General features: G+C 58.3%; 5 protein-coding genes across 5 annotated transcripts; 1 reads left to right on the forward strand and 4 right to left on the reverse strand.

Annotated features, from left to right (window-relative positions):
* Positions 1 to 15,760: 15,760 nt before the first annotated feature.
* Positions 15,761 to 18,863, reverse strand: LOC142563446 (uncharacterized). The gene is made up of 3 exons (XM_075674000.1): positions 18,096 to 18,863; positions 16,893 to 18,043; positions 15,761 to 16,160 (listed from the first exon to the last, which is right to left on the reverse strand). The coding sequence occupies exons 1-3, from the start codon at positions 18,861 to 18,863 to the stop codon at positions 15,761 to 15,763; spliced, it is 2,319 nt and encodes a 772-aa protein (XP_075530115.1).
* A 735-nt stretch (positions 18,864 to 19,598) lies between these two features.
* LOC142563447 (uncharacterized) lies at positions 19,599 to 20,456 on the reverse strand. The gene has a single exon (XM_075674001.1). The coding sequence runs from the start codon at positions 20,454 to 20,456 to the stop codon at positions 19,599 to 19,601; it is 858 nt and encodes a 285-aa protein (XP_075530116.1).
* Positions 20,457 to 37,508: 17,052 nt separating this feature from the next.
* LOC142563448 (uncharacterized) lies at positions 37,509 to 38,453 on the forward strand. The gene has a single exon (XM_075674002.1). The coding sequence runs from the start codon at positions 37,509 to 37,511 to the stop codon at positions 38,451 to 38,453; it is 945 nt and encodes a 314-aa protein (XP_075530117.1).
* Positions 38,454 to 38,834: 381 nt separating this feature from the next.
* On the reverse strand, positions 38,835 to 39,920 carry LOC142563449 (uncharacterized). The gene has a single exon (XM_075674003.1). The coding sequence runs from the start codon at positions 39,918 to 39,920 to the stop codon at positions 38,835 to 38,837; it is 1,086 nt and encodes a 361-aa protein (XP_075530118.1).
* Positions 39,921 to 41,123: 1,203 nt separating this feature from the next.
* On the reverse strand, positions 41,124 to 41,939 carry LOC142563450 (uncharacterized). Its single transcript, XM_075674004.1, has one exon. It carries the CDS (start codon positions 41,937 to 41,939, stop codon positions 41,124 to 41,126), a length of 816 nt encoding a protein of 271 aa, XP_075530119.1.
* Positions 41,940 to 69,660: the final 27,721 nt, after the last annotated feature.

Consider the following 69,660-nt stretch of genomic DNA (forward strand, 5'->3'; position numbering starts at 1 on the left):
AACATCTTGTCCCCTTAATAAAAATTGTGCTTCCGTATCAACTTCAGCCCTCCAGTTTAGAGTAAGTACCAGTGCACTTATGAACAACGAATCAATTCTCAAAGAGCACGTGCAGTCCAGCCAGAAGCATAGGCATGAATCCGCATTGTGCTCCTGCATTGAAGGTGAATAATGCATAACAAAATGGCGAATGTGCCTTAGTAAGCTTCCCGGCAATATGAATTTGTAATGTACAAAGAATTGTCAATAAAGCTTACCAAGAGCACAGATGCACTTGCAAATTATATCACAATTGAAAATAATGAGTAAACCTATGTGCCCTTTCCACTCTTAGTATGCTTTACTGCACGATGCTACACCCCTGTATTGCAGTGTAGCAAGCTACGAAAGAAACGTTGCATAATTGAGCTTTTTAAGATTACCTTTTTCGCAATACACCTATGTACTGCGGTGAAGCATACTAAAAGTGGAAAGGGGCCACTGTCACTGGACATAAAAAGAGTTCTTTAATTATACACTCGCGCAACCGCCGCCTCTCAGGTCGCCTGAGTGGACATACTATGCTGGGTGATAGCGGTCCCCTCCCACTTTTAGTATCCTTCAGCGCGTAACTAAAATGTACTGCGGCGAAGAAGCAGTACATTTGTATTGGATGAATAAACAAATGGTTTTTACAACAGTACAGAAATAAACGCGCACCATGCATCAGTCTACCACATGGAAGAGGGTCGCAACAAAAGGTAGCTGATTCACACAGGCTGTGTAGCCCGCTGATCAGTCGTAAAGGCTATTATAGGAAATTCAAAATTTCAGACACACAGAAATATGTTTATATGTTTACGTTCGCACTCCTTGCGTAATAAGACTGCCAGAACTTCCACAGTAGGAAGTAATTTACAACACACAAATGCGAACAACACAGACATATGCCCTGTTTTCAACTCGGTCATCATGCAAATGACATATAGCACGGAAAAACGTGAACATGCTGTGTGTTAGCATCGTAATCTTCATACTAGGCAAGGAGCACACCACAATCCCGCGACAGCCGCTAATGAGACCAAAACGGGAGCACATATCTGTGAACGTGCAAATGGAGACCCCTAAGCCATTCTGTTCTTCCATCACCCCCCGCTGCACGGCTGCACCACTCGTATCAAGCACAGCACACCTAACACACATTCAGCGCTGAACAGTACATGGGCGGTCGACGCAGTCGCATTTACATGACTTGTAGCGAGCAGCACATCCCTCGATGTCCGTTAAGCAAAGTCGGACACGGCGACGCCACATCGCGGTTCGTAGAACTTCGCTGCCGAGGCGCTAGGCCAGTTCGACATTTCAATTGTCAAGGAAGCACGGGTCACACAACGCAGATTCTTTACTGCCAGAGCTCACCGAGGCGAAAGTCGCACTGCCGCACCACCACTACTCGCGGCTTTCCGCCAAGTAACACAGAACCTAACACCAACACACAAGCAACGCAAGCACGATCACATAAGCAACGTTGAACAACGCACCGTCCGCGCGAGCCGGAGAACGATCACGCCGAGAACGAACACACCACGGCGCCGCTCGGCGCCACCATCATGCCTTCTCAAAAATCCCTAAACGATCCTGTCCCTAGGCACCTATGATCAGGTCACGTGAGGGATTTTTATACGGAGAGCACCGGGAACGAGAGTTATCGCTTGGCGCCGTTGCTAGGGGTGACATCACGGCGTCCCGCAGGCTCGTAAGCCAATAGCGTGGTGCTGCGGTTTCCATGCGTTGTACTTTCTGGATATTCCAAATACGCGTCAGGGACGCCTCCGGCGCCGGCGCACACAGTCGCCGCTCGTCCGGAGCCACACCAATTAGCTGCGACACGTCTAAGGTGCGTCATGGCGGTCTTCAGGAGCGCCTCCCGGCGGGAAATAAAAATAAAGTGCAAAAAACAAGAATAACGACGGCCACCATTCAACTCATCGTGTCGAAGTCGCCCAGAAGATTGGTCGCATGAAGGTCTTGCAATAAATCCACACATAACTCGTTCGGGATGCAGCCAATGGATACACTGCGAAAAGGTGTCTCCGCGGCCAGCCCACATTGTTGCAAGGTGCTCGGTTGTGTTCCTGCAGTCTTCATTCAGACGGCATGTTTACTTAACCGCCAAAGTAACATTCTAACTCGCATGCGCCCATACACGGGTACGGTTTGACGTTTTAGTGAGCCTGTGAGAGAGACTAACACCACTTGCCCACGACATATTGGCGAGGCAGAGCCTCTCCATATTTTGACGAAAGGCCAGCATTTCGTAAAAACAAGGGTGTGACGTGTGAACGATGTGAGGTAAAAAAAAAATTTAAAAATTGTTATCACACGCGGGGATTGAACTCCCGACCTCCGCGAGGGCCTCTGCATACTGCAGAAAGTCTTCTTTCCCACTCGTCGCGTGGTGAGCCAGCATTGGAATTATTTAGGTAGACAGACCGCAACCCAGCGGACAGCAGGGACTCCGCTACGACGTCTCATCACTTCTCCAACGAGAGGGCACCCGCGATCCGCAGCCGTCCACCGGTCGCTCCCCCCACCCCGCCGCCGGCCGGCGCGCAAACGTTAGCTGCATTTGTAGCGGGTCTTGCGTGCGGCCCGACAATGCCTCTTGATGCCGCCGCATTCGCCGCCATGTCTGCCAATTCATTTCCATACACACCCTTGTGAGCGGGAACGTGATGGATAAGAAAAGGGGCGCTGTTCTCGAGGCGCTGTAGCAGCTGTTTAATGGCATGAATTCTGGTGTCCTTGGTGATAGGGCGCTGTTTGGATCGCACCGCTGGTACGATCTGTTGGGAACTCGGCGCTGACGCCCGTGGTTGTACCTGGGTCGCAAGCCCCAAGGGTAGCGTTGGCCTGGCGGCCTGGGGTACAACTGGAAGCATCCGAAGGTCCCGGCAAAGCATGAGTCGACTGGTAACAACAAAACAACTTGTTTATTTTAACATCGCAAAGAGTTGGCGGTCAGGTTGACCGAAGTAGAGAGACGGGAGAGCACTTTACTCAACAGAAGAAATCGGAGCCCTCCTTTTGGCGTCCGGGGGCAGCTGTTTTTATACTCTCGCAGTTGAGGGCAAGAAGGAACCCCTTAATAGACGAGCACGTGAATGTACAATGGGCTAATGGTGACGCACACTGTCGTAGCGCTGCCGGTCGGGCACAATGACTAATGAGAGGGTGATCCCTGCTTTCGCATCGCCTGGTTCGGGCACAATGACTGGAAGGAGAGGGTGCCCCTGCTGTCGCATCGCCTGGTTCAGGCACAATGACTGGAAGGAGAGGGTGATCCTTTGCGGTCGCATCGCCGCAGTCGCGCCTGGAAACACCTGGCGGGGAGCGTTGCGGCGACGACGATCGGGCCAAAATGTCTGCCGCCCCGCCGCAGTCGCGCCGGCAAAACCACGTGTCGCAGGCGAAACGCAACAGACCGCCCCGCCGGGGAAAGGAGATCCCGATGGACAGGGGACTGCATCCGCTGTCCGGAGGGATGTCGCTCGATGATGCTCATAACCGAAGTCGGGCGTCCCTCGACGTTTCTTGAGCGCAGCGCACAGAGAAGGCCTCGTTCTCTCGTTCAGGTTCGCACGGGACACTGCAAAGTGACTTCGGGAGAGTTCACATTTTTGTTCTCGTTCCCGGCAAGCGTTAGAACTACGCTGAAACTCAACCGCTCAGTCAGCAAGCACGGCACAACCCTCACTAAGCCCTGCCAGGCTCTTTCCCCTTTTTATACCACTGCCTAGTTCCTTACAGTAGTCTAGCATCACTCAGAACGCGTCCACAAATTGGAAAATTGCACTAGAAAGCATATCATCACTTTGAAACACTAAACAAAAGCAATATGTTAAAAAAAATCCTGCCTCAGGAAGAAAAACATCAGTAACCAACAATTTTGAGGCTGATTCCTACGTTAGGGGCTTCGACTTAAGCCATCGGCGTTACCGTTGAGACTCCCCTTTTTGTAACGCACCTCAAAGGAATATTGTTGTAAAGCGAGGCTCCAGCGCAGGAGGCGGCCATTTTTGGGAGAGATGGTCTGCAGCCATTGGAGAGGGCAGTGATCCGTCTCAATGATAAACCTCGAGCCGGCTAGATAGCATGACAATTTCTGAACGGCCCACACGAGACACGCACACTCTTTCTCGGTGGCGCTATATGCCTGCTCACGACTGGTCAGCTTACGACTAGCATACAGGACGGGGTGTTCTACTTCTCCATTTTCCCGTTGGCACAGTACAACGCCCATGCCTCGCTCACTAGCATCGCACTGAACAATGAACCCTGTTGTATAGTCTGGCGATCGTAGCACAGGGTGGCTTGTTAGGGCACTCTTTAGGGCGCTAAAAGCTCTTTCCTTTGTCTCGTCCCAGACGACTGTTTGAGGCTCTGTCTTTCTTAGAGCATCCGTCAGGGGAGCCGCGATATCAGAGTACCTAGGGATGTACCTCTGATAGTAGCCGGCGACACCTAAGAACGACCGAATATCGGTCTTTGTGCGCGGTTGCGGAAGGTCTCGCACAGCGGCCACTTTTATTTCAGAGGGGCGGCGACGACCCTGACCAATCACGTGACCGAGGTAGACAACCTCGGCCTGTGCTAACTGGCACTTAGGAGCCTTTACTGTCAAGCCCGCTTCGCGCAGGCGGGTTAGCACTGCCCGCAAGTGTGTCATATGCTCAGACCAGGATGCGGAGAATATCGCTACGTCGTCTAGATACGGTAAAGCGAATTCTTGCTGTCCCCGCAACACTTTATCCATGAGGCTTGAAAAACAGTATGGCGCGTTCTTCAAACCAAAACTCAACACTTTAGGACGGAATGTTCCCATTGGTGAAATGAACGCCGCATACCTACTAGCCTCTTCTGTAAGTGGAACCTGCCAATAACCCCTGACAAGATCTAGGGTGGAAATAAACTGAGCGCTACTAACTTTCTCAAGGCGCTCCTCGATGTTAGGGATCGGATAAATTTGATCCTTAGTGATGGAATTAAGCCTGCGGTAGTCGACGCAAGGACGAGGTTCCTTGCCCGGTACCTCAACTAAAATCAAAGGGGAGGTATAATCACTCTCACCTGCCTCAATAACACCGAGCTGTAGCATTTTCTTTACCTCAGCCTCCATAATATCGCTCTGGCGGGGTGACACCCGATACGCCTTGGATCGTACTGGCTCTGGGGAGGTAAGTTCTATATCATGAGTAAGTACAGAAGTCCTACCAGGCCTCTCAGAGAACAGACCTTGAAACTCTTGTAATAGCTGGTGTAGTTCGGTTTTCTGCTCGGGCGACAGCGGTGCTTTACTGATAAGGTCACTAATGACTTGACCGGTGTCTTCCCTGTTCGTCACTGAGCCTAGTCCCGGAAGCTCGACCGGAAGCTCTTCAGGAACGTTTACCATCATTCACAACACTGCTTCGCGTTGTTTATAGGGTTTGAGCAGATTACAGTGGTAAACTTGCTGTGCTTTCCGCTTTCCTGGCAGACTTACCACGTAGTTAACGTCCGACAGTTTCTGAACAATTCGTGCTGGGCCCTCCCACTGCACGTCTAGTTTGTTGTTTAGCGATGTGCGCAATATCATGACCTCATCGCCCACCTCAAAACGACGGGCCCTGGCTGTCCGATCATAATAAACCTTGGCCCTCTGCTGGGCCTTTGTCATTGCTTCACCTGACAACTCCTGTGCCCTTCTTAAGCGTTCGAGGAGCTTAAGTACGTACTCCACCACGACTGGGTCGTCGCCCCTGCCTTCCCATGATTCTCGAAGCATGCGAAGCGGAGACCGAAGCGAGCGACCGTACACCAGTTCAGCTGGCGAAAACCCCGTAGCTGCATGCGGCGCGGTCCTTAAAGCAAACATCACCCCAGGCAGACACAGCTCCCAGTCAGTTCGATGTTCAAAACACAACGCTCTCAACACGCGCTTCATGACGGAGTGGAGCTTCTCAACGGAATTCGACTGTGGGTGGTACACTGAGCTGTGTAGCAGCTTTATCCCACACCTTTCGAGAAAAGTTGTCGTCAAAGCGCTAGTAAACACTGTGCCCTGATCTGATTGGATTTCCGCAGGAAAACCAACTCGCGCAAATATGGACAGTAGTGCATTAACTATCTCAACTGAGCTGAGTTCTTTAAGCGGCACTGCTTCAGGGAACTTTGTCGCTGGGCAGATCACAGTCAAAATGTGTCTGTACCCCGTGGCTGTTACCGGCAGAGGTCCCACTGTATCAATAACGAGCCGTCTAAAAGGCTCCGTAATGATAGGTACCAATTTCAACGGCGCCCTTGATTTGTCCCCTGGTTTGCCTACCCGCTGACAGGTGTCACATGTCCTCACGAAATGGTCTGCGTCCCGAAAACACCCTGGCCAATAGTACTCTTGCAAGAGACGGTTCTTAGTTTTCTTAACTCCTAGGTGTCCGGACCACGAACCCCCGGGTGACAAGCGCAACAGATCCTGACGATAGCATTGAGGCACGATCAGCTGATCGAACTCCACTCCTCTGCGGTCTAGATACTTCCGGTACAGGACTCCACCTCTTTCCACAAAACGCGCAGTTTTCCTGGCGATACCTTCTTTGACATTGCAGCGCACCTTTTCCAGGCTGCCATCCTTTTTTTGCTCGGCTATCAAAGCCGACCGGCTGACTTTTAGCAACCTATTAAGTCCGTCGGACGTAGGCGCGATGAGCAAATCAGTAGATAGCTCTTCTAACTTTCCCGCATCGGGATTTTCCTCTCCGGTATCTGGTGCCTTTAACGTTACAGACTCAAGTTTATTCAGTTCGGGCGTGCTCTGAATATCAGCTTGCTGCGCCTCTGACCCCTTTTCGTTGTTTGATAACGTCGGCCCCGCAACTACCGCCTTTGCAGCGAGCTCCCGAACCTTCGATCTGGTTAAGGCCTGAACACTAGCTTCACCAAACAAAAGCCCCTTCTCGCGCAGGAGGTGATCGGACCTGTTTGAAAATAGGTACGGGTACTGGGGTGGCAGCATAGATGACACTGCCGCCTCCGTCTCAAGCGCTCCGAAAGGTCCTTCAATAAGCACTTTTGCTACCGGCAGACACACGCTATGAGCTTCCACGGCTTGCTTGATCCACGCGCACTCGCCCGTGAACATATGGGGTTCTACATAAGACGGGTGAACTACATCCATCGTAGCTGCGGAATCGCGAAGCACTCGGCACTCTTTCCCGTTTACGAGGAGGTCTCGCATGTAAGGCTCGAGAAGCTTCATGTTCTCGTCAGTGCTGCCTATTGAAAAAAACACAACTTTTGGTGTTGTTTCCGGACACTGCGCCGAAAAGTGACCCGGCTTCTGGCACGTATAACAAACGCGCGCTCGCCTCATCTCGAACCGCTTTCTGCGTTTGGCTGCCGCCGTCTCTTTACGTTTGGTCGGACTGCTTTCACTCGCATCCTCACTACGCGTGTCCCCCTTTAATCTCATGGGTGTGAACTTCGGCCTCTCAAACTTCGAGCCAAATTCACCCTTTTGACCGTCCTTAGCTCCGCGAGCCCGACGCGTCACAAACTCCTCGGCTAGCTCAGCGGCTTTAGCCACCGTACAAACGTCTGGCCTATCCAAGACCCAGTATCGCACGTTCTCCGGTAACCGACTATAAAACTGTTCTAGCCCGAAGCACTGCAGAACTTTATCGTGGTCACCAAACGCTTTCTCTTCTTTGAGCCACTCCTGCATGTTCGACATAAGCCTATACGCAAACTCTGTATATGACTCACTTTTGCCTTTCTCATTTTCCCGAAACTTCCGACGGAACGCCTCCGCAGACAGCCGGTACTTTTTTAGCAGACTCGATTTTATTTTGTCGAAATCCTCTGCCTCCTCTCTATCCAAGCGAGCGACTACGTCGGCCGCCTCGCCGGGTAACAAAGTGAGCAAGCGCTGTGGCCACGTTTCCCGAGAGAACCCCTGCTTCTCGCACGTTCGCTCAAAGTTAACCAGGAACAAACCAATGTCCTCTCCAAGCTTAAACGGCCGCATCAGGTCAGTCATTTTGAACAATACGCGTTCTCCTGCACCGTGTGCCTGACTTCCATTACGAGCGCGTTCCATCTCTACCTCAAGACGCTTCATTTCCAAAGCGTGTTGACGGTCACGCTCTTGTTGCTCTCGCTCTTTCTGTTCTTTACGTTCACGCTCTTCTTTTTCTTTTGCAGTCTCCCTCTCTTCAATGGTCTCAAGGCATTCCGACAGCTCGTCATCCTCAGCCTCTAACTCAAGAATAGCCTTTAGCAGTTCTGGTTTTCTGAGTTTGTCTGAGACATCCAGACCCAACTCTCTTGCAAGCTCCAACAATTTCGGTTTGCGCAACGACTTCAAATCCATGGCTGCTCTGAATGCTGCTTTCTCTACTGCTTACTATTGTCTTGCCGCAAACTAACCCGGCAGCAACGACAACCACAATTACCAGCTCTGTTTCTGACACTAACAAAAGCCTGGCAAAGCTCAGAAGAAGAAAGTCCCGCACTCACCAAACCTCGCAGCCAAGAGTCCAGCGCAGTCGTTCCGCTGCAGGCAACCAGTCATCACACAGGGCTCGTTGCACTGCTCCCGGATCGTCGATGAGCTGCTCAGCATACAGTCAACTGCATCTCTTCGCTGCTGGCCTCCGTTGTCGCGATCTCACCGCTGGCAGACAGTTGTTTGCAGTCGGAGGCGATCCCACCGCTGCCAACCAGAAGTTTGGATCGCACCGCTGGTACGATCTGTTGGGAACTCGGCGCTGACGCCCGTGGTTGTACCTGGGTCGCAAGCCCCAAGGGTAGCGTTGGCCTGGCGGCCTGGGGTACAACTGGAAGCATCCGAAGGTCCCGGCAAAGCATGAGTCGACTGGTAACAACAAAACAACTTGTTTATTTTAACATCGCAAAGAGTTGGCGGTCAGGTTGACCGAAGTAGAGAGACGGGAGAGCACTTTACTCAACAGAAGAAATCGGAGCCCTCCTTTTGGCGTCCGGGGGCAGCTGTTTTTATACTCTCGCAGTTGAGGGCAAGAAGGAACCCCTTAATAGACGAGCACGTGAATGTACAATGGGCTAATGGTGACGCACACTGTCGTAGCGCTGCCGGTCGGGCACAATGACTAATGAGAGGGTGATCCCTGCTTTCGCATCGCCTGGTTCGGGCACAATGACTGGAAGGAGAGGGTGCCCCTGCTGTCGCATCGCCTGGTTCAGGCACAATGACTGGAAGGAGAGGGTGATCCTTTGCGGTCGCATCGCCGCAGTCGCGCCTGGAAACACCTGGCGGGGAGCGTTGCGGCGACGACGATCGGGCCAAAATGTCTGCCGCCCCGCCGCAGTCGCGCCGGCAAAACCACGTGTCGCAGGCGAAACGCAACAACGCGCAAGTGCCGTGAGCAGTGACAAGCTGTCAGAGTAAATATAGAACGGTGGCGCGAGATCGTGCGAGAGGATATAGTTAAGCGCCTCCTGGAAAGCGAGCGTTTCTGCACAATATGCGCTTGACGCAACGCTCAGACGGTACCGCCGCACTGCAACTATCCGCTCACGCGGCGTCAACACCACCACCGCAGCTCCAGCCGACCGAGATGTAAAGGAGCCGTCTGTGTATATGTGGGTGCCCGGGCGTCTGGCGGCGCGCCCCGCCGCGTGGACTTGCAAGCGCTCAAAGCCAAAGCTCCGCGCCTCCGACGGATGTTCGCGCCAAACATCTCGCGGGAATAGTACATCAGCCGCCGCGTAGCTTGAACTTCCAAAAGTAACGGATCGGCGCCGTTGGAAGAGGTCGAACTCGGCGTTGAGGCGATCAAGTTCGAACTCCAGTGGCGGTTGGTCAAGTAAAACCTGCAGCGCCTCCGTGCGCGTGGTGCGGTACGCCTCAGTGAGCGCCAGCAAGAGCGTGCGCTGCACCGAGTTTATGCGTGCTCGAAGTCGACAGTCAGGTTGTGCATTCCACCACACGGGCGAAGCATACGCGATGGCCGGCAGCAGAACCTGGCGATAGAGTTGCCGACGGGTCTTGGCGTCGAGGGTCGCGTGCATGCGGACGAAGGTGATGGACTTCATGGCGAGCGTCTCGGCCTTTCGTTGTAAATGTTCCGCGTGGTTGAAGAACGAGAGCCTTCGATCGATCATGACCCCGAGAATTTTGACGGAGTTTTTGAATGATAGGCCCTTCTTGCTGTCATCAATCTTGATTGTCGGTTTACTTTTTTTCCATGCCCCCTTTGCCGAATGAAAAAAGGACGCATTCAGTTTTGTCGTGGTTAAGACGGACCTTGGTGGTGGTGGTCCACGCCTTTATTTTAGTCAGGGCGGCCGTGGCTCTCGCCATGGTGTCGAGGCGATTTTTCCCCGGGATCAGAACCACCGTGTCGTCGGCGTACGCCTGAATGCGAACTCCCTCCGGCATTTGCAAGCGCAGCAGGCCGTCAATGACAACATTCCAAAGCAGGGGGGACAGAGGCGACCCCTGGGGGCTGCCTAAAGTCGCTTCCGTCATAACGACGCCCGAGTGGCAATGGAATTCGACCGTGCGGTCGTCGAGGAAAGTCCGCAGGAGGTCCACCAGGTTGCAGGGGCATTGGCGCTCCTTAAAATTTAAAACAAGGGGGTGCCAAACGCTGTCGAATGCTCCCTGGAAATCCAGGGAGACCAGCGTGACCGGCGTGCCTCGCGCTCTGTAATCGCTGATGTAGTGGCATAGAGATGTGAGTGCCTGGACTGCACTCTTACCGTGCACGAAGCCGAATTGGTTTTGGTGGACGTAATTCCCCGTGAGTAGGAAATAATACAGTCGGCCATACAACAAGCGCTCCAGCACCTTTCCAAGGATTGAGGTCATGCAGATGGGCCGGTAAGCCTGCGGCGAGTCTAGGGGTTTGCCGGGTTTTGCAATGAAAATGCCCCTGCCTTTCCGCCACGCCTTGGGGAAGTAGCCCAGGGTGAGTGCTGTATTAAAAATGTTTAATACGAAGCGCTGGTGGTATGTGCAGAGAGCGACCACAACGTCAGTCGTCAGTCCGTCTGGACCGGGGGCCGAGCTGTTTACAAGCTTGGCGAGCGTCGCCACCAGCTCGCCGGCGGTGAATAAACGGTCTCGCCCACGTGATTCGCAGGGCCGCGCGCTCTGCTCCCGTAACTCTGTGTTCTGGCAGGTCCGTGCGGGCGTCATCTTTGGCTATTAGGACGTTGAGGAGCAGTGCGGCCGACTGTAGGACGCTTTCCGTCCGGCCGCCGTCCGGTGTTGTCAACGGTGGCAAAGGCGGTCGTCCTTTTTCCCTGCCGAAGGCCGCCCGAAATGGCGCCGAAAACAGCGACTTGCGGCTGCATTCGTCACACCGCTCGCGCGCCTCCGACGCCTTCGCGTGTTCAATCCGCCGACGGAACTTGGCAAGCGCCTCGCAGTAACGTTGGCGATAGAATGGACGCAACGCGACGTCCTGGCACCTTAGGAAACGGCGTCGCAAGGCCCGCGTTCGTGCCTTTTCAATCTGCAGGTCCGGCGTCCACCAACTCTTGCCCGGCCTGTGCGGGAGGACCGGTCTGAGATGCTTGCGACGCGTGTTATCGATGACCGCATACATCTGATTAATCGTCGCGTCGAGCGCCTGCGGCGAGCCCATGTTTGCCCCGCTAGCCCGCGCGAACCAGCGGAGGTCGCGCAGTTCGGCAACGAAGTTGATCCGGCCGCACTTTGTCAAGCGTCTCCCTCGCTCGCTGGCGCTGTGCAGCACGAGATCGATGGCGCGGTGCTCGGAAAAGGTGTCGTCCGACGACACGCTCCACCGGTACCCTCGACGGACGAGCGCGGGGGTCGCCAGCGTCAAGTCGATCCAGCTCGCCGTGTAGATAGATGTTGCAGTAGGTGGGGGGGGACGCCGCGTCATTCAATATGATCAACTCTCGCGCCGCTGCGAACTCAATCACGCGAGAACCGCGGTTGTCATTGGCGCGCGGGCCCACATGGCGTGCTTTGCGTTGAGGTCGCCCATGATCAGGATCTCTGGCGTGTTGTGGTTGTCCAGACACGCCGAAAGTTCGTCGAGGGTTGGCTCGATGGAGCAATGCGGCGGTGCCTACGCCGCGACGAGCAACCACTCGCGCTGTGCTGTGGTACAGCGCACCGCGACCACCCGCCGGGAGATGTACGCCGGGAAGACGTCGAAGCGCGGACGACGGACGAAGCATGCACTCAGCGGCTCCTCTTCAACCCCGAAGTAGGTGAAGTCCGGCGGCAGTTGCGGCCTCATTTTCCTGGTACAAGGCGGGTCGTTAATAGCGGCGATTGATGTGCCGTGTTCTTGCATTCGACGCGTCGCAGCCGCCAGCGCTCGCTTCGCATGGTCTAAGTTCAGTTGCATGAAAACCGTCGTTTCCCGCGATGACGAGTCGACACTCGAGCGGGTGCGTCCGCGACGCTCGCCAGTCCGCCGCCGCGTCGCCCCGCGCACCCCCCCCCCCCAACCCGCAGCGCTCTCGTCACTGGGGTGCGCCGTAATTTGTGCGCGCTCGGAGACGGGCCACCCTTTCCGCGAGGACCGGGCAGCCAGGAAAACCGGTGGGGTGGTTCCCGTCACTGCGGCCCGCCCTGCCGCACTCCGAACAGCACACGGCGACGTCGCCCATCTTCACCTTGCAGGTGACGGCCAGATGGTTTCCACCGCACTTCATGCATGTCGCTTTGGCCGGGTCCTTCTGGTGCGGGCACGTCATGCGCCCGTGGCCGTATGACGCGCAGTAGGTGCACGTCGGGACGTGCAGGTCCTCTCTCACGCGAGCCGACGTCCAGCCGACCGACAGGCGCGGTCTCGACGTGATCCTTCGGAAGCCCTCCGCGTCCACCTCCGCCACGTACGCGCGCGTGCCCGCCCGTTCGCGAAACGCCACGCGGACCTTACACTGCTCAAGATTGAGCTCAAGCCCCTTATTTCGTTCGTTGAGTAACTGGATAAACTCGTCGGGGCCTACGTCGGGATCGACTCCCGAAAACTTCACGTGCGGTTTGCGCCTCTCTGCAATACGCATGATGATTGCTGCGCGCGTTATCTCATTACCGCCTATGGCCTTTTCTAAGTTCTTAATTGACTGCTCGTTATCAGTGAAGACGGTCAGCCCGTACCGTGTGTGGCGCAAGGTGACGTCCCGGATGTCCTTGTCCGTCGGGTCCACGTTCGCCTTGAGAAGGCGGAGCACGTCCCGAGCCGGCGTCTGCGTCGGCGCCACCGGCGTCAGAAAGGCGACGTGCTTGTGCCGCGTGTCGGTCGCCGTCACCTCGGCGCCCGCCGCCGCAACACCACCGGGTCCGGCGCGGGCCGCGTCGACAGAGGGCGTTAGGCCCGACCTCAGCGCGGCCGCGTAGTTCATGCGGCCCGCGGGCGCGCCCACCGGGCCGCCGGCGCCCGAGGGCGCGGCGACCGCGCGCGCAGGCGCGGCGGCACCACGACCGGCGGGCCCCAGGCCGGCCGGCACCAACACAGGATCGCCCAGGCCAGCCTCGAAGACGGCCAGGCGCCGCCGCAGCTCGGCGGCCTCCTGACGCGCCTCGATGAGCTGGCCCCGCAACGCGAGGGCCGCGCCGCGCTCCGTGGCCGCCTCCGTGCGCTCCTCGACGCATAGGCCTGCCATTTCAAAGAGCCGCGTCATGAAGAAGGTGCGCGCCTCGACGGAGACGCGGTTGGCCGGCAGGTTGCTGTACGCTAGGGCCTCGCTGACAATCTCCTGCAGCCGCCCCTGCGTCTTGGTCCCGAGGTCGCCGGGAAGCGCCGCCGCCACGGCCGTGCCCTCCGAAACGGAGGAGAGGGCTTCCTCCTCCTCGTCACCGCCAGTCGCCGGCCGGCTCTCGTCCCCTGCAATTGGGAGCTGGTCGACCAGCTCGCAAAATCACGTAAGAGCCGCGTCTCCGTCCTCCGAAAAATCGGAGCCCCGCGAGCGGGGCGACTCCCCGGCGACCGGGGGCCGCGGGGGGGAGCGGGACGGCGACGCGTTCTTCGCCTTGCGCGAACTCGGCATGGCCGGGGCTCAAAGGGTATGAGCCTTCGCCATCTTGAGCCCGATACCCGGCGGCAAGAAAATCGCGTTAAAATACAAGAGAGACCTCTTTTAGCCCCGGTTTTTTGCGTCGAATCGGATCCCTACAAGTTTAAAAACAACCCCAGCTAAAATTTGGAAGTGGCAAATGTAAAATACCTTATTTTTGAAGAAAAAAGCAAGAGCCCGATGTAGCCGGCCAGCCGAGCACTTGCACGAGTGCTCGTGCTCCTGCATCGGGCATCGGGCTCCGCCCCGGCCGACTACTTCCCCGTTTATTCCTGAAAGCAAAGGCAAAAATAAAGGGTGGGGAGAACCTGTCCCTGCAAAAATGCATACCAGGTTTAAAGCCAATTAAAAAGTAAATGAAAAGGGGTTGTGAATTAAAACCCAAAGCGCATGTTTTTGAGGAAAAAGCCAATTGGAAAAATAAAATTGTGGGCTAACGGTAACGCGTATGTGTCCTGAGGCGTCTCAGCGAGGGCAGAAGCCCCCGCGCCGGGCATTTAATGATCGTGAGTGATCAGGCTGAGTCGAGGTGGCATGGGCATGCCAAAAATGAAGTAACGAGAAAAGAAAGTAAAAGAAAATAAGGTGAAAAAGGTGAAAGCGATGATAGTCTATGGACAAAAATTCTTCGAGGCCGGCGATCTCCTCCGGCCGTCGTCGGGCACGCCCTCGCGCCCCCGAGAGGGCGCGCATCACGCGGCGGCTCGGCACTTGCGATGCCGGGTGCCGGGAACACCCCCGGCGGCGTTCTCCTTCGTCCATTCGGCGGTACTCCACACCTACGGGTGACGCCGGTCCGCCGGTCGACGGGGGCCGCCGCGGACTTCGGGGGTGTTTCCCGGCGTCACACCCGACGTAAGGTGACCAATCCGACGGCCAGGCACGCTCCCGCGCAGACCGGGGCCCTCCGGACGACGCCCTCGCCACCCGGACGCGACGATTAGGGTCCGCCTCCCGGCAGAGGCGCCACGAATCTCGGGGGACGCGTCCTGGCGTTGCGCCCGTACAGGACCCGGCGTTTGGCGTCAGGGACGCCGCCGGCTTCGATGTTCACGAGTCTGGCGATGCCGAAGTGCACCTACTGGCTCCGGCCCGTCCGGCCGCGCCACGTGAGTCTTTGGGGGCGCCTCCCGGCGCAGACATTAAAGAGAAATAGAAATAAAAGAACAGGCAGGAAAGAGGACGGAGAGGGGCCGGGTCGCGGAACGACGTCCCCAGCGACAGTTCCTGACGCCGCCGGACACGCCGTCGAGGCGCCCGAGAGGGCGCGCGTCTCCCGGCGGCTCGGCGTCTCCGATGCCGAGTGCCAGGAACACCCCCGGCGTCGTTGTCGGTCTTCTGTGCGTCGGGACGCCGCACCTATAAGCTGACCCGTTCCGGTGGTCGGCGAGGGCCGCCGCGGACATCGGGGGTGTTTCCCGGCGGCTCCCACGACTGGGGGTGGTTGCCCCAGCAGCCTGGCACGTCCCCTCACCGTCCGTGCTCACGAACAAAGGTGGCGGGCATCGGGGACGCCCCCGGCGTCAGTGCTCACGGTCGCAGTCCGTCCGGCGGCACACCCAGCAGCTGCGACACGTCTGGGGCGCGTCGCGGCGGTCGTCGGGGGCGCCTCCCGGCGCAGACATTAAAGAAAAAGAGAAATAAAAGGACAAAGAGGACGGATGCAGTGTGAGGGGGGCCGGGTCGCGGAACGACGTCACCAGCGACAGTTCCTGACGCCGCCGGACACGCCGTCGAGGCGCCCGAGAGGGCGCGCGTCTCCCGGCGGCTCGGCGTCTCCGATACCGAGTGCCAGGAACACCCCCGGCGTCGTTGTCGGTCTTCTGTGCGTCGGGACGCCGCACCTATAAGCGGACCCGTTCCGGTGGTCGGCGGGGGCCGCCGCGGACTTCGGGGGTGTTTCCCGGCGGCTCACACGACTGGGGGTGGTCGCCTCAGCAGCCCGGCACGTCCCCTCACCGTCCGTGCTCACGAACAAAGGTGGCGGGCGTCGGGGACGCCCCCACCGCCACGGTACTCTCGGTCGCAGTCCCTCCGGCGGCACACCCAGCAGCTGCGACACGTCTGGGGCGCGTCGCGGCGGTCGTCGGGGGCGCCTCCCGGCGCGAGCACCGAAAGCACAGTAATGTAACAAAGAGGAGAACGAAAAGAAAAACAAAAGAAGGTGGGCCACGGGGCATCACGCACGGCTCGCGCCAATGAGCGCGCATCACTCGCCGGGGCGATCCAAGTGCCGGGAACGCCTCCGTGGCATGCCGAAGGTACGCGTCCCCCGCACACACCAGTGCCTTCGTCGGGAACTCCCGGCCGGCGCCCCTCGTTGCGCGCTCGTCTCTCGCAGAGGCCAGTCCGGTCGCCGGGAACGCCTGCCCGCGCTCTCGTTCGCTGGGACAACAGCCGCTCCGCAGCCTCCGTAGCACGTCGAGACACACCCGGAACGCCGAGGGGGCGCAGCTCTGATCGAAGAAGGCCCGGCCACAGCAGACGCCACAAGGCCGCCTCGCACACGCTACGACACACCCGGCACCACCCGACAGTTCGTAAAATGGCCGCCGTGCACGCCGTGCCCTCCCCGGCACAAAGACCGCCGCTCGTTGTCTCGGCAGAGCCAGCAGAGGTCAAAGCCCCGCCCTACTCGGCCAGGGGCCGGCTCATCCAGAGGACAGTGTCACGGGCGGTCCCCCGGCAGACGACCACGCGCACGCGCGCGAAACAACCCGAAGGCGGCCAAAAACGAATAGCACAAGTGTCACGAAAGGTCTCACCGGCACCCGCGAGCCGCCCCGCACTACACACGGTGTCCCGCCCCGGCGCGCCGCGCGGCCTACCAAGCGTCCTGCGCCATCCCGACCCCGCCATGGTCCGGCATGTGATCGCTAATTATGCCGACCATCTCCCCGAGCAGCGAGCACGCCGTCCGGTCCCTGAGGAGGCGCGGGTAATCGCTCGGCGCGAGAGCACCCCCGGACGCCCGTATCCGCTCCACTATCGCGGCCGTTAGCGCGCAGCTCTCGAAAAAATGCCGCGCGTCCCGGCAGGTCGCCCCGCAGGGGCAGCGCATGTCTTGCGAGATGCGGAAGCGATGGAAGTAATAAGGGAACCTGCCGTGGGCGGTTAGTAGACATGCCAGCCGCCGAGGCGGCGGGAAGTCCCGCGGTATGTGCGTGATATCCGGCACCCACTTGCATAGTTCGGTGTCGCTGTGCTCCCCGCGCCACTCCACGGCCCATCGTGCCCGCACGGCGGCCGAGAACGCAGCCCTCACGACCCGGAAGGACCGGTGCGACCTTCGGTCCATTCCCGATATCGCCGCGGCGCCCGCCGCCATGTCAGCGAGCTCGTTCCCAAAGATGCCCCGGTGGGAGGGCACGTGGAACAACGTCAATGCCCCCCGTCTTTGTAGACGGTATAGCGCGCTCTTGATGTTCGCGACGCGCGCGTCCCTCGTGACCACGTTGCATAGCGCGGCGAGCAGCGACAAGTTGTCGACGTAGATGTGCGCCGGCGGCTCCCACGCATGCGTGTCCAGGTAGTTCAAAGCTTCGGTGAGCGCTACCACCTCGGCGCAATAGGCGCTCGAGGCGACCGTGAGGCGGTACTTGCGCACGGCTACTATCGAGCCCCGCGGCTTCAACACCACCACCGCCGCGCCCGCGGAGCTCGACGTGTACGATCCGTCGGTATATACGTGCGTGCCCGGCGCAGACGACCACGCGCGAGCCGCCGTGACGTCGAGCCGCGCGAACGGAAACCCACGCGCCTCCGATGGGTGGGCGCCCCAGGGGTCGTGCGGGTACTGCGTCTCGTCCGGCGCGAAGGTGTGCGCGCCGAACGTGACTGTTTGTCTCATGCGGAAAAGGGCGAACTCCGCGTTGAGCCTGTCGAGTTCCAGCCCGATGGGCGGCTGGTTCGCGAGCACCTGCAGCGCGGCCGTCCGTGTTGTGCGATACGCTCCCGTGATCGCCAGCAGCATGGTGCGCTGCACCGTGTTCATGCGCGCCTTGAGCCGGCAGTCTGGTGACGGCGACCACCATATCGGGCGACGCGTATGCCACCGCCGGCAGGAGCACCTGTCGGTACAGGCGGCGCCGCATGGCGGAGTCCACGGTCGTGTGCATCCGCAGGAAGGACAGAGACTTGATGGCAAGCGTCTCTGCCTTCCGCTGCAGGTGCTCGGCGTGCTCGAAAAACGACAGGCGCCTGTCCACCACCACTCCCAGGAGCCTGATAGACGTGCGAAACGGGAGCCCCCTCGCACTGCCCTTCAACCGGATGGTCGGGTGACTCTTCTCCATCCCTCCCTTCCCGAAGGAGAAGAGGACGCAGAAGGTTTTGTCGTTGTTGAGCGCGAGCTTGCATCCCGCCGTCCACTCCTCGATGCGACGCATCGCCTCCGCCGCGGCCTCCATCACGCGCGCCCTGTTCTTGCCCGGCACGAGTACGATCGTGTCGTCGGCGTACGCCTGCACACGCACCCCGGCCGGCATCGGCAACCGAAGCAGCCCGTCCACGATCACGTTCCACAGGAGCGGGGAGATGGGCGACCCCTGCGGACTGCCAATCGACGTCTCCGCCGAGACCGAACCGGCGTGCGATGCGTACTCGACGGTGCGGCCCTCGAGAAAGGTACCGAGCAGGCCGACCAGGTTGGCCGAGCAGCCGCGGTCCCTAAAGTACTTAATGACGAGGGGGCGCCACACGCTGTCGAACGCGCCCCGGAAGTCCAGCGATATGAGCACCACGGGCGTGCCTTCGGCTTTGTGGCGCTTAATGTACTCGCACAGCGCGTGCAGCGCCATCACCGCGCACCTGCCGTGGGTGAAGCCGTATTGGTGGGGATGCGTGTGACCGCGCGATGAGGCGAAATGATACAGCCGGCCCTGTAACAGCCTCTCGAGCACTTTCCCCAGGATGGAGGTCATGCAGATTGGCCGGTACGAGCTCGGCGAATCCGCCGGCTTGCCGGGCTTTTGGATAAAGACCAATCTGCCCCTCCTCCAAGTCCTGGGGAAGTACCCCAACCGCAGTGCCGCGTTCATCACCATGCACGCGAATTTCGGGTGCAGGCGAATAATTCGCTGACCGCCTCGGTCGCGAGGCCGTCCGGACCAGGAGCGGAGCCGCGCGGCATTCCGCTGAGCACCGCCTCAATTTCGCCCAGCGAAAACGGCTTCTCGCTCCACCGTGGCGTACGGCCGACCAACCGCCGCGCGGATCTCGGCATGCGCGGGCGCGTCCGTCTCGGGCCTGTCGCGCGCGATAAGATGGTGAAGCAGCAGCGACGCCGACTCGAGGACGCTCGCCGTCCGGCCGCCATCCGGCCTCGTCAGCGGAGGCAGCATGACGTGCGACCGGGCGGCCCCGAAAGCCAACCGGAAGGGGGCCTGAAAGAGCGATCGCCGGCTGCACCGGTTGCAGACCTCTTTGTCTGCCTGCTCCTTAACTCGCGCCACCTCTCGGCGGTATTCCGCCAGCGCCTGGCTGTACTGGCTGCGAAAAATGGCCCGCAGCTGGTCGCAGCGACACCGTTGAAATCAGCGCCGCATCGCGTTGACCGCCCTGCGTCGGCCGTCCAGCTCGGGAGTCCACCAGGATTTACCTCCCGCGCTCCTCCGCTCGCGCGCCGGCCGAAGTTGCTTGACGCGCTCGCGATCGATGACGGCGTAGAACTTCGCCAGGACCGCGTCCAGGGCGGCCGGCGAGGCGATATCCGCGCCTCCCGCGCTCGCGAACCATCGCGAGTTGCGGACTGCCTCCAGCCACTTACGCCTGCCGTAGTTGGTGAGGCGCCTGCCAGTCGCGCACGCGCCCGTGTGGACGGCGATGTCCAAGCGTCGGTGTTCCGACAGCGTCTCCTCTTCGGAAACGCGCCACGTGTAGCCGCGCCGCACGAGCGTCGGCGACGCGAGGGTTACGTCGATCCAGCTATCGACGTACTTGGTGACGTACGTCGGGGGCGATGACGCGTCGTTCAGGACCACCAGTCCCGCGGCCGCCGCGAAATCTATCAGGCGAGTGCCCCTGTCGTCTCCCTCGCGAGGGCCCCACAGGACGCTGTGCGCGTTGAAGTCACCCATGACCAGAATGTCGGGCGTGCGACATCCGTCAATGGCGTGACCTAGGTGTTCAAAGACGTCGTCCATCGCCCTGTGGGGCGGCGCGTACGCGGCCACGACCGTAACCGCGAACTCGCGCGTCGAGCATTCCACCGCGACCACCAGTCTCGACACATGTGTCGGGAACACGTCGAAAGGCGGCCGGCGCGTGACGATCGCACACAGCGGGCCGTCGGCCGCCGCGTACGCCTGGTGGTGCGGTGGAAGCTTCGGGAGCTGACCCCGCCGCGTGTACGGGTCCATCACGGCCGCTAACACGCAACCCTCACGCGCCATGTGCTCGGTCAGCAGAGCCGTCGCTCGGCGGACGTGGTCGAGCGTCAGTTGACAGATCCGAATCGCGCCGCCGGCCCCATCCGCTCCACCAGGGCCACGGCTCCCCCCCTCACGCGGCCGCCCGCGCCGCTCTATCGCGGGGGGCCGTAGTTGGTGCGGGCCCTGAGGCGGGCCACCCGCTCCATGCGGATGGGGTACTCGGGATATCCCGCGGGATGGGACGCCTCGCGGCCGGCCTTCCTGCACTCGTTGCAGCAGACCTCCGGCTGTCCCATCTGCACGCGACAGGTCACGGCCAGGTGGTTGCCGCAACACTTCATGCAGACCGCCTTCGACGAGTCTGCCTTGTGCGGGCACGTCGTCCTACCGTGCCCGTAAGAGGCGCAGAACGTGCACGTAGGAACGTGCAGGTCTTCCACCGCTCGCACCGCCGTCCACCCTACCGAGAGTCGGGGCCGCTTCATTATGCGCGCGAACGCGGGCGGGTCGACCTACGCGACGTACGCGCACGTACCCGACCTCTCCCTGTACGTCACGCGCACCTTCCACGCGTCGACGTCCAGGTCGAGGCCCGGGTTCCTCTCGTTTAGTACTGTTTGGGATCGCACCGCTGGTACGATCTGTTGGGAACTCGGCGCTGACGCCCGTGGTTGTACCTGGGTCGCAAGCCCCAAGGGTAGCGTTGGCCTGGCGGCCTGGGGTACAACTGGAAGCATCCGAAGGTCCCGGCAAAGCATGAGTCGACTGGTACCAACGAAACAACTTGTTTATTTTAACATCGCAGAGAGTTGGCGGTCAGGTTGACCGAAGTAGAGAGACGGGAGAGCACTTTACTCAACAGAAGAAATCGGAGCCCTCCTTTTGGCGTCCGGGGGCAGCTGTTTTTATACTCTCGCAGTTGAGGGCAAGAAGGAACCCCTCAAAAGACGAGCACGTGAATGTACAATGGGCTAATGGTGACGCACACTGTCGTAGCGCTGCCGTAGCACCATGTCGAGCACGATCTCGTAGCACCCTGTCGAGCACGATCTCGTAGCACCCTGTTGTAGCGCTGCCGGTCGGGCACAATGACTGTAATGAGAGGATGATCCCTGCTTTGGCATCGCCTGTTTCGGGCACAATGACTGGAATGAGAGGATGATCCCTGCTTTGGCATCGCCTGTTTCGGGCACAATGACTGGAATGAGAGGATGATCCCTGCTTTGGCATCGCCTGTTTCGGGCACAATGACTGGAATGAGAGGATGATCCCTGCTTTGGCATCGCCTGTTTCGGGCACAATGACTGGAATGAGAGGGTGATCCTTTGCGGTCGCATCGCCGCAGTCGCGCCTGGAAACACCTGCCGATGAGTGTTGCGGCGACGACGATCGGGCCAAAATGTCTGCCGCCCCGCCGCAGTCGCGCCGGCAAAACCACGTGTCGCAGGCGAAACGCAACAGACCGCCCCGCCGGGGGAAGGAGATCCCGATGGACAGGGGACTGCATCCGCTGGCCGGAGGGATGTCGCTCGATGATGCTCATAACCGAAGTCGGGCGTCCCTCGACGTTTCTTGAGCGCAGCGCACAGAGAAGGCCTCGTTCTCTCGTTCAGGTTCGCACGGGACACTGCAAAGTGACTTCGGGAGAGTTCACATTTTTGTTCTCGTTCACGGCAAGCGTTAGAACTACGCTGAAACTCAACCGCTCAGTCAGCAAGCACGGCACAACCCTCACTAAGCCCTGCCAGGCTCTTTCCCCTTTTTATACCACTGCCTAGTTCCTTACAGTAGTCTAGCATCACTCAGAACGCGTCCACAAATTGAAAAATTGCACTAGAAAGCATATCATCACTTTGAAACACTAAACAAAAGCAATATGTTAAAAAAAAATCCTGCCTCAGGAAGAAAAACATCAGTAACAAACAATTTTGAGGCTGATTCCTACGTTAGGGGCTTCGACTTAAGCCATCGGCGTTACCGTTGAGACTCCCCTTTTTGTAACGCACCTCAAAGGAATATTGTTGTAAAGCGAGGCTCCAGCGCAGGAGGCGGCCATTTTTGGGAGAGATGGTCTGCAGCCATTGGAGAGGGCAGTGATCCGTCTCAATGATAAACCTCGAGCCGGCTAGATAGCATGACAATTTCTGAACGGCCCACACGAGACACGCACACTCTTTCTCGGTGGCGCTATACGCCTGCTCACGACTGGACAGCTTACGACTAGCATACAGGACGGGGTGTTCTACTTCTCCATTTTCCCGTTGGCACAGTACAACGCCCATGCCTCGCTCACTAGCATCGCACTGAACAATGAACCCTTTTGTATAGTCTGGCGATCGTAGCACAGGCTGGCTTGTTAGGGCACTCTTTAGGGCGCTAAAAGCTCTTTCCTTTGTCTCGTCCCAGACGACTGTTTGAGGCTCTGTTTTTCTTAGAGCATCCGTCAGGGGAGCCGCGATATCAGAGTACCTAGGGATGTACCTCTGATAGTAGCCGGCGACACCCAAGAACGACCGAATATCGGTCTTGGTGCGCGGTTGCGGAAAGTCTCGCACAGCGGCCACTTTTATTTCAGAGGGGCGGCGACGACCCTGACCAATCACGTGACCGAGGTAGACAACCTCGGCCTGTGCTAACTGGCACTTAGGAGCCTTGACTGTCAAGCCCGCTTCGCGCAGGCGGGTTAGCACTGCCCGCAAGTGTGCCATATGCTCAGACCAGGATGCGGAGAATATCGCTACGTCGTCTAGATACGGTAAAGCGAATTCTTGCTGTCCCCGCAACACTTTATCCATGAGGCTTGAAAAACAGTATGGCGCGTTCTTCAAACCAAAACTCAACACTTTAGGACGGAATGTTCCCATTGGTGAAATGAACGCCGCATACCTACTAGCCTCTTCTGTAAGTGGAACCTGCCAATAACCCCTGACAAGATCTAGGGTGGAAATAAACTGAGCGCTACTAACTTTCTCAAGGCGCTCCTCGATGTTAGGGATCGGATAAATTTGATCCTTAGTGATGGAATTAAGCCTGCGGTAGTCGACGCAAGGACGAGGTTCCTTGCCCGGTACCTCAACTAAAATCAAAGGGGAGGTATAATCACTCTCACCTGCCTCAATAACACCGAGCTGTAGCATTTTCTTTACCTCAGCCTCCATAATATCGCTCTGGCGGGGTGACACCCGATACGCCTTGGATCGTACTGGCTCTGTGGAGGTAAGTTCTATATCATGAGTAAGTACAGAAGTCCTACCAGGCCTCTCAGAGAACAGACCTTGAAACTCTTGTAATAGCTGGTGTAGTTCGGTTTTCTGCTCGGGCGACAGCGGCGCTTTACTGATAAGGTCACTAATGACTTGACCGGTGTCTTCCCTGTTCGTCACTGAGCCTAGTCCCGGAAGCTCGACCGGAAGCTCTTCAGGAACGTTTACCATCATGCACACCACTGCTTCCCTTTGTCTATAAGGTTTGAGCAGATTACAGTGGTAAACTTGCTGTGCTTTCCGCTTTCCTGGCAGACTTACCACGTAGTTAACGTCCGACAGTTTCTGAACAATTCGTGCTGGGCCCTCCCACTGCACGTCTAGTTTGTTGTTTAGCGATGTGCGCAATATCATGACCTCATCGCCAACCTCAAAACGACGGGCCCTGGCTGTCCGATCATAATAAACCTTGGCCCTCTGCTGGGCCTTTGTCATTGCTTCACCTGACAACTCCTGTGCCCTTCTTAAGCGTTCGAGGAGCTTAAGCACGTACTCCACCACGACTGGGTCGTCGCCCCTACCTTCCCATGATTCTCGAAGCATGCGAAGCGGAGACCGAAGCGAGCGACCGTACACCAGTTCAGCTGGCGAAAACCCCGTAGCCGCATGCGGCGCGGTCCTTAAAGCAAACATCACCCCAGGCAGACACAGCTCCCAGTCAGTTCGATGTTCAAAACACAACGCTCTCAACACGCGCTTCATGACGGAGTGGAGCTTCTCAACGGAATTCGACTGTGGGTGGTACACTGAGCTGTGTAGCAGCTTTACCCCACACCTTTCGAGAAAAGTTGTCGTCAAAGCGCTAGTAAACACTGTGCCCTGATCTGATTGGATTTCCGCAGGGAAACCAACTCGCGCAAATATGGACAGTAGTGCATTAACTATCTCAACTGAGCTGAGTTCTTTAAGCGGCACTGCTTCAGGGAACTTTGTCGCTGGGCAGATCACAGTCAAAATGTGTCTGTACCCCGTGGCTGTTACCGGCAGAGGTCCCACAGTATCAATAACGAGCCGTCTAAAAGGCTCCGTAATGATAGGTACCAATTTCAACGGCGCCCTCGATTTGTCCCCTGGTTTGCCCACCCGCTGACAAGTGTCACATGTCCTCACGAAATGGTCTGCGTCCCGAAAACACCCTGGCCAATAGTACTCTTGCAAGAGACGGTCCTTAGTTTTCTTAACTCCAAGGTGTCCGGACCACGAACCCCCGTGTGACAAGCGCAACAGATCCTGACGATAGCATTGAGGCACGATCAGCTGATCGAACTCCACTCCTCTGCGGTCTAGATACTTCCGGTACAGGACTCCACCTCTTTCCACAAAACGCGCAGTTTTCCTGGCGATACCTTCTTTGACATTGCAGCGCACGTTTTCCAGGCTGCCATCCTTTTTTTGCTCGGCTATCAAAGCCGTCCGGCTGACTTTTAGCAACCTATCAAGTCCGTCTGACGTAGGCGCCATGAGCAAATCAGTAGATAGCTCTTCTAACTTTCCCGCGTCGGGCGTTTCCTCTCCAGTATCTGGCGCCTTTAACGTTACAGACTCAAGTTTATTCAGTTCGGGCGTGCTCGGAATATCAGCTTGCTGCGCCTCTGACCCTTTTTCGTTGTTTGATAACGTCGGCCCCGCAACTACCGCCTTTGCAGCGAGCTCCCGAACCTTCGATCTGGTTAAGGCCTGAACACTAGCTTCACCAAACAAAAGCCCCTTCTCGCGCAGGAGGTGATCGGACCTGTTTGAAAATAGGTACGGGTACTGGGGTGGCAGCATAGATGACACTGCCGCCTCCGTCTCAAGCGCTCCGAAAGGTCCTTCAATAAGCACCTTTGCTACTGGCAGACACACGCTATGAGCTTCCACGGCTTGCTTGATCCATGCGCACTCGCCCGTGAACATATGGGGTTCTACGTAAGACGGGTGAACTACATCCATCGTAGCTGCGGAATCGCGAAGCACTCGGCACTCTTTCCCGTTCACGAGGAGGTCTCGCATGTAAGGCTCGAGAAGCTTCATGTTCTCGTCAGTGCTGCCTATTGAAAAAAACACAACTTTTGGTGTTGTTTCCGGACACTGCGCCGAAAAGTGACCCGGCTTCTGGCACGTATAACAAACGCGCGCTTGCCTCATCTCGAACCGCTTTCTGCGTTCGGCTTCGGCTGCCGCCGTCTCCTTAGGTTCGGTCGCACTGCTTCCACTCGCATCCGCACTACGCGTGTTCCCCTTTGCTCTCATGGGTGTGAACTTCGGCCTCTCAAACTTCGAGCCAAATTCACCCTTTTGACCGTCCTTAGCTCCGCGAGCTCGACGCGTCACAAACTCCTCGGCTAGCTCAGCGGCTCTAGCCACCGTACAAACGTCTGGCCTATCCAAGACCCAGTATCGCACGTTCTCCGGTAACCGACTATAAAACTGTTCTAGCCCGAAACACTGCAGAACTTTATCGTGGTCACCAAACGCTTTCTCTTCTTTGAGCCACTCCTGCATGTTCGACATAAGCCTATACGCAAACTCTGTATATGACTCACTTTTGCCTTTCTCATTTTCCCGAAACTTCCGACGGAACGCCTCCGCAGACAGCCGGTACTTTTTTAGAAGACTCGATTTCACTGTGTCGAAATCCTCTGCCTCCTCTCTATCCAAGCGAGCGACTACGTCGGCCGCCTCGCCGGGTAACAAAGTGAGCAAGCGCTGTGGCCACGTTTCCCGAGAGAACCCCTGCTTCTCGCACGTTCGCTCAAAGTTAACCAGGAACAAACCAATGTCCTCTCCAAGCTTAAACGGCCGCATCAGGTCAGTCATTTTGAACAATACGCGTTCTCCTGCACCGTGTGCCTGACTTCCATTACGAGCGCGTTCCATCTCTACCTCAAGACGCTTCATTTCCAAAGCGTGTTGACGGTCACGCTCTTGTTGCTCTCGCTCTTTCTGTTCTTTACGTTCACGCTCTTCTTTTTCTTTCTGTTCTTTAAGTTCACGCTCTTCTTTTTCTTTTTGCTCTTTAAGTTCGCGCTCCTGTCTTTTTGCAGTCTCCCTCTCTTCAATGGTCTCAAGGCATTCCGACAGCTCGTCATCCTCAGCCTCTAACTCAAGAATAGCCTTTAGCAGTTCAGGTTTTCTTAGTTTGTCTGAGACATCCAGACCCAACTCTCTTGCAAGCTCCAACAATTTCGGTTTGCGCAACGACTTCAAATCCATGGCTGCTCTGAATGCTGCTTTCTCTACTGCTTACTATTGTCTTGCCGCAAACTAACCCGGCAGCAACGACAACCACAATTACCAGCTCTGTTTCTGACACTAACAAAAAGCCTGGCAAAGCTCAGAAGAAGAAAGTCCCGCACTCACCAAACCTCGCAGCCAAGAGTCCAGCGCAGTCGTTCCGCTGCAGGCAACCAGTCATCACACAGGGCTCGTTGCACTGCTCCCGGATCGTCGTTGAGCTGCTCAGCATACCGTCAACTGCATCTCTTCGCTGCTGGCCTCCGTTGTCGCGATCTCACCGCTGGCAGACAGTTGTTTGAAGTCGGAGGCGATCTCACCGCTGCCAACCAGATGTTTTGGGATCGCACCGCTGGTACCATCTGTTGGGAACTCGGCGCTGACGCCCGTGGTTGTACCTGGGTCGCAAGCCCCAAGGGTAGCGTTGGCCTGGCGGCCTGGGGTACAACTGGAAGCATCCGAAGGTCCCGGCAAAGCATGAGTCGACTGGTACCAACGAAACAACTTGTTTATTTTAACATCGCAGAGAGTTGGCGGTCAGGTTGACCGAAGTAGAGAGACGGGAGAGCACTTTACTCAACAGAAGAAATCGGAGCCCTCCTTTTGGCGTCCGGGGGCAGCTGTTTTTATACTCTCGCAGTTGAGGGCAAGAAGGAACCCCTCAAAAGACGAGCACGTGAATGTACAATGGGCTAATGGTGACGCACACTGTCGTAGCGCTGCCGTAGCACCATGTCGAGCACGATCTCGTAGCACCCTGTCGAGCACGATCTCGTAGCACCCTGTTGTAGCGCTGCCGGTCGGGCACAATGACTGTAATGAGAGGATGATCCCTGCTTTGGCATCGCCTGTTTCGGGCACAATGACTGGAATGAGAGGATGATCCCTGCTTTGGCATCGCCTGTTTCGGGCACAATGACTGGAATGAGAGGATGATCCCTGCTTTGGCATCGCCTGTTTCGGGCACAATGACTGGAATGAGAGGGTGATCCTTTGCGGTCGCATCGCCGCAGTCGCGCCTGGAAACACCTGCCGATGAGTGTTGCGGCGACGACGATCGGGCCAAAATGTCTGCCGCCCCGCCGCAGTCGCGCCGGCAAAACCACGTGTCGCAGGCGAAACGCAACAGTACTCTTATAAATTCGTCGGGCGCGACGTCCGGGTCGACCCCGCTAAACTTCACGTGGGGGTTTCGCTTCTCGCCCACGCGAACTAACAGCGAGGAGCGCGTGACGGAATTCTCCGCGATCGCCGCCTTCAGGTTGTCTATGGATTCGCGCGCGTGTGAAAAAACGGTCAGGCCGTACCGAGTGTGCCGCAGCGTGACCTCCCTGATGTTCTTGGCGGCCGGGTCGATGTTCGTTTTGAGTAGGCGAAGGGCGTCCCTCGCCGGTGTCGTCGTCGGCGCCGTGGGCGTCAGGAAAGCCACGTGCTCGAACGTGGGCGCCGTCCGCGCGCCCGCCGCCGCGGCCGGTCCGACGCCGCTCGCCGCCGCCGCGGGCGACGCCCTCAGCGCCGCGGCGTAGCTCACGGCGCCCGCCGCCGCGATCGGAACGCCGGGGCCCGAGCTGGCAGCCGCCGAGGACGCGCCGGGATCGCGTCCCGCACTCCTGGGACCGGGCGCCAGGACTATAGAGCCCTCGAGGCGCCCCTCGGCGACGATGGCCCGTCGCTGCAGCGCTGCGACCTCCCGGCGCGCCTCGACCAACTCGCCGCGCAGGGCGACGGCCGCGCCCCGCTCCATCGACGCGTCCGACCGCAGGTCCGAGAAGAGGTGGACGATCTCGTACAGCCGGGTCGCGATGAAGCTGCGCGCCGCGACGGGCACCTTGTTCGCCACGTTCGAGCAATACTGGTGGATCTCCTGCTCGATCTCGCGCAGGCGGGCCTGTCCCCGCTCGCCGCGGTCCGAGGACACCGAGGACAACCGGTCGTCGTCTTCGCCCGCCGCGGCCGGCGCGGTCCCGTCCGTAATCTCCTCCTGTAACGCGAATGCGGCGAGGATGTCGTCGCCGGCATCGGAAAAATCCGATTTCGGCGACGCACCCGCACTGGCCGTCGCAGGCGGCGACGGCGAGACCGTATGGTCTCTGACGGTATTTGGCATGGTCGGGCTCAGGCTCAAGGGGTATGAGCCATGGCCATCTTGTGCCCGATGGCTGGCCCAACAAGAATGCTCCCGAAAATCGAAAATAAGACCCATCCCCGCCCGGTTTTCGCAACGAATTAGGTCCCTGAACGTTTAAAAACAACCCCAGCTAAAATTTAAAGGTGCCAAATGAGAAATACCTCGTTTTTGAAGCAAAAAGCAGGAGCCCGATTCCACCGGCCAGCCGATCACTTGCACGAGCGCTCGTGTTATCACTTGCACGAGCGCTGTCGAGTTATCATGTGGGGGGTGTACCGCCCCGGCCGACTGCTTCCCCGTTTATTCCCGAAAGCAAAAGCAAAAATAAATGGTGGGGAAAAACCTGTACCTGCAGAAATGCATACCAGGTTTACAGCCAATTAAAAATAAATGAAAAGGGGTGTGAATTAGAACCCAAAGCGCATGTTTTTGTAAAGAAAAGCCAATTGGAAAAATAAAATTGTGGGCTAATGGTAACGCGTTTGTGTCCTGAGGCGTCTCAGCGAGCTCAGAAGCCCTCGCGTCGGGCTTTTAATGATGATGAAAGAAAGAGGCGGAGACGAGGTGGCATTGACATGCCGTAAAAGAAGGTGAGAAGATCCCCCCTTTCCCAGCAGAGTAAGAGTGAAATGGTCGAAGGGAAAAGAAAAGAAAAAAGGGGGGGGAGGAAAGTACAGGCGATATGGGAAAATACAGTCATGAAAAGAAAAGAAAGAGGCAAGAAAGAAGAAGGAAAAGAGAACTGAACACATAAGCGGCAGGCGTCCTTGAGGACAAGTGTCGTAACCAGTCTCGCTCGGTGCCACGGGTCGGCGCTCATGGCCCACAGCAGTCACGGTCCGCACAGTCGGCGAGGTCTACTGAAAGACAGGACGCGTACACGGCTCTCCCGTAGGCACCCGACAAGCATACGCGAGCGAACGGGAATTGAGAGGAAATAAAATAAAAGAAAGAGAAGCGGAAGGAGAGATTAAAATAAATATCGTAGGCGACACTGTGTCCTGCGGACATCAAGCGCTACGGGGAGATAAACGCCTTCGCAATGTGATGGACGGCCGCAGGATGCACGACCGGGCCAAGAGCCGCGTACATCTGCTGGTGAGACAGTCCGTATGGCTCTACTGGTCGGCGTGGTCAAGTCTCGCATCCATGAGGCCGAGGGGAGGCAGACACGTAATGGGTGGAACAGAAAAACAGAAGTAAAAAGGAAAGCGTAAAAGAAAACACAGGGAGTACAAAAACACCGACAAGAAATAAAATGAAAAGAAATCGAAATAAGAAGAAATAAAGAGAAAAATAAAAGGAAACACAGGTGCACGAGACGCATTGTGCGTGCAGAGCGTTCAAAATAGGAAGAAAGAAAGAGAAAAATAAAAGGAAACACAGTTGCACGAGACGCTTCGTGCGTGCAGAGCGTTCTCGCCTATGGCGCACATATGTCTATGAGGCGTGTGGAATGTTCGGCGACACGCACCGCACACACGTCACAGTCGATGCCTTGGTCGACGGTCGTCGTCAGCGGTCATGTCCACAGTCAGGGGACTCTGTCGCCGCTCGCATCCTCTGGCCGAGACCCTCGGGACAGGCTGACCGCGCCCACCGACAACGAAGTCCGCGCGAAGCGTGTGATCACGCTCGGACGCATCGCGGAGTGCTTGTATTCGCGGCAGTCAACTAAGAAAAGGCCGTGCATTTCTTGCTGTCGTTCTGTGAGGTACGACAGACGCCAAAGGGCGGTACGAGCTGATCCTCAAGCGGGGCGTGCCCCGACGCAGCGGTTGACGAGGCGGTTGCAGGAAGCTAACTTGCCGCGTCGCCCGGAGCATGTCCGACAACCCAATCAGCGTGGTGATCTACACACATACAAGGGCAAAGCGGGCGTTCCCTGACAGCGTCTGCGCCGCGGTAGAACCAACAAGGCGAGTGGCAAAACCCCCGGAGCCTCTCCCAACGCGCAAGCAACCGCGAAACTCGTCACGCGGGCAGCAGTATGCAGGGCGCCAATGGCAAGGCAGCTTTAGTCCGAGCGTGCGCGCGGGTATTTGTCTGACATGCCCTAGCATTGTCAATGGCGGCGCGAGGTCAAACGATAGCGCGGGAGAATGCCGTGGGCGTCACCCGGTATGTCAGCTGTGCTTATGAACGGGCACCCCCGACGATTCGGCGGGCGCGCCCCCGCCCGCAGCGTTGCGAAACGAAGCAGCAGCGCAGTAAGACGCTTGGGGCGTCTCCCAGTATGCGCACAGGGCAGATGAGTAAAGCCGCGCCAACCCTCGTGATAGGCGCAACGGTACATCTCCCAGCGCGCTGGGCGGCCTATGAGCGTCCCGGTATCGCACTGGAGGCGTCGCGCAGAGAATGGGAGGCTCCAACTGACCGATACGCGTGTAGCGCCGCGGCTGGCGCGCGGCCGACCCGCCTGTGGTGCGGCGCGATCAAAGCGTACCGCGATGCGAAACGAGCGCTCGTGATGCCGCCGCATTCGCCGCCATGTCCGCCAATTCATTTCCATACACGCCCTTGTGAGCAGGAACGTGGTGGATAAGAAAAGGGGCGCTGTTCTCAAGGCGCTGTAGCTGCAGTTTAATGGCATGGATGCGGGCGTCGTTGGTGGTAGGACTCGCAAGTGCCGTGAGCAGTGACAAGCTGTCAGAGTAAATGTGGAAAGGAGGCGCGAGATCGTGTGAAAGGATATAGTTAAGCGCTTCCTGGAAAGCGAGCGTCTCTGCACAATATGCGCTTGACGCAACGCTGAGACGGTACCGCCGCACCGCAATTATCCGCTCTCGCGGCGTTAACACCACCACAGCGGCTCCAGCCGACCGAGATGTAAAGGAGCCGTCTGTGTATATGTGGGTGCCCGGGCGTTTGGCGGCGCGCTCCGCCTCGTGGACTGGCAAGCGCGCAAAGCCAAAGCTCCGCGCCTCCGACGGATGTTCGCGCCAAACATCTCGCGGGAATAGTACTTCAGCCGCCGCGTAGCTGGAACTTCCAAAAGTGACGGAGCGGCGCCGTTGGAAGAGGTCGAACTCGGCGTTGAGGCGATCAAGTTCGAGCTCCAGTGGCGGTTGGTTTAAGAGAACCTGCTCGTGTTATCACTTGCACGAGCGCTGTCGAGTTATCATGTGGGGGGTGTACCGCCCCAGTAAACTTTATTTCTGTTGGCCTCTGGTGAGCCATATACAGTGAACTGGACGTGGCAGCGCTTTTAACGCCCTAGTCCGGTCACGCAGTCTAATAAAACGCCATAAAAATCATTTTTGGAACCCGTCCTCGCGCTTACCTCAGCCCCTTCAAACAACAAAAATATCCAGCACTGAAGTTTCCGCCTTGTTTGTTGGGCTGAGCTTGCCCTGGTGCTGTCGAGTTATCATGTGGCGGGTGTACCGCCTCAGTAAACTTTATTTCTGTTAGCCTCTGGTGAGCCATATACAGTGAACTGGACATGGCAGCGCTTTTGATGACTTAGTCCGGTCACGCACTCTAATAAAACGCCATACAAATGTCCTTTTTGTAACCCGTCCTCGCGCTTATTTCTCCCGCTTCAAAGAGGAAAAATATCCAGGACTGAAGTTTCCGCCTTGTTTGTTGCGCTGAGCTTGCCCGGGCGCTATCGAGTTGTAGCGGGTGTACCGCCCCAGTAAACTTTATTTCTGTTGCCCTCCAGTGAGCCATATACGCTGAACTGGTCGTGGCAACGCTCTTCACACCTTCGTCTGCCAACGCACTTTAATAAAACGCCATACGAAAGTTCTTTTTGGAACCCGTCCTCGCGTTTACCTCAGCCCATTCAAGCAAAAAAAATATCCAGGACTAAAGTTTCCGCATTGTTCGTTGCGCTGAACTTGCCCTGGCGCTATCGAGTTATGTGGCGGGTGTACCGCCCCGGCCGACTACTTCCCCGTCATTCCTGAAATCAAAGGCAAAAATAAAGGGTGGGGAGAACCTGTACCTGCAAAAATGCATACCAGGTTTAAAGCCATTTAAAAATAAATGAAGAGGGGTTTTGAACTAATACCCAAAGCGCATGTGTTTGTGAAAAAAAGCCAATTGGAAAAATAAAATTGTGGGCTAACGGTAACGCGTATGTGTCCCGAGGTGTCTCAGCGAGGGCAGAAGCCCCCGCGCCGGGCATTTAATGAACGTGAATGATGAGGCGGAGTCGTGGTGGCATGGGCATGCCATAAATGAGGTAAAGATAAAAGAAAGTAAAAGAAAATAAAGTTAAAAAGGTGAATATAACGACAGTGCAGGTACAAATGTTCGTCGAGGCCGGCGATCGCCTCCGGCCGCTGTCGGGCACGCCATCGCGCCCCCGAGAGGGCGCGGATCACGCGGCTGCTCGGCACTTTCGATGCCGGGTGCCAGGAACACCCCCGGCATCGTTGTCCCTCGTCCATGCGGCGGTTCACCGCACCTACAGGAGGGTCCGGTCCGCCGTTCGGCGGGGGCCGCCGCGGACTTCGGGGGTGTGTCCCGGCGTCACATGCGGCGCGGGGCGACGACTCCAACCGCCAGGTACGTCCCCGCGCAGATCGGGGTCCTCCGGACGACGCCTTCGCCACCCGGACGCGACGAATCGGGTCCGCCGCTCGGCAGAGGCGCCACAAATCCCAGGGGACGCATCCAGGCGTCTCGCACGTACGAGACCTGGCGTCGGGCGTCAGGGACGCCCCCGGCGTCGATGCGCACGGGTCTGGAACTGCCGAGTCGCACCTACTAGCTTCGGCCCGTCCGGCCACGTCACATCGCTCTTCGGGGGCGTCTCCCGGCGCGAACATTAAAGGAAAAATATAAATAAAAGGACAGGTGACATGAAAGAGGGGCCGGGTCTCAGAACGACGTGATGAGCGACAGTTCCGACGCCGCCGGACACGCTGTCGCGGAGCCCGAGAGGGCGCTCGTCTCACGGCGGCTCGGCCCTTCCGATGCCGAGTGCCAGGAACACCCCCGGCATCGCTGGCTGTCGTCTATGCGTCGGGACGCCGCACCTATAAGTAGACCTGTTCCGGTGGTCGGCGGGGTCTCCGCGGACTTCGGGGGTGTTTCCCGGCGGTTCACGCGACTCGGGGTGGTCGCCCTAGCAGCCAGGGACGTCCCCTCACATGTCATACCCGCAAGCGAAGGTGGCGGGCGTCAGGGACGCCCCCAGCGTCGGTGCACACGGTCGCTGTACGTCCGGCGGCACACTTACTAGCTACGACACGGCTAGGGCGAGTTACGGATCCGCCTTGTGGGGGCATGTCATGCGCCCGTGTCCATAAGACGGGCAAAAAGTGCACCTGGGCACGTGCAAGTCTTCTCGTGCGCGAACCAAAGTCCACCCCACCGTGAGCTTCGGACGCGATAGGATCTTCTGAAACCCTTCCGGCTCCACTTCCGCTACGTACGAGCGCGAGCCCGCCCTCTCCCCGAACGTGACGCGGACCTTACACTTGTCGAGGTCGAGGCCGCGATTACGTTCGTTGAGCGTGCGCAAGAATTCATCGGGGCCGATATCGGGATCTACCCCTGTGAACTTGATACAGGGGTTGCGCTGTTGGGCGACGCGCATTATGATAGCCGCGCGCGTGACTGAGTTCGCAGCTATCGCCTGCTCTAGGTTGTGTAGCGATGTGGGATTGTTCATAAATACGGTCAGTCCGTACCTTGTGTGGTGGAGCGTCACGTCCGTGATGTCTTTGGCGAGCGGGTCCACGTTGGTTTTCAGTATCCGGAGAACGTCTCGCGCCGGCGTCGCGGTCGCCCCCACCGGCGTGAGGAAGGCGACATGTTTGTGTGGGGCACCGGGTCTCCCCGCCTCGGTGCCCACCGTCGCAGCAACACCGGGTCCGCCGTCAGCCGCGCCGGCAGGGGGCGCAAGGCCCGCCCTCAACGCGGCCGCGGAATTCATGCGGCCCGTGGGCGTGCCCGCCGGGCCGCCGGCGCCCGAGGGCGCGGCGACCGCGCGCGTAGGCGCGGCAGGACCAAGCCCAGCGGGCCCCGGGCCAGTCGGCACGACCGCAGGATCGCCCAGGCGAGCCTCGATGACGGCCAGGCGTCGCTGCAGCTCGGCGGCCTCGCGACGCGCCTCGATGAGCTGGCCCCGCAACGCGAGGGCCGCGCTGCGCTCCGTGGCCGCCTCCGTTCGCAATTCGCCGCATAGGCCGGCCATCTCGAAGAGTCGCGTCATGAAGAAGGCGCGCGCCTCCACGGAGACGCGGTTGGCCGGCAGGTTGAAGTAGGCGAAGGCCTCACTCACGATCTCCTGCAGCCGACCCTACGTCTTGGTACCGAGGTCGCCGGGAAGCGCCGCCGCCACGGCCGTGCCCTCCGAGACACAGGAGAGGGCGTCCTCCTCCTCGCCATCGCCAGCCGGTGGCCGGCTCTCGTCCCCTGCAACCGGGAGCTGATAGACTAGATCACAAAAGCGCGCAATAGCCGCGTCGCCGTCCTCCGAAAAATCGGAACCCCGCGAGCGGGGCGACTCCCCGGCGGCCGGGGGCCGCGGGGGGGAGCGGGACGGCGACGCGTTCTTCCCCCTGCGCGTACTCGGCATGGCCGGGGCTCAGAGGGTATGAGCCCACGCCATCTTGGGCCCAATACCTGGCTGCAAGGAAATCGCGAATAAATACAAAAAATAAACCTTTCCCCGCCCGGTTTTCGCAACGAATGGAGAGTCCCTACACGTTCAAAAGCAACCCCAGCTAAAATTTGGAAGAGTCGTATCGGAAATACCGTGTTTTTGAGGAGAATTGCAGGAGCCCGATGCAACCGGCCAGCCGAGCACTTGCACGCACGCTCGTGCAAGTGCTTGGCTGGCCGGCTTCATCGGGCTCTTGCTTTTTTCCTCAAAAATAGGGTATTTCGCATTTGGCTCCTCCAAATTTTAGCTGAGGTTACTTTTGAACGTGTAGGGACCTTATTCGTTGTGAAAACCGGCCGGGGAAGGGTTTTATTTTCGATTTTTGGGTGCTTTCTTGTTCGGCCAGCCATCGGGCACACGATGGCCATGGCTCATACCCTTTGAGCCTGAGCCCGGCCATGCCCAATACTGACAGAGACCATAAGGTCTCGCCGTCTCCGCCTGAAACGGCCAGCGCGGGTGCGTCGCCAAAAGCGGATTTTTCCGATGCCGGCGACGGCATCCTCGCGGCGATCGCCTTGGAGGAAGAGACCGTGGACGGGACCGTGCCGGCTGCGGCGGGCGACGAGGACGAACAGATGTCCTCGGTCTCCCAGGCGACCGCGGTGGCGCCTCCCGCGGTCGCGGGGGACCCCGGCGGGCGGAGGCAGGCTCGCCTGCGTGAGATCGAGCAGGAAATCCACCTGTACTGTTCGAACGCGGCGAACAAGGTGCCAGTCGCTGCACGCAGCTTCACCGCGACCCGGCTCTACGAAATAGTCCACCTGTTCTCGGACCTGCGGTCGGACGCGTCGATGGAGCGGGGCGCGGCCGTCGCCCTGCGTGGCGAGCTGGTCGAGGCGCGCCGGGAGGCCGCGGCACTGCACCGGCGGGCCATAGTCGCCGAGAGGCGCCTCGAGGGCTCTATCGTCCTGGCACCCGGTCCCGGGGGTGCGGGACGCGATCCCGGCGCGTCCTCGGCGGCTGCCGGCTCGGGCCCTGGAGTTCCGGCCGCGGCGGCGGGCGCCGTAAGCTACGCCGCGGCGCTGAGGGCGTCGCCCGCGGCGGGGGTGGGGTCCTCACGCCGGTGGGGGCGACCGCGACGCCGGCGCGAGACGTTCTCCGGATACTGAAAACCAACGTGGACCCGCTCGCCAAAGACATCACGGACGTGACGCTCCACCACACAAGGTACGGGCTGACCGCATTTACGAACAATCCCAAATCGCTACACAACGTAGAGCAGGCGATAGCTGCGAACTCAGTCACGCGCGCGGCTATCATAATGCGCGTCGCCCAACAGCGCAACCCCTGTATCAAGTTCACAGGGGTAGATCCCGATATCGGCCCCGATGAATTCTTGCGCACGCTCAACGAACGTAATCGCGGTATCGACCTCGACCTTGACAAGTGTAAGGTCCGCGTCACGTTCGGGGAGAGGGCGGGCTCGCGCTCGTACGTAGCGGAAGTGGAGCCGGAAGGGTTCCAGAAGATCCTATCGCGTCCGAAGCTCACGGTGGGGTGGACTTGGGTTCGCGCACGAGAAGACTTGCACGTGCCCACGTGCACTTTTTGCGCGTCTTATGGACACGGGCGCATGACATGCCCCCACAAGGCGCATCCGTCAAAGGCGCGCTGCATGAAGTGCGGCGGTCACCACTTGGCCGTGACTGGTAAGGTCAAGATGGGAGACGCCGAGGTGCGTTGTTCGGAGTGTGATAAGGCGGGCCTCGGGGGAAAGAATCACCCCACCGGTTTCCCCGAGTGTCCGGTACTCCTAGAAAAGGTGGCGCGTCTCAGGGCGCGCACCCACTATGGCGACCCGAAGTAGAGGGAGCGCCGCGGGGCCGGGGGATGCGGGGATGGGGACGCGTTTGACAACTGGCGAGCGTTGCGGGAGCGCCCGCTCGATCATTGGTGCGCGGCTGCCGGTGGAAACCAGCGTCATGCACCTGAATCTCGACCACGCCAGGCGGGCGCTGGCGGCCGCGACGCGACGGATGGCCGAGTTCGGCATACCCATCGCGGCGATCAACGATCCGCCATGCACGAAGAGGGTGAGGCCGCAGCTACCACCGGACTTTTCGTATTTCGGGGAAGAGGAGGAACCCCTGAGCGCCATCTTTGTCCGTCAGCCTGACTTCGACGTGTTCCCCGTGTACGTGTCTCGGCGAGTGGTTGCGGTGAGGTGCTCCACAAGGGACCGCGAGTGGATGCTGGTCGCCGCGTATGCGCCGCCGCACGTCTCCATTGAGCCCACGTTGGACGAGATCTCGGACTGTCTCGACGGAGGGAAGACACCTGAGGTCTTGGTTATGGGCGATTTTAATGCGAAACACGCCATGTGGGGGCCGAGGGCCAACGATAACCGCAGCTCTCGCCTGATTGAATTTGCGGCGGCGCACGGATTGGTGGTCCTGAATGACGCGGCGTCCCCACCCACCTACTCAACCCTCTACACCGACAGCTGGATTGATGTGACGCTCGCGACTCCCGCGCTCGTCCGACGCGGCTACAGGTGGTGTGTGTCGCCGGACGAAACGTTCTCGGAGCACAGGGCCATCGACCTGGTGCTGCATAGCGACACCGTGCGCGGCAAACGCCTCACGAAGTGCGGCCCTCTGAACTTCGTTGCGGAATTGCGCGAAATTCCTTGGTTCCGGCGGGCGGCCGGCGCGGACATCCGTTCGCCGCGGGCGCTCGACGCGCTGTTGGAGAAAATGTATGTCATCATTGATCGAACTCTCACCAAACATGTTCGGCCGGTCGTCCCGCATAAACCGGGCAAGAGCTGGTGGACCCCGTAGCTGCAGCTCGAGAAGCATCGAACACGGGCCCTCCGGCGCCGATTCCAGCGTTGCCGGGACAACGCCCTTCGACCACTCCGTCGTCAGCTGTACAGCGAGGCGCTGGCGAAGTTCCGCCGCCGAATAGAACGCGCGAAAGCGCAAGACGCGGGCGAGCGATGCGCCGACTGTAGCTGCAAGTCGCTTTTCTCTGCACCTTTCCGGGCGGCGTTTGGCAGAGCTCACGGGCGGGCGTTTTTGCCGCCGCTGAAGCGACCGCAGGGCGGCTGCACGGACAGTGTTCTGCATTCCGCGGAACTTCTGTTAAGCACGTTGATTGCCAAGGACGACGACGCCACGGACCTGCCCGTGCACAGGGCGATTCGCTCCCAGAACGCGCGGTCATACGTGTCGCAAGTGCAGGACTGCAGTTTCTCTGCGGGTGAGGTCGAAGCGACATTGGAAAAATTGGTTCTCGGATCGGCGCCGGGCCCGGACGATCTGTCGGCGGACCACATGGAGGATGCGAGTTACATCCGGCACCCACTTGTACAACTCGGTGTCGGAGGGCTCCCCGCGCCACTCCATGGCCCAGCGTGCTCGCACTGCGGCCGAGAACGCGGCCCTCACGACCCGGAAGGACCGGTGCGACCTTCGGTCCACTCCTGAGATCACCGCAGAGCCCGCCGCCATGTCCGCAAGCTCGTTTCCAAAGATGCCCCGGTGGGCGGGCACGTGGAACAAAGACAAGGCGCCCCGTCTTTGTAGACGGTACAGCGCGCCCTTAATGCTCGCGATGCGCGCGTCCCTGGTGACCACGTGGCACAGCGCGGCGAGCAGCGACAAGTTGTCCACGTAAATATGCGCCGGAGGCTCCCACGCGTGTGTATCAAGGTAGTTCAAGGCCTCGGTTAGCGCTACCACCTCGGCGCAATAGGCGCTCGAGGCGACCGTAAGGCGATATTTGCGCACGGCGACTATCGAGCCCCGCGGCTTCAAGACCACCACCGCCGCGCCCGCGGACCTCGACGTGTGGGAACCGTCAGTATACACGTGCGTGCCTGGCATGGACGACCATGACGGAGCCGCCGTGACGTCAAGTCGCGCGAAGGGAAACCCTCCCGCCTCCGATGGGTGAGCGCCCCAGGCATCATGCGGATACTGCGTCTCGTCCGGCGCGAAGGTGTGCGCGCCGAACGTGACCGTTCGTCGCATGCGGAAGAAGTCAAACTCCGCGTTGAGCCTATCGAGCTCCAGCCCGATGGGCGGCTGGTTCGCGAGCACCTGCAGCGCGGCCGTCCGTGTCGTGCGATACGCGCCCGTGATCGCCAGCAGCATGGTGCGCTGCACTGTGACCATGCGGGCCTTGAGCCGACAGTCAGGTGACGGCGACCACCATATGGGGGACGCGTATGCCACCGCCAGCAGGAGTACCTGTCGGTACAGGCGGCGCCGCAGGGTGGAGTCCACGGTCGTGTGCATCCGCATGAACGACAGACTTGATGGCAAGCGTCTCTGCCTTCCGCTGCAGGTGCTCGGCGTGCTCGAAGAAAGACAGGCGCCTGTCAACCACCACTCCCAGGAGCCTGACAGACGAACGAAACGGAAGCCCCTTCGCACTGCCCTTCAACCGGATGGTCAGGTGGCTCTTCTCCATTCCTCCCTTCCCGAAGGAGAAGAGGACGCAGAAGGTTTAATCATTGATAATTGCGAGTTTACATTCCGCCGTCCACGCCTCAATGCGACGCATCGCGTCCGCCGCGGCCTCCATCACGCGCGCCCTGTTCTTACCCGGCACGAGAACTACCGTGTCGTCGGCGTATGCTTGCACCCGCACCCCGGGCGGCATCGGCAACCACAGCAGCCCGTCCACAACCACGTTCCACAGGAGCGGGGAGATGGGCGACCCCTGCGGACTGCCGAACGATGTCTCTGCCGAGACCGAACCGGCGTGCGACGCGTACTCGACAGTGCGGCCCTCGAGAAAGGAACCGAACAGGCCGACCAAGTTGGCCGGGCAGCCGCGGTCCCTAAGATACTGGATGACAAGAGGGTGCCATACACTGTCGAACGCGCCCCGGAAGTCTAGCGATATAAGCACCACGGGCGTGCTTTTGGCTTTGTGGCGCTTCATGAAATCGCAAAGCGCGTGCAGCGCCATCACCGCGCACCTCTCGTGGGTAAAGCCGAACTGGTGGGGATGCGTATGACCGCGCGATGAGGCGAAGTAGTATAGCCGGTCCTGCAAAAGCCTCTCGAACACCTTCCCCAGGATGCAGGTCATGCAGATCGGCCGGTACGAGCTCGGCGAATCCACCGGCTTGCCGGGCTTTTGGATAAAGACCAATCTGCCCCTCCTCCAAGTCCTGGGGAAGTACCCCAACCGCAGTGCCGCGTTCATCAACATGCACGCGAATCTCGGGTGCGCGGCGAATAATTCACTGACTACCTCGGTCGTGAGACCATCCGGACCAGGAGTGGAGCTGCGCGGCATTCTACTCAATGCCGCCTGAATTTCGCCCAGCGAAAACGGCCTCTCCCTCTCCGCCGTGGCGTACGGCCGACCAACCGCCGCACGGATCTCGGTGTGCGTGGGTGCGTCCGTCTCGGGCCTGTCGCGCGCGATAAGATGGTGAAGCAGCAGCGACGCCGACTCGAGGACGCTCGCCGTCCGGCCGCCACCCTGCCTCGTCAGCGGAGGCAGCATGACACGCGACCGGGCGGCCCCGAAGCCAAACGGAAGGGGGCTTGAGAAAGCGACCGCCGGCTGCACTGGTTGCAGACCTCCCTGTCTGCGTCCTCCTTAACGCGCGCCACGTCTCGGCGGTATTCCGCCAGCGCCCAGCTATACTCGCTGCGAAAGCGGGCCCGCAGCTCGTCGCAGCGACACCGCTGAAAACGGCGCCGCATCGCGTTAACCGCCCTGCGTCGGCCGTCCAGCTCGGGCGTCCACCAAGATTTGCCACCCGCGCCCCTACTCTCGCGCGCCGGCCGGAGTTGCTTGTCGCGCTCGCGATCGATAACGGTATAAAACTTCGCGAGGACCGCGTCCAGGGCGGCCTGCGAGGCGATGTCCGCGCCTCCCGCGCTCGCGAACCATCGCGAGCTGCGAACAGCCTCCAACCACTTACGCCTACCGTAGTTGGTGAGGCGCCGGCCAGTCGCGCACGCCCCAGTGTGGACGGCGATGTCCAAGCGGCGGTGCTCCGACAGCGTCTCTTGTTCGGAAACGCGCCACGTGCAGCCGCGCCGTACGAGCGTCAGCGACGCGAGGGTTACGTCAATCCAACTGTCGACGTATTTGGTGACGTACGTCGGGGGCGAGGACGCGTCGTTAAGGACCACCAGTCCCGCAGCCGCCGCGAACTCAATCAGCCGAGTGCCCCTGTCGTCTCCCTCGCGAGGGCCCCACAGGACGCTGTGCGCGTTGAAGTCACCCATGACCAGAATGTCTGCCGTGCGACTTCTGTCAATGGCGTGAGCTAGGTGTTCAAAGACGTCGTCCATCGCCCTGTGGGGCGGCGCGTACGCGGCCACGACCGTAATCGCGAACTCGCGCGACGAGCATTCCACCGCGACCACCAGTCTCGACACGTGTGTCGGGAACACGTCGAAAGGTGGCCGGCGCGTGACGATCGCACACAGCGGGCCGTCGGCCGCCGCGTACGCCTGCCTGGTAGTGCGGCGGAAGCTTCGGGAGCTGACCCCGTTGCGTGTAGGGATCCATAATAGCCGCCAACACGCAACCCTCTCGCGCCATGTGATCGGTCAACAAAACCGTCGCTCGGCGGACGTGGTCTAGCGTCAATTGACACATCTGGAACGCGCCGCCGGCCCCACCCGCTCCCCGAGGGCCCCGGCACCCCCCCTCACGCGGCCGCCCACGCCGCTCTATCGCGGGGGCCCGTAGTTGGTGCGGGCCCGGAGGCGCGCCACCCGCTCCATGCGGATGGGGCACTCAGGATGTCCCGCGGGATGGGACGCCTCGCGGCCGGCCTTCCTGCACTCGTTGCAGCAGACCTCCGGCTGCCCCATCTGCACAAACACGTTACGGCCAGGTGATTGCCGCAACATTTCATGCAGACCGCTTTCGACGCGTCCGCCTTGTGCGGGCACGTCGTCCTACCATGACCGTAGGAGGCACACAACGTGCACGTGGGAACGTGCAAGTCCTCCACCGCGCGCACCGCCGTCCATCCTACCGACAATCGGGGCCGCTTCATAATGCGCGCGAACGCGGGCGGGTCAACCTCCGCGACGTACGCGCACGTACCCGACCTCTCCCTGTACGTCACGCGCACCTTGCACGCGTCGACGTCCAGGCCGAGGCCGGGGTTCCTCTCATTTAGGACGCGTATAAATTCGTCTGGCGCGACGTCCGGGTCAAACCCGCTAAATTTCACGTGCGGGTTCCTCTTTTCGCCTACGCGGACTAATAGCGAGGAGCGCGTGACTGAGTTCTCTGCAATAGCCGCCTTCAGGTTATCGATCGATTCGCGCGCGTGCGAGAAAACTGTCAGGCCGTACCGTGTGTGCCGCAGCGTGACCTCCTTGATGTTCTTGGCGGCCGGGTCGATGTTCGTTTTCAGCAGTCGCAGGGCGTCTCTCGCCGGTGTCGTCGTCGGTGCCGTGGGCGTTAGGAAGGCTACGTGCTCAAACGTGGGCGCCATCCGCGCACCCCCGCCGCGGGCGACGCCCTCAGCGCCGCGGCGTAGCTGACGGCGCCCGCTGCCGCGGCCGGAACTCCAGGGCCCGAGCCGGCAGCCGCCGAGGACGCGCCGGTATCGCGTCCCGCACCCCCGGGACCGGGTGCCAGGACGATAGAGCCCTCGAGGCGCCCCTCGGCGACTATGGCCCGCCGGTGCAGTGCCGCGGCCTCCCGGCGCGCCTCGACCAGCTCGCCACGCAGGGCGACGGCCGCGCCCCGCTCCATCGACGCGTCCGACCGCAGGTCCGAGAACAGGTGAACTATTTCGTAGAGCCGGGTCGCGATGAAGCTGCGTGCAGCGACGGGCACCTTGTTCGCCGCGTTCGAACAGTACAGGTGGATTTCCTGCTCGATCTCACGCAGGCGAGCCTGCCTCCGCCCGCCGGGGTCCCCCGCGACCGCGGGAGGCGCCACCGCGGTCGCCTGGGAGACCGAGGACATCTGGTCGTCCTCGTCGCCCGCCGCAGCCGGCACGGTCCCGTCCACGGTCTCTTCCTCCAAGGCGATCGCCGCGAGGATGTCGTCGCCGGCATCGGAAAAATCCGATTTCGGCGACGCACCCGTGCTGGCCGTTTCAGGCGGAGACGGCGAGACCTTATGGTCTCTGTCAGTATTGGGCATGGCCGGGCTCAGGCTCAAATTGTATGAGCCATGGCCATCTTGTGCCCGATGGCTGGCCGAACAAGAAAGCACCCAAAAATCAAAAATAATACCCTTCCCCACCTGGTTTTCACAACGAATGAGGTCCCTACACGTTTAAAAGTAACCCCAGCTAAAATTTGGAAGAGCCAAATGCGAAATACCCTATTTTTGAGGAAAAAAGCAAGAGCCCGATGCAGCCGGCCAGTTAAGCACTTGCACGCGCGCTCGTGCAAGTACACACGAGGAAATCCACCTGTACTGTTCGAACGCGGCGAACAAGGTGCCCGTCGCTGCACGCAGCTTCATCGCGACCCGGCTCTACGAAATAGTCCACCTGTTCTCGGACCTGCGGTCGGACGCGTCGATGGAGCGGGGCGCGGTCGTCGCCCTGCGTGGCGAGCTGGTCGAGGCGCGCCGGGAGGCCGCGGCACTGCACCGGCGGGCCATAGTCGCCGAGGGGCGCCTCGAGGGCTCTTTCGTCCTGGCACCCGGTCCCGGGGGTGCGGGACGCGATCCCGGCGCGTCCTCGGCGGCTGCCGGCTCGGGCCCTGGAGTTCCGGCCGCGGCGGCGGGCGCCGTCAGCTACGCCGCGGCGCTGAGGGCGTCGCCCGCGGCGGGGGTGTGCGGTGTCGCGCCGGCCGTGGCGGCGGGCGGCGGGAGCGCGCGGACGGCGCCCACGTTTGAGCACGTGGCCTTCCTAACGCCCACGGCACCGACGACGACACCGGCGAGAGACGCCCTGCGACTGGTGAAAACGAACATCGACCCGGCCGCCAAGAACATCAAGGAGGTCACGCTGCGGCACACACGGTACGGCCTGACAGTTTTCTCGCACGCGCGCGAATCGTATGTGTACCGCCCCGGCCGACTACTTCCCCGTCATTCCTGAAAGCAAAACAAAAATAAAGGGTGGGGAAAACCTGTACCTGCAGAAAAGCATACCAGGTTTAAAGCCAATTTAAAATAAATGAAAAGGGGTTTTTAAGTAATACCCAAAGCGCATGTTTTGGTGAAGAAAAGCCAATTGTAAAAATAAAAGTGTGGGCATAGGTAACGCGCATGTGTCCCAAGTTGTCTCATCGAGGGCAGAAACCCTCGCACAGGGCTATGTTTTAATGAATAAATGAGGCGGAGACGTGAGGGCATGGACGTGGCCATGAAGATGATGAGAAAAAAAAAACTAAGAAAACTAAGAAATGAATAAATAAACAAGCGACAGGAAATCAAAGGGAAAAGAGAAAGGGCAAGAATAAAGTAAAAGGAGAGGCAAGAAATGGATCAACTATCCATCATGAACAGGAAAGAATAAAGTCATGGTGTGGACGAGAGGGACAAAACACACACACACAAAACACACAGCTGGCACTGTGTTGCTGTGACGTGACTTGTCCTCTTCGCTTGCGCCACGGTGTACACGGCACGGACGCCAATGGCCGAGAAGCTCTCACGGATTGCACGGAAGACGGCCGTGGATTAGTCCCAGGGACGTCCTCCGAAGTGGAATGGCGGGGCCGATCCCGGAGGTAGTGCAGAACCGGTCCGTCACGATATGCGTGCCACGTCGCGCGGTTGTTAGCATCCTTCGCGGCAGCGCTCCGGAAAGATGGTGTGGCCGATGAGGGCGCTCCCGCCTCGTTCGTGGTAGTGTTCCTGTATATGCTCCCGCAGGGAGCAGAGTTGCGCATAGGTCCGCCGTCGTGATCCAGCTCTGCAGCGAAGCCACTCCTCGTGCGCGCAGGAGCCAAATGCCGTGTTCCGCCTTTTTCTCTAGTGGTCGCGAGCTACAAGCGCCAATTGTTCGCAGGCGCTTAGCAAAGGGCACTTCTTAATACAGACTACGCTCGAACGAGTCATTCGTGCAGTCGTAGGGGGTGGGCTTCCAACCAACCGAAACTTTGTATGTACCTATGTAAACACGCATATACAAACACACACATGAACGTACAAATAGGGGGTAGGACCGCCTTCCATTCCCCAAAATAATATACTCCCATCGCTCGACCAGCTCCAAAGTTCGCTCGCAAACGCGCAGTACGTTGCCACAAAACGCGGTGCACTGATTTTCAGCATGCAAATGAAGTTGTCTTATCACTGTCAGAAAGCAAGAAATGTTTTAAAGAGTGTTTAAAACTTCACACACGTAAGGTGGACACTTAGCGCATTTTGGCTGCCGAAACCAGCCGATTAATGACCGTCGCCAAGAGAGCTATCGTTCCTGCAGTTATGTCAGTGACCGTTAACAGAGCGTCATTTATCACTGACCATCGTTCACAACAGCTGCACGTTTTCGATACATGCGGTGCAGACACAGATTTAAGCTCATTTCAAATGTTCACATGCGCACATTTTAAGCAAAGCTTGCTTTTACGATTCATTCATACCGCAGACTAATCAGCTATATAGTAGCAGCAAATCTGCAAGTAGAAAAATATTCAAGATGCAAGAGCTTCTAGATCAAATTTATTTCATACAAGGGAATGCATGAACGGCTGCTGGCAGCAGGTCAAGTGTGCTGGTTCTTAGAACCTTGGGGGCAGAATTCAAAGAAACTGGAAAGGCAACAAGCTATTAAGAGTAGGTTATTTTTATTGCACTAATCACATCATGATGGCAAACTTGCAGAGTAATTATTCACACGGTGCAGACTGTAATCTGACAACACATTTTTCTTGATCTCTTACCACTCGGAAAAAAGCCAGTAGTTGAAGACACTGTATCAAATCAATGAAATCACTGAAGCAGCTTTTGGCCAAAAAGCCAGGTTACAAAGCTTTGTGACCTATCGCATCAGAGGCAAGGAAATTTTACCTCATTGAACAGTGCATTCACTCCACTCGCGCCCACAGGAAACAGCATTCACCAAAGCACAACGTAGATTTCTAGCGTGTTTAAATGAACGAAAAGTTTTTGTTCCACTGGCCGATACATGATGCTCACAAGCTAGCACACATACAATTGCGGCTTAGCGTGTATGGCAGCAATTAGTTAACAAAATAAATAAGCCTGTGCACTTCAAGACAATAAATTGACTAGAATCAATTTTACTGTTCTCAAAACTTCACACGGAGAAGGAATATATTACAATTATCACAGCTCGAGAGCTAAATATGCATATGCCAACTTAGCACCCGTTTTATCCTTGTTCCCTTGTGTGCTTTTTGCAACGATGTCCTAGCTCTTCAGAAATTGCGGTTGACGAGAGAGGTACATATTATTCATTTCAATTTTAAACTCTGAAGGGTGCATTCAAACTCAAGAAGCCCAGACTTGTTAGAAACAACGCTCTCACTATAGTATCTGTGTGTCTCCAGCTAGTTTGCTTGGCTGAAGCATTTACTCCTATGGCTGACTTCCGTGCGGTTTGTGCAGTGTGGTGCGTCGCACCCCGTCATACTGGAATACAAGTGCCAGTACGATGTGTTTCGTATCACTTCACCAAGGTCCTTGACTTCACATCGTCGAATACCGTATCTGAAACCCGCAGCTGCTCCTCTCAACGCACGATCGACGGTCCGCTGATTGCAATGGCGATGGCACTGACGGAAACGACAAATTCGCATGAGTTGGCGATGCGCCCGTAAAGTTGGCTTCGCAGCGGCGCGGATCATTTGACGTCATTTTTCGCGCTCGGCCAATAGCGGTGCGAGCGGCGCCGGAAAAGGTATGCGCAACTCTGCTCCCTGCGGAAGCATATACAGGAACACTAGTTCGTGGAGAGGGCGGAAGGTGATGATCGCCGCTTAATAAGGCGAGGCGCCTTGGAACGGCGGATTCCAGCGGGTGCTGGAACCCTGCGATTACGGGGCGCGTCTGTCCTCGAAGAATGCGGCATTGGCCAAGGTTCAAAGACCAAAGTGGCACAGCATCACGGTTTTCTCGGACACCGACCGAAAGGTCGCACAGCCGGTCGGTTGCGTGAGGCCGTGTCGCCAGGGTCGCGAAGCCCCGCCGTCTCCGGTCGACAGGACGACAGCGGCCTCCGCAATCCGACTTGTGTTTGTGTACTTGTATATAAAAAAAAAGAAAGAAAGTAATCAGGACAGTTCCGCCAGCAGGAATCGAATCCCCAGCCGTGAGGTGGGTACGGCGGGTATGAGCCGGTGACATGGTGCGCCGCAGGGGTCGCCTGGCGTTTCTGGCGGATGGGTGTCGCAGGGGGGGCCTCGTCACAGATCGCAATGGCCCCGCGGACCATTCGCGCCCGGCGGGCTCCACGCGCGCCCACACGGAGGTCGCCAGCGAGATGCCGGACGCTTCTCCGGAGGCATCGCTCAAACCCACCCCGCTACGGCCGGATCGCAAATGGTAAGCGGTTAACATTGATCATAAATGAGCGTGTCTGTGCGAAAACGTCATCGGACGTAATCGGGCAGGTGTTCACTAATGACCCGTACGATTTGAATCAAGATCGCTCTATTGCGACTGGAGCGCAAAAGCACGGGCAGGTCTAGTCTCGTCAAAGAGCTCTGCGGTTCGAGAGAGGCGGCCAACGGTCTAGTAAGGCTGCATTCCCCCAAGTAATGATCGAAGGAAGAGCACTCTGTGCCACGTGGGCGCAGAGAGTCGTGAGCAAGGCCGAAACGGTGGAAATAAAAAGGGAAGCGGCCGTGCCCCGTAAGCAGGGTAACCAAAGCCCGCGGAGGGGGAAAAAAGGACGGCGCCTCCTCTAGGCGCGGCACCCAGCGAAATAGCGCCGTGTCCGCGTGGTTCTCGCGCCATAACCGTGCCCACCGCTCTCGTTGGACCACTCTGAACGCATTTCGGACCGACCTAAAAGGTAGGGGCGCTCTGCGATCCAGCCCGTACCTAGCGGCCCGTGACGCAAGGAAGTCAGCGAGTTCGTTGCCAAAAACACCGCAATGCCCGGGCACGTGATATAGACGCACCTCGGACAAGCAGGCAACCTCCCCGAGCGCGGTCTGAATACGAACAATGCGGGGGTCGGCACCAGGCGTCGCGAGCGCTTGCAGCAGAGAAAGGCAGTCGGTATATAGAGATACCGCGCCCGTCTGCCGGTGGCCGCACAAGTAAGTCAAGGCCTCTGCAAAGGCGATGACCTCGGCGCAATAGGCACTCGTGGCGGCGCACACACGAAATCGGCCCACCGCTCCGATCCGCTCCCGCGGGCCGAGGACGACGAAGGCGGCACCCGATGAGTGCGGCGTGTAGGAGCCGTCGGTATAAACATGAAGGCCCGCGGCACGCGACCTGCTGCGTGCCTCCGGCGCTTACAGTTGCGTAAACGAAAACGCGCGAATCGCTGCCGGGTGGACTCCCCAAGGGTCGGCGGGGTAGAGGACGTCACGCGGGGAGACCGCGAGGTCGCCGAACTCGACCGCCTCGCGCAGGGCGAAGAGCTTAAACTCCACCGCGGTCCTGTCCAGCTCAAGCGACAGTGGCGGCACCCTCATTAAAACCTGAAGGGTGGCCGTGCGCGTCGTCCGATACGCGCCCGACAACGCCAGCAGGATCGTGCGCTCCATGGTTGTGACGCGGGCGCTGAGTCTGCAGTCAGGCTTGGCCGACCACCACACTGCCGACGCGTACGTGAGGGCCGGCAGCATCACCTGATGGTAAAGGTGTGCTAATGCCGCCGGCTGCAGGGGACCCTGCATCTGCACGAACGTTAGCGCCAGGCAGGCCAGAAGTTCGGCCTTCTCCTTGAGGCTGTCGACGTGTTGAAAAAAGTGGAGGCGCCTGTCAAAAGTCACGCCTAAGACCTTGAGGGCCTCCATGAATTTCAGGCCCCTGCCCGAGGTGCCCAGGCGGATGGCAGGGAGGACGCGCTCCATACCGCCATGCCCATGAGAAAACAGGACACAGTATAAGACTTGTCCATGTTTAGGGAGACCTTGGCGCTCTCAGCCCATGCCACCACTCGCCGAAGAGCCTCCGAGCCCGCCGCGCCGAGCCCGTCACGCGTCTTAGCCGAAATGACGAGAATGGTGTCGTCGGCGTACGCCTGTGCGGTCACCCCGGCGGGCATAAGAAGCTCAAGAAGCCCATGCACGATGACATTCCACAAAAGTGGAGACAGTGGTGAACCCTGAGGGCTGCCCAGCGACGGCCTGGCCTCGACCGCGCCCGCGTGGGAGGTGAGTTCCACACGGCGGTCCTCGAGGAAAGAGCGAAGGAGATGGTATAAGTTGCTCGGTAACCCCCGGTCCCTAAAGAATTTAAGGACGAGGGGGTGCCACACGCTGTCAAAAGCGCCGCGAAAATCCAGGGACATTAGGATGGCCGGTGTCTTGGCTGCCTTGAGTGCGAGCAGGCGGGTCTTCAATGCATTTAAGGCCATGACAGCGCTCCTGCCGTGGGTAAACCCGTATTGGTGTTCGTGCAGGCGTCCGCCGCTCTTCAAAAAAATAGTATAACCGGCCGTTCAAGAGGCGCTCAAGCACCTTGCCCAGTGCCGACGTAACGCAGATGGGCCTGTACGAGGTGGGTAATTCGGGCGCGCGCTGCGGTTTCGGAATGAAGATGATTCGCCCCGTACGCCAGCAACGGGGGAAGTATCCCAGCGCGAGCGCCGCGTTGAAGAGCCCGAGCAGAAAAGCACCATGCGACCGCGCAAGCCCCTTGATTATATAGGGCGTGATCCTATCCGGCCCGGGTGCAGATGCGTCCATCGTTTTCCGAAGGACACACTGCAATTCGGCTGCCGTAAAAGGCGCGTCGCGTACACGCGTACAATAGGGCGACGCCGCTAGCACCCTGATCTCTGCGTGGCAGGGCCTGTCGGAGGAGGGATCATCGACCGCCACGTGCGTCCTCAATAAGAGGGCCGCCGACTCGAGGTGTGTGGTCGTGCGGGCACCGTCGGGCAGCTCGAGCGGCGGCAAACACTGTCGCGGGCGCACCCTGCCGAATGCTTCCCGAAACGCGGCGGAAAAGATGGAGCGCCGCGTACAACTAGTATACCACCCGCGGAGGTGCGAGGTCTTGGCCGCGCGAACGTGGCAGCGAAAGACCGCGAGGGCCCTGCTGTATTTCGCGCGGAATCGCGCCCGCAATTCCTGCGCCGCGCAGCGCTGGTATCTGCGCCGCAACGCGTTCACAGCGCGTCCTTCCCGCGCCAGCGCCGGGGTCCACCAAGGCCTCCCCGGGCCCTTGACAGGGCGGTGGTTTGCCCGGTAATACCGGTCAAAGAGCCGTTGGAACCCCGCAAGTATCTCGTCGAGAGCGCCCGTTGATTGTAGGGTAGCCCCCGAAACCGGCGCGAACCACGGCTCGCCTGCGAGGGCGGTCAACAATTCCTCCCGCGCATAGCGGGTCAGACGGCGAGAACGACCGTCGCGAACAGCGCCGATGCGAACCGCAACGTTCTTATGTTCGGAGAACGTGAGGTCCTCGCGAACGGTCCAATCGAACCCAGCCGCGAAGAGGGCCGGCGCCGCCAGTGTGACATCGAGCCAGCTGGCCGCGTAGCGCGTCTCGTACGTTGGTGGCGACTGGGGATCGTTAAGAACAACGAGGCGGTTCGCCCCGGGAAACTCTATAAGGCGGGCGCCGCGTTCGTCCCCCGCACAGGGACCCCACGCCGGGTGCTTCGCGTTGAAATCACCCGCGACGACGATGTTAGGCGTGCGGGCCTTCGCGATAGCCTCCTCAATGCCGCGAAAGGTGTCGTCCATCGATCGATGGGGCGGCGCGTACGCAGTAACAAACACGAACTGAAAATCGCGTGTCTCACAGTACACGGCGACCACCAGTTTAGAGAGTAACAGGGGGGAGACGTCGTATGGCGGCCCTCGCGTAACCACCACTACCGCCGGATCCCGGTCGATGGCGTACACGTTGAAGTCCGGCGGCATACGTGGCAGCTTGCCTCTGGGCCTGTAAGTGTCGGATACGGCCGCCAGTGGGACACCCGTCTCCGACATGCGGTCGCCCAAGTGTTGCGAGGCCAGTCTGGCACGATCGAGATTTAATTGCAGAGACGCAATGCTCACCGCCGTCTCCGCGTCCCGACGGGCGTTCCCCCCGCCGGGTCGCTCGCTCGTTGCCGCCGCGCCACCGCGATCCCCCATTCGCGCGCAGCCCCCCTTTCCCGCAGCGTCCGCCGCGCTACTGCCCGCCATAGTTTGTGCGCGCTCGCAGCCGTGCGACCCTCTCCATCAATATGCGGCACTGCGGGAATCCTGCAGGGTGGGCAGACGATAAGCCAGCCCGATCGCACTCTGCGCAGCGCACCGCCTCGTCTCCCATGCGCACCGTGCATGTGCCGCTCAGGTGATTTCCCGCGCAACGCATGCATACTGCTTTCGCAGCGTCGGCGCGAACCGGACACGTGGTGTGGCCGTGGCCATACGTAGCACAACAGGTGCACGTGGGGACGTGAAGGTCCTCGTGGGCACGCACCATAGTCCATCCCACGGAAAGACGCTGACGGCTTATGAGAGCGCGGAAAGCCGGCGGGTCAACCTCCGCAATGTAAGCGTTGGTGCCCGACCTTTCCTTGAAAGTCACGCGAACCCTACATTTGTCGGGGTCGAGATTGAGGCCCGGGTTGCGGTCGTTGAGCCTTGCGACAAAATCCTGCGGCGCGACGTCAGGGTCTACTCCGGAAAAACGCACATGCGGATTACGTTTTTCCGCAACCCTGACGATTAGGGCGGCTCTAGTGACGGCATTGTCCTGTATAGCCTTGTTTAGATTGTCGATAGACTGTTTTATGTTCGAGAAAACCGTAACGCCGTACCGGGTGTGCCGTAGTGACACGTCCTTGATTCCCTTGGCCGCAGGATCGATGTTTGCCTTGAGTAGGCGGACCACATCCCTCGCTGGCGTGGTCGTCTGGGCCGTCGGTGTAAGAAAACAGACGTGGTCGTGCAGCGGTTGCGCGGGCCCCCGGGCGGCTCCTCCGGGCGCACCCGGCGCCGCGCCGGCATCGAGGAGGCCGCCCGACCGCAGGGCGGCGGCGTAACTCGCCGCGCCGGGTGCCATCGGCGCAGCGCCCGAAGCGCACGCGCCCCCGGCGCCAGCGGACAACAGACGCCGCGGCGCCAACCGCCGCAGCACTCCCGGCGCCAGGCAGGCCGGCACTCGCAGGACCAGTCTCGACACCGACGAGGCCCTCCAACCTGCACTCCGCGACGCCCGCCCGTCGCTGCGCCGCGGCCAACTCCCGGCGCGTCTCCACGAGCTGGCCCTGAAGGGCCAGTACCGCGCCGCGCTCCGCGGTCGCCTCCGCCCTCAGGCTGGAAGAGAGGGCGGTCAGCTCGAAGATCTTGGTCATGATGTATTTCCGGGCATCCACGGACACCTTGTTCGGCGGCGCCGTGCAGAAGGCGAGGACCTCCTCCTGGACTTCCCGCCATCGCCGCTCCGCCCGGCCCCCAAGGTCCCCCGGGAACGCCGCAGCCACGGCCGTGCCCTCCGAAACGGAGGACAGCACGTCTTCCTCCTCGCCTCCGCCAGCCGGGGGCCGGCTCTCCTCCTCCGCGACGGGAAGCTGGTCGAGGAGTTCGCAAAACCGCGCGATCGCCTCGTCGCCGTCCTCCGAAATCTCGGAACCCCGCGAGCGGGGCGACCCCTCGGCGGCCGAAGGCCGCGGGGGGGATCGGGGCGGCGACGCGTTTTTCCCCTTGCGGGTGTTGGGCATGGCCGGGGCTCAGAAGGTATGAGCCCAGGCCATCCTGGGCCCAACGGCCGGCATCGAAGAAATCACGGAAAATTCGAATTAGAGCCCTTTTGGCCCCGGTTTTTTGCGTCGGACCTGATCCCTACAAGCCCAAAAGCAACCCCAGCCAAAATTTGGAAGTGCCAAATGCGAAACACCCGGTTTTTGAAGAAAAAGGCAAGAGCCCGACGCAGCCGGCCAGCCGATCACCCGCACGAGCCGGCCCGAAGTCTCCAGACTTGGCTGGCATATTGTCCAGTCCGTTGGCAGCTCAATGTCACACCAGTGAGCGTCAGCAGGAATGTGCTCCATCTTGGTGCTTTCAGGGTCCCAGCACCTGTACATTATTGGAATGTCTTGTGCGGACCGGAGCAGAGGCTTCCACGTTGCTGGAAGGGTTTTGCTTGCAGTGGGGCACAGGGTCGCAGCTGACGTCGTCATCACTCCTGCGTGGTTTTGCGAACCGCACGGGCCTTCCTGTGACCCATCTCTCGACTCGGTCGTACAGTCCATCGTTTACTATGCGCGCCATTGTGTCCTTGATAGTCATCACGTCGAGGGTGAGGTCTGTACAGGTCTTGGTCTGGCTTGCAGTTCACGGTGATCTTCGTGTAGGTGGGCCATAGCTCAACTGCAAGCCCGCCAGTAGTGGGCAGTGTCGCCAGGAACGGATGGAGTTTCCTTCTGTTCGTCGTGTCCACAGGTGCCGTCTGTTGGAGGACTATATTCAAGCACGTCTCACCTGGCACGTGAGTCGTGCTGCCGTACCAGGTGTACAGCTGCTCGTTGGGCCCCACCTCATGCTCAGTCTCTGTAGTGAGCCCAAGGCTCAGATTACCCCATGGCCAGGGCAGGAACGGCAGGATGTAGCACGCAGCAAATCTGAATGCCCTGTATCGTTCCACTGCGGGGGGGGGGAGGTGCGAGGATCAGGTACCTCTCGCCCGGTGGAACCAGGGCTGCGCTCGCATAGAAGCTGATCTTGCCACGTTGGCAGCCGGCCATAAAGGGGAGGCAGGGTCGCACCAATCCGCCACAGTCAGCTTTGAGTCGTCCAGAACTGTTCACCAGTCGACGAACACGGCTACCGCGGACGATGTGCGTCATGGGCTCGTGTACTTGGGTTTGGCCGGTGAAGACGTTGAATCTGGGCGCCTCGGTCGTACCATACCGCGCCCAGTCCAACATCAGGCCCATCTTTAATGTCAGTGCTTCACAGGTGGCCGTCTTGGGGGCAGGGCTGATGGCCAACTTGTCTGATGTCTTGTCAAGGTCCTCACTTGTGATGTCTGCTCTTCCACGATGATGGGCCGTTTCTGCCAATCGCTGGCTTCTGTTGTCGCGATTGCTGTGGCGATCACCTGCGTCCCAGAGGCTGTGGGCGGTCGTGAGCCGAACGCAACTTTCGGAGGGCCCCATGTACGAAAGCGGGTCTGCACAGGGACACAGTTGCCTTCTGTCGGGTACCATTCGCCCAGGATCTTGCACGAAAAACCGTCCGCGATGGTAACGTATGGCCCGCCGCTGGCGACCAGAGGCTGAAGAGGCGTACTGACGCTGGGAGGTGCCACCTGGCCACCGATGCGGAACACGCCACCTTCTTTCTTTTCCTGCTTCGTGTAGGTGATATGCACAGCACGAGCATAGTTCACCTCAGCAACTACCGATCACGATCAGTTCTGTTTCGGGAGGGGCAATCGCTGGAGACGTCTGGTCGCCACGGGACGGCAGGATGATACCGGCACCGTCGGCGCCTACACACCGCAGCACTGAGCCGCTGTTGCCGCTCATGGCCGCCAGGATCACCTTAGGATCATCATCTTCCGGCCTCCTCATCTGAGGCGCCACTGCTTGGTTCTGGCCCGCTTCCCCGTGTTGACCCTGGGCTGCGTGCCTGGGATGGACCTGCAGGGCCGGTCCTCTTGACGGCAGTCAACATGGGCGACGGATAGCCCACGCTGGACGCTGAGCCTCGGGCAGGAGTTGAAGGCTCGGTCCCAGGCTCAATGCTTGTTATGCGCCTGGCGTCCATCTTGGGCAGGTAGGGCATGTTTGGTCTGGCATCTTGGCGTAGCTCAGACAACGTGGACGGAAAAATCCGTGTGGACCACGTGCCTATGTACAGCCGCTCACGTCGCCGGTCGCTCACCCCCGGGTACCACCACCCCCGGCAGACAAGCACCGTGTTCGAGTCAGTCTGGCTAATCTCGACCGGTCGGGAAAGTTGACACACATAGTCCAGAGCGGCCTTGAACATCATGGCGCCCAGGCCTTTCTTGTCCCGTAGCCATTCGTTGAACGGCAGCTTGCCCTTGATTTCCTCGATGGTGGTTGGGAAGATGACAGGCCCTGGGTTCTTCTCAACATCGCCGTCGACGGTGAGGTCACGGACCCACTCGGAGGGCCCGGAAGTCGCGAAGAGTCCGCCCGTCGCCCGCAGTCTACGCAGCAGGCCGGTAAGAGTAATTGTGGCACTGACACAATTTAGGTGGCACGCGGCCAACCAGCACGACAGTCTGTTTCCGTCAGCCAGGTCAGGAGACCGCAGCCATGGGCGCATGACCTCGAGGAGCGCTCTGACAGGCTTTGATGTCTCGCCGGTCAGAATGGTGATGGCAACATCACGAGGAGACACGCTGCTTGACGACATCTTGTGAGCTATGTGTTTCAATGCCTCCTTGCCGTCATGTTTCCGTTGCGCGCGAGTCTTCACTGGCCCAGACCTCTCGGGTACCGTTTCTGCGAACTTAGCGTCAGGCTACCCCTGCTTCTTCCTTGATACCGCCTTCTTGTCTGCCGACGGAAGGGCCCTCTTTCCCGCCTTCTGCATCGCATGGGTATAGGGCCTGAGCACCTCGTACACGTCTTGCTGTTCGAGTTTCACCAAGTCGATGTCTTCTTAGTAGAGTGGTTCAAATTTGTTGGAGACTTCTACAGTGTAGATCTCCTTCAGGTTGAGCCTCTCCCGTGGGTCCTTCTTGTTGAGCTTCATGTGGTGGTACGGCGTCGGGGCGACAATCTTCTTGGAGAATAGCCCGTTTTCTTCCACCGCGCCCAGGATCTTGCGGACTTCGTGGGGCACACTCCAGTCGTTGGGGTGACGGAGCACATCGGCCGCAATCGCCGTCTTCACACAGTCACAGTAGCCGTCGGGATTTGACAGAGCATGCCGGCGAGTAGCCGCCCCAAACATGCTGTGGTCACAAAGCACGGGATCGTTGTCTGCTTCTTCGGAATAGCCAGCCACCTCGGTAAAGATGGCTTCATTAGTAGGCCCGTCCTCGTTGAACCGATCCGTCATAGAACTTGTTCTGCTGGGCCGATCTGTATGAAACAACTCGTACTTGGGCTCGTTCCAGTCCCCTTGTTGGCTAGCCTGGGGGGCGGGGTCATCCGCAATCAGCGGCCTGATGTCTCTCTTCCTGATGCTTTGTGGTGGCAAGGCTCTGTAGTGGGCAGTTGGGTAGTACCGCCCGCGGGGAGCGAACCTCACACATCGGCCACCTCTTCGTCCACCACGGTGCCTCTTTTACTGGGGCTTGGGTGCTGGTTTAGGTGCAGGTGCCGGCGGCTCTGGCGCTACTTCTACTCGTGGAGCGTACAGACCTGGATTCGCACTCTGCATCTGCAGCTCAGAAGTCAGTTCGGGGGTGACACCCAGGTTCGGGGCCAACCATTCAAGAATGGGGCGGGGCACATGGGGAGCCGCTTGTCTCACTGCCCCTGCTAGAACTCTTCGTCGTCGATGGGCGTGAACAACCGCTGCATCTGGGTCATAAGGGATCACAGCAATGGATGAGTCGACCGGAGCTGACGCTACAACAAATTCGGTCTCGGCCTGGACGGGTTCCTCTGGGCTGGGCGGGTTAACCACCTCAGTGATGACCTCTGGCTCAAGGGCTGCAGGATCAATCTCTTCTTGTTCAGCAGGCGGCTCTTGAGCAAAGATCTCGGCACACCTTTGCACCTCAGTGATGTGCTGCCTCATCATGGACTGGTGCCAGTTGAACTCGTTGATGTTGGCAATCAAGTCGTCAGGCAGGGGCAGCGGGATAGGTACGGACATGTACTCGAACACGCTGCCTGTCAGCACAGGGAGGCGGGGATCATTAGCACCTTCGAGCGTGATGTCTTGTTCTTCGAGCTTCTCAGCCACACACGCCAACGTATAGGCCCATAGACCGAAGTAGGCTTCGTGCGACTTGCCTCGCTGTCGGGGAGTCAATGTGATGATGTCGCACAGCAACTTGTCGACCCCAGGCCACCGCTCTCGCCACTTCTTCTGGGGATTGAGCCTTCGGGTACCTCGGAGGTAAAGGGCTCGATGAGCGCTCTCATCTGCACAGAGGCAGACATGGCGCAGACCACGCTTGTTTGTGGTGGAGTACTTGGCCCGGCTACGAGTGCTCGACGCCGAGACGTGACTACATCTGTCCTCTTCTACGGCCTCTAGGCGGCCGAGCGCTTCATGCGCCCCCTCGCCTGGGCGCTCTTCTGGTCTCTCTTGTAGTTGGACTCCAGGAGCGTAATAGAAGGGATCCCCCTCCTGAGCAAGGTCAGGAGCTTCATCTTCTGATATGACGTAACCCCCGAAGAGGTACATCTCATCTTCTTCACCTCTCTGTCTTGAAGGACCCCGTCTGGCGCCCATGTCGAATATCACAGTCACTCAATATCACAGACAAATGTGCGTATACACACAACGACTAGAAAGCTCACACACACACACAACACAGAGTATCTACAATATTTACAGAGTTCCGGCCTAGAGCACAACGGCCGGGAAATAACCGGGGCTAGGTCAAAGGGAGCCCCATGGCGATGCCACGAGCTGCCTACCTGTGAGCGCTAGTTTCAGAGTCAGGAGTCCGGCTGGTAGGACTCAAAGGATTTACTAGAGGTCGTCTCGTTCAGACGCTTCTAACACTACTAGGAGAATCCGGGAAAGTACACAGAGAGATAGACGCGAACGACCCCAGTAAACTATATTTCTGTTAGCCTCTAGTGAGCCATATACAGTGAACTGGACGCGGCAGTGCTTTTGGCACCTTCGTCCGGTCACGCACGCTAATTAAACCCGATACAACAATCCTATTTGGAACCCGTCCTCGCGTTTACCTCAGCCCCTTCAAAAAAGAAAAATATCCAGCACTGAAGTTTCGGCCGTGTTTGTTTGCCTGATCTTGCACTGGGCGCTATTAAATTATGATGTGGCGGTAGCACCGCCCCAGTAAACTTTTATTTCTTTTGGCCTCTCCTGAGCTATATACGCTGAACTGGACGTGGCAGCGCTTTCGACGCCTTAGTCTGGTCACGCACTCTAATAAAACGCCATACGAAAATCCTTCTTGAACCCGTTCTCGCGTTTTCCTCAACCCCTTCAAACCAGAAAAATATCCAGGACTCAAGTTTACGCCTTGTTTGCTGGGCTGAGCTTGCCCTGGTACTGTCGAGTTATCATGTGGCGGGTGTACCGCCCCAGTAAACTTTATTTCTGTTGGCCTCTGGTGAGCCATATACAGTGAACTGGACATAGCAGCGCTTTTGATGCCTTAGTCCGGTCACGCACTCTAATAAAACGCCATACAAAAATCCTTTTTGCAACCCGTCCTCGCGCTTATTTCTGCCGATTCAAAGAGGAAAAATATCCAGGACTGAAGTTTCCGCCTTGTTTATTGCGCTGAGGTTGCCCTGGCGCTATCGAGTTGTGGCGGGTGTACCGCCCCAGTAACCTTTATTTCTGTTGCCCTCTATTGAGCCATATACGCTGAACTGGACGTGGCAGCGCTTTTGATGCCCTAGTCCGGTCACGCACTCGAATAAAAGGCCATGGATGGATGGATGGATGCAAAACTTTAATAAGGTCCTGAGGTACGCGGCTCAGCGCGCTGCGGGCCGCTCCCACGTTGGGACAGTCAGGCCTTGCCCGACCGCCGCATCGCGGGCCCTCTGGACAGCCCATAGTTGCGCCCCGGCATCGGGGCTCTTGATAGTGGAGAGCCACTTGTCCACATTGATTTGTTCCGTGCCTCGTAACGAGGGGCAACGCCAGAGCATATGGTCTAGGCTAGCGATGTCATTGCAGTGCCTGCAAGAACTAGTGGCATAGGTGTCGGGATAAATTTTGTGGAATAAAGCCGGGTTGGGATATGAACCTGTTTGCAATAATCTGAGGGTCAATGCCTACGCTCTATTTAACTTCTTGTGGGGAAGGGGAAAGTCTCTCCTGCCGAGATAAAAGTGCTGCGCAATTTCGTTGTATGTGGTCGGTTGATCTCTGTTCTCCACCACTGCGGGCCGGCGTTGGAGTTCTCCATGGTCGCGGAAAGCGAGACCTCGCGCCTTGGAGTGGGCCAGCTCGTTGAGGTTTGTGGGGCCTCCCATGATGGATCCCATGTGAGCGGGGAACCACGTGAGAGTGTGGGTGGCGATGCTTTTGCCTTCGAGGATGCGACAGGCTTCCTTACACACGGCGCCAACGCTGAAGGCGCGGATGGCTGCCCTGGAGTCGCTAAAGATATTGGCATGTCCGTCGTCCAGGAGGGCCAAGGCAATGGCCACTTGCTCGGCCGCATGCGACGACGTGCTTCGTACCGAAGCGGCGTTAATACAAAAATCCTTTGTGGAACCCGTCCTCGCGTTTATTCCTGCCCCTTCAAAGAAGAAAAATATCCACGACTGAAGTTTCCGCCTTGTTTGTTGCGCTGAGCTTGCCCTGGCGCTATCGCATTATCTGAGCCATATACAGTGAACTCAACGTGACAGCGCTCTTGACACTATCGTACGGTCACGCTCTCTATTAAAACGCCATACAAAAGTTCTTTTTGGAACCCGTCCTCGCGTTTACCTCAGCCCATTCAAACAAGAAAAATATCCAGGACTCAAGTTTCCGCCTTGTTTGTTGCGCTGAGCTTGCACTGGCGCTATTCAATTATTGTGTGGAGTAGCACCGCCCCAGTAAACGTTATTTCTGTTGGCCTCTCGTGAGCCATATACGCTGAACTGGACGCTGCAGCGCTCTTCACACCTTCTTCCGCCCACGCAATCTAATAAAATGCCATCAAAAAATATTTTTCGAACCGGTCCTCGCATTTATTTCTGCCCCTTCAAACAAGAAAAATATCCAGGACTGAAGTTTCCGCCTTGTTTGTCGGGCTGAGCTTGCCCTGGCGCTATCAAATTATGTGGCGGGTGTCCGCCCCAGTAAACTCTTTCTGTTGGCCTCAAGTGAGCCTTATACAGTGAACTGGACGCGACAGCGCTCTTGACACTTTCGTACGGTCACGCACTCTAATAAAACGCCATACGAAAATCTTAACTCGTGCTCGCGTTTATTTCTGCCCCTTCAAAGAGGAAAAATATCCAGGACTGAAGAGCCCGCCTTGTTTGTTGGGCTGAGCTTGCCCTGGCGCTATCGAATTATCATCTGGCGAGTGCCCGCCGCAGTAAACTTTTTCTGCTGGCCTCATGTGAGCCATATACATTGAACTCGACGTGACAGCGCTCTTGACACTTTCGTACGGTCACGCAGTCTAATAAAATGCCATACGAAAATCTTGTTTGCGAACCGTGCTCGCGTTTATTTCTGCCGCTTCAAAGAGCAAAAATATCCAGGACTGAAGAGCCCGCCTTGTTTGTTGGGCTGAGCTTGCCCTGGCGCAATCGAATTATCATGTGGCGGGAGTACCGCCCCACTAAACTTTATTTCCTTTGATTTCTACTCAGCCGTATACGGTGAACTGCACGAGGGAGCGCTTTTGACGCCCTAGTCCGATCACGCACCCTAATAAAACGCCATACAAAAATCCTTTTTGACACCCTTCCTCGAGTTAACCTCCGCCACTTGAAACAAGAAAAACATCCAGCACTGAAGTTTCGGCCGTGTTTGTTTCCCTGATCTTGCAATGGCGCTAATAAATTATGTGGCGGTAGCACCGCCCCAGTGAACTTTATTTCTGTTGGCCTCTCCTGAGCTATATACGCTGAACTGGACGCTGCAGCGCTCTTCACACCTTCGTCCGACCACGCACTCTAATAAAATGCCATCAAAGAATCTTTGGAACCCGTCCTCGCGTTTACCTCAACAACTTCAAACAAGAAAAATGACCAGGACTGAAGCTTACGCCTTGTGTGTTGGGCTGAGCTTACCCAGGCGCTATCGAATTATCGTGTGGCGGGTGTCCGCCCCAGTAAACTTTTTCTGTTGGCCTCAAGTGACCCATATACATTGAACTCGACGTGACCGCGCTCTTGACAGTTTCGTACGGTCACGCACTCTAATAAAATGCCATACAAAAATCCTTTTTGGAACCCGTCCTCGCGTTAACTTCTGCCACTTCAAACAAGAAATATATCCAGCACGGAAGTTTCCACCGTGTTTCTTTGCCTGATCTTGCACCGGCACTATTAAATTATTATGTGGCGGTAGCACCACCGCAGTAAACTTTATTTCTGTTGGCCTCTCGTGAGCCATATACGCTGAACTGGACGCTGCAGCGCTCTTCACACCTTCTTCCGCCTACGCAATCTAATAAAATGCCATCAAAAATATTTTTGGAACCGGTCCTCGCGTTTATTTCTGCCCCTTCAAACAAGAAAAATACCAGGACTGAAGTTTCCGCCTTGTTTGTCGGGCTGAGCTTGCCCTGGCGCTATCGCATTATCTGAGCCATATGCAGTAAACTCGACGTGACAGCGCTCTTGACACTTTCGTACGGTCACGCACTCTAATAAAACGCCATACAAAAGTTGTTTTTGGAACCCGTCCTCGCGTTTACCTCAGCCCATTCAAACAAGAAAAATTACCGACGATTACGTTACTTCCTAATGCGAAATTTGAGCGCAGCAAATAAGCTGTTTCACCTTTTCGATAGATTGAGGCAAAGAAATCGAGCAACACATGTATGCGCTATCACTGAATTTTTTTTTTATATTTCCCGTACTCCTGGATCATCTCGACGGCGGCGACGGTAAGCTTCTGCTTCGGCGGCACGCACCTCTGGATTGTGACGGCGACGGCGCTGGGCCTCTGCTCTGGCAGCTCGTTTAGCAGCAGCAGCAGCAGCAGCAGACGGAGGACTTCCATCGGTCGTCTCGCTCATGGCTCAGAAAGAACTGGCAGATAATTTTGCAGTGGCGAACGGCAGCGGCAATTTCGGCTCGGGCGGTGCACATATACAGATCCGCCGCCACCGATCTGGCTCTCTGATTGCCACCGCACAGGGGTTGCATTGGAGGAGGAGCGAAGAAAGGAATTAAGTTCGAGCCGGCGCTTTGACAACCGGAGACTCGCAGGAAGAGGGGGGAGGGGGGCGGCGTGTACACCCAGCGGCAAACGATGGGGGCAGAAGCGCGTGCAGCAAGCGGACAACACGATAAAGGGAGGAGGGAAGAGATAGCAGCGACTGACTGATGCCGCTGACGCCGATAGTGAGTCAACCCCAGCTGCGGAGTTGGTTTCAGGGACAACGCCGCCGATGCCGACACAAACAATATGATACCCTCGCTTCCGCAGCGCTAAGAACCAGGTCTAGCCGTGGCAAGGTGGTCACGTATTCGTCGACGTGCCGGGGCTTACGTGAAATAACCGGCGCGTCGGCAACTGAAGAAAACCCTATCCGCCACACAAGAACAGGGGGGGGGGACCCTTTCCTCCTCTTTCTGCATGGCGGCGACGGTGTTCTATGCAGTCACGTTATCTTGACTCTCTAGAGGCGTCAGCGGCATCCAGCGGTATCAGTCGGTCGCTGCTAGCGCTGGGGGGATGAAAGGGGGGCGGAGCTGGTTACGAGGCCGACGACAACGCCGACGACGACGCGAAACCCAGGAACGGACGCCAAAGAGCTGCGCTCTAAAATATCCAGGACTGAAGTTTCCGCCTTGTTTGTTGCGCTCAGCTTGCCCTGGCGCTATCGAGTTATCATGTGGCGGCTGTACCGCCCCAGTAAACTATTTCTGTTGGCCTCCAGTGAGCCTATACATTGAACTCGACGTGACAGCGCTCTTGACACTTTAGTACGATCACGCACTCTAATAAAACGCCATACAACAATCGTTCTTGGAACCCGTCCTCGCGTTTACCTCTGCCACTTCAAACAAGAAATATATCAGCACTTAAGTTTTGGCCGTGTTTGTTTGCCTGAGCTTCCACTGGCCCTATTCAATTATTATGTGGAGTAGCACCGCCCCAGTAAACGTTATTTCTGTTGGCGTCTCGTGAGCCATATACGCTGAACAGGACGATGCAGCGCTCTTCACACCTTCGTCCGCCCACGCACTCTAATAAAATGCTATCAAAAAATCTTTGGAACCCGTCCTCGCGTGTACCTCAACCCTTCAAACAAGAAAAATATCAAGGACTGAAGTTTCCGCCTTGTTTATTGGGCTGAGTTTGCTCTGGCGCTATCGAATTATCATGTGGCGAGTGCCCGCCGCAGTAAACTTTTTCTGTTGGCCTCAAGTGAGCCATATACATTGAACTCGACGTGACAGCGCTCTTGACACTTCGTACGGTCACGCAGTCTAATAAAACGCCATACGAAAATCTTGTTTGCAACGCGTGCTCGCGTTTATTTCTGCCGCTTCAAAGAGCAAAAATATCCAGGACTGAAGAGCCCGCCTTGTTTGTTGGGCTGAGCTTGCCCTGGCGCTATCGAATTATCATGTGGCGGGAGTACCGCCCCACTAAACTTTATTTCCTTTGATTTCTACTCAGCCGTATACGGTGAACTGCACGAGGGAGCGCGGTCACGCTCGACGTGACCGCGCTCTTGACAGTTTCGTACGGTCACGCACTCTAATAAAATGCCATACAAAAATCCTTTTTGGAAACCGTCCTCGCGTTTACCTCAGCCCCTTCAAACAAGCAAAATATCCAGGACTGAAGTTTTCCCCTTGTTTGTTGCGCTGAGGTTGCCTTGGCGCTGTCGAGTTATCATGTGGCGGCTGTACCGCCCCGGCCGACTACTTCCCCGTCATTCCCGAAAGCAAAGCAAAAATAAATGGTGGGGAAAAACCTGTCCCTGCAGAAATGCATACCAGGTTTAAACCAATTGAAATTAAATGAAAAGGGGTTTTTAATTAATACCCAAAGCGCATATTTTGTGAAGAAAAGCCAATTGGAAAAATAAAGGTGTGCGGATAGGTAACGCGTTGGTGTCCTGAGGCGTCTCAGCGAGCTCAGAAGCCCTCGCATCGGGCTTTTAATGAAAATGAGTAAAGAGACAGAGACGAGGGGTGGCATGGGCATGCCGTAAGCAAGGAGTGAAAAGTCCCCATTCCCGATAAAATGAAAGATAAAAACAAAGATAAAAAGGAAAAGAAAAGAGGTAATATAGCAATCTGTGCACGAACAGTCAGGTGAGATGAAAAGAAGATGAAAAACGTTCCACGATGGCGGCAAAGGCATGAAAGCCTCACGACACGAGTGATCATGGTCGGTGCCTCGGGTCCTCTCCCTGGGCCATTGGCATCCACCGTGCTGCTCGGTCGCCAAGACCTACTGTACAGTGGGCCGTTTATGTGGTCCACCCGGTAGGCACCACGTACAGCGACGCGACGTCTGGGAGCCGCGCGTCACAATGGGAAGTTGTCGGCGCCTCGGGTCCTCGGACTGGGCCGGCGGCTTCCACTGAGCGTCGCGTTCGAGCATATCTGCTGTGAGTTAGGTCTTTAACTCGACCTACCCAGAAGGCGCCGCGTGTACCAATGCCAGCTTTGTTGACTGACCTAATGCAGACACGACACTACAGTCGATAGCCTCCGGATGCTCGAACAGTCTGAAGGCCGCTGACATCTGCTGATGGTAGTGGTCACAGCCTCTGCCTTATAAATGTTCATAGTCCCGCATCCGTGAGGCTCAGCCAAATAGACACGCGGTTGAGCATAACTAAGTGAGAAATATAAAAGATACAAAGAAAAGGAAGAAGAACGAAATACCAAACACTGAAATATGAAGAAAATTAGGAAAATGAAATAAATTAAGGTAAAAGAAAATCAAACTACACCCACGGCACGCGCACAGTGTTCTCGTGGTGTCGTCTCGTAAAGCAAACACGAAACTACAGTCGATAGCCTCCGGATGCACGAACAATCTGAAGGCCGCTGACACCTGCTGATGGTAGTGGTCACAGCCTCTGCCTTATAAATGTTCATAGTCCCGCATCCGTGAGGCTCAGCAAAATAAACACGCGGTTGAGCAAAACTAAGTGAGAAAGGTTAAAGGTACAAAGAAAAGGAAAAGAACGAAACAACAAGCACTGAAATATGAAGAAAATTAAGAAAACGAAATAAATTAAAGTAAAAGAAAATTAAACGACACACACTTCACTCGCACAGTGTTCTCGTGGTATCGGCTCGTCCAAGCTCATTGTCCGGCGAGTCGCACGACAGGCGCGTCGAAGTCCGCGATGCCGCCGACGGTCCACTTCGGCAGCCGCCTCCACGTATCGGCGGCCCTGGACGCCGCACTCGCCGTTTGACCAGCACCGCCGGGACAGGCTGACCGTATTTACCTATGTCTAATCGCTCGCGTCACGCACCGCCGCGCTCGGCTATACGTCGCGCCTTTTGCGCCGCCAATCGCAACGAGCGGAACGCGCCTATTAGCTTGTCGAGCTAATAGGCGCGTTAGTATCTGTGGCGCGCCCCGACAGCGACAGAACCAATCAGGTGCATCAGGACAGTTGAGGAGGCGGTCCGCAAAAGATAAGTGGCTTCGTCGAGCGAATGGGCAGTAGTCAAATTCTGCGGCGCGTCCCGACATCATCCGCTTAGCGGCGGAGCCAATCGGCCGCACCGCGACAGCCAAGGAGGCGTTCCCCAGTACACCAGCGGCTCAGACGAGCGAATGCGTGTTTACCGAGGCGTGTGGGGCACTCAGACAACACTCGCGTGCAAACATGAGTGGCTGCGTCAAGCGAATGAGCGATTGTCAACATCCACGGCGCGTCTCGACATCAGCTGCGCAGCGGCGGAGCCAATCGGCCGAACCACAACAGCCAAGAAGGCGTTCCCCAGTGTGCAAGCGGCTCAGGACGCCCGAAGGCGTCTCATACAATCCAGGCGGCTCAGATGAACGAGGAGAGCGCGCGCCGCGCGCCAGTTCGTGAGCGTCGCGATGAGATGGACAGGCCGGCTTCATCGTCTTGCGACGTCTGGCAAGCTGGCACTGATGAGGTCAACTATCTCTGTTAACAGTGTGCGCGCCCGCGCACTCCCGAGCAGCGAGGGGTACGTTTGCGACGTCAAGTGACGCGACGCATGTTCCTTCAATTCAAGTGCCACTTCCCGAGTTATCTTGCAATCATTGAGGAAATGGGCGATGTTCGCGCACGTCTTCCCGCAGGGACACATCTTGTCGCGCTGCAGGCCGAACCGCGCAAAGTAAAACGGAAATCTTCCGTGTCCCGTCAACAAAGTGGCCAATTGTCGCGATGGTGGAAAAAACCGTGGAATCCTGTGCGTCGTCGGGACCCACCGGTACAGTTCAGTGTCGGTGTGGGCCGTTGACCATCGAGTATTCCATTGCGCCGTCATCGCTGCGTGGAATGAGGCACGGACGGCTCGGAAGGAAATCTGCGTGCGTCTGGTGACACCCCGAGTCGCCGCCGCGCTCGCCGCCATGTCCGCTAACTCATTTCCAAATATGCCCTTGTGAGCAGGGACGTGATGCAGGAAGAACGGGGCGCGCTTCTCCAGGTGGCAAAGAAGCTTCTTGATGTCACTGATTCTGGTGTCCTTTGTTGTAGGCCGCGCGATGGTCGTGAGCAACGAAAGGCTGTCAGTGTATATATAGTAGGGCGGCGTGTGGGCGTGCGAGAAAACGTACCGTAACGCCTCCTCAAAGGCAAGCACCTCGGCGCAATACGCACTCGACGCCACGCTCAGGCGATACCGCAGCACGGCGAGTATTTTGTCACGTGGTGTCAGAACCACGACCGCAGCCCCGGCCGATCTAGTGGTGTAAGACCCGTCGGTGAAAACGTGCGTGCGCGGGCGGGTGGAAGCCTCGGGCCCCTCGCTCTCGTGTAGGCGCACGAAGTCGAAGCCCCGCGCCTCCGACGGATGGTCACGCCAGCTCTCGTGCGGATACAGCACATCTGTTGGTGTATAAGTATGGCCGCCGTAAGTGACCGTGCGCCGCCTTTGAAACAGGTCGAATTCGGCATTGAGGCGGTCGAGCTCGAGATCAATGGGCGGCTGGTCGAGAAGCACCTGTAGCGCCTCCGTGCGCGTGGTGCGATAGGCGCCTGTAAGCGTCAGTAGCAGCGTCCGCTGCATCGTGTTGAGCCGCGCCCGGAGCCTGCAGTCGGGTTTCGCGCTCCACCACACGGGTGAAGCGTATGTCACTGCCGGCAGTAGAACCTGGCGGTACAGCTGCCGTCGGACCTTGGGATCGAGGGTCGCGTGCATGCGAATGAATGTGATGGATTTCAGCGCAAGTGTTTCGGCCTTTCGCTGCAGATACTCGGCGTGATCGAAGAACGATAGTCTTCTGTCTATCACGACGCCGAGTATCTTGATGGAATTCCTGAACGACAGGCCTTTCTTGTTATTGTCGATCTTTATTGTGGGTTTGCTTTTTTCCATGCCGCCTTTACCAAATGAGAATAAAACACATTCGGTTTTGTCGTGGTTGAGGCGGACTTTGGTGGAAATCGTCCACGCCTTTATAGTGGTGAGGGCGGCGGCGGCTTTCGCCATGGTGTCGAGGCGGTTGCGTCCGGGGATCAGCACGATGGTGTCGTCCGCATACGCTTGGACTCGGACGCCTTCCGGCATGTCCAGCCGCAGCAGGCCGTCGACGATCACGTTCCACAACAAGGGGTAGAGGGGCGATCCCTGTGGGCTTCCCAAGGTGGCCGCCGTGCTCACGACGCCCGAGCGACAGTCGAAGTGCACCGAGCGGTCGCTGAGAAACGTCTGCAAAAGGCCGAGAAGGTTGCTGGGGCAGCGGCGCTCCCTGAAATAGCTCAAGACGAGGGGGTGCCACACGCTGTCGAAGGCTCCCTGAAAGTCGAGGGAGACCATCGTAACCGGCGTTCCCCTCGCCCTGTGCTCGCCGATGAATTGGCACAGGGATTGGAGCGCCATGACTGCACTTCTTCCGTGCGTAAAACCAAACTGATGCGGGTGGATGTAATGCCCCGTGAGCAGAAAGTGGTAGAGGCGCCCGTACATCAGCCGTTCCAGCACCTTCCCGAGAATGGACGTCATACAGATCGGCCGGTATGCTTGCGGCGTGTCGGGTGGTTTGCCGGGTTTGGCTATAAATATCCCTCTGCCCTTCCGCCACGTCCTGGGGAAGTAGCCGAGGGCGAGCGCCGCGTTAAAGATGTTGAGTACAAAACGGCGATGGGATGTACACAGCGCGACCACCGCGTCCGCCGTCAGATCGTCCGGGCCCGGCGCCGATCCGAGGACCAGTTTCTCCAAAGTTGCCTCGAGCTCGCCCGCGGTGAAACTTCCCTCATGCACTTGCGACGCGTAGGGCCGCGCTTTCTGGGCACGAATCGCCCTGTGCACCGGCAGGTCCGTGGCGTCATCGTCCTTCGCAATCAGCGTGCGCAACAGAAGCTCCGCGGATTGCAAAACACTGTCTGTGTGAGCGCCCTCCGGTCGCTTCAGCGGCGGCAAAAACGCCCGCCCGCGAGCTCTTCCAAACGCCGTCCGGAAAGGTGCAGAAAAGAGCGACTTGCGGCTGCAGTCGGCGCATCGCTCGCCCGCGTCCTGCTCCTTCGCGCGTTCAACTCGGCGGCGGAATTTCGCCAGCGCCTCGCTGTACAGCTGACGATGGAGCGGTCGAAGGGCGTCGTCCCGGCAGCGTTGGAATCGGCGCCGGAGGGCCCGCGTTCGACGCTTCTCGAGCTGCAGCTCCGGGGTCCACCAACTCTTGCCCGGTTTTTGCGGGACGACCGGCCTAAGATGCTTGGTGCGAGTGCGGTCAACGATAGCGTACATCTTCTCCAACAGTGCGTCGAGCGCCCGCGGCGAACGGATGTCTGCGCCGGCCGCCCGCCGGAACCAAGCAGCGTCGCGCAACTCCGCAACAAAGTTCAGGCGACCGCACTTCGTGAGGCGTCTGCCGCGCGCAGTGCCGCTGTGCAGCGCCAGGTCGATGGCCCGGTGCTCCGAAAACGTTTCGTCCGGCGACACGCACCACCTGTAGCCTCGTCGGACGAGCGCGGGAGTCGCGAGCGTCACATCGATCCAGCTGTCGGTGTAAAGGGTCGAGTAGGTGGGTGGGGACGCCGCGT

Source organism: Dermacentor variabilis, chromosome 11 (genome assembly GCF_050947875.1).
Source record: "Dermacentor variabilis isolate Ectoservices chromosome 11, ASM5094787v1, whole genome shotgun sequence".
Lineage (NCBI taxonomy): Eukaryota > Metazoa > Arthropoda > Arachnida > Ixodida > Ixodidae > Dermacentor > Dermacentor variabilis.

Excerpts from the sequence above, each read along its gene's own strand:
- LOC142563446 (XM_075674000.1), bottom strand. The coding sequence starts at position 18,863 with ATGGCGCTGCACGCGCTGTGCGAGTACATTAAGCGCCACAAAGCCGAA. Across the intron at positions 18,044-18,095 it reads CATACGCGTCGCCCGATATG|CGCACCATGCTGCTGGCGAT; the intron begins GTGGTCGCCGTC and ends AACACGGTGCAG. Across the intron at positions 16,161-16,892 it reads GGGATGGCGCAGGACGCTTG|GCGCCCCCGACGACCGCCGC; the intron begins GTAGGCCGCGCG and ends TCGCGCCGGGAG.
- LOC142563447 (XM_075674001.1), bottom strand. The coding sequence starts at position 20,456 with ATGGCGCGTGAGGGTTGCGTGTTAGCGGCCGTGATGGACCCGTACACG.
- LOC142563448 (XM_075674002.1), top strand. The coding sequence starts at position 37,509 with ATGGGGACGCGTTTGACAACTGGCGAGCGTTGCGGGAGCGCCCGCTCG.
- LOC142563449 (XM_075674003.1), bottom strand. The coding sequence starts at position 39,920 with ATGCGGATGCACACGACCGTGGACTCCACCCTGCGGCGCCGCCTGTAC.
- LOC142563450 (XM_075674004.1), bottom strand. The coding sequence starts at position 41,939 with ATGGACGACGTCTTTGAACACCTAGCTCACGCCATTGACAGAAGTCGC.